The 72,089-nt window shown below is 41.7% G+C and overlaps 1 protein-coding gene across 1 annotated transcript; it reads right to left on the bottom strand.

Moving 5' to 3' along the window:
• Positions 1-12,408: 12,408 nt before the first annotated feature.
• TMEM47 (transmembrane protein 47) lies at positions 12,409-58,854 on the bottom strand. The gene is made up of 3 exons (XM_074994659.1): positions 58,468-58,854; positions 33,826-33,966; positions 12,409-16,472 (listed from the first exon to the last, which is right to left on the bottom strand). The coding sequence occupies exons 1-3, from the start codon at positions 58,691-58,693 to the stop codon at positions 16,294-16,296; spliced, it is 546 nt and encodes a 181-aa protein (XP_074850760.1). The 5' UTR covers positions 58,694-58,854; the 3' UTR covers positions 12,409-16,293.
• Positions 58,855-72,089: the final 13,235 nt, after the last annotated feature.

The raw sequence follows: 72,089 nt of genomic DNA on the forward strand, positions 1-72,089 counted from the left end.
ATACCTCATTAATAACTCTGAAAACTGCTTTAGCAGTTACTAGCAGTACTCATCTGAAGGAACCTCAACAATATAAAACAAGGGGAAAAAAGGGGGAGTTCATGAGACAATTGGGGAATAAAAAAAAGCCCACTACACTTGTGGGGGGAAAGTGCCACAGAATCTTATACCTGTACAGAAGGCCTCAGAATTTAATCGACCATCCAACAGACCACAGAAAGTAAACTGCATGGAACTCAATTTTCCTTGCAATTATGAAGGAATTAATTGACTGTGTTGAGATTTGGCACATACTATAAAAAGCCATATAAACCTGTGGTTTTAGAGAGCATAGGGTAGTAAAAAATGTGAGGCTTAAATCATGATGCTGTCCCCTTTTTCTTGCTTTAAAAATGTCCAGACCGCTACAGCTACAAAGGTGTAAGTGTACCTAGCCTTGTTAAGAGATTAAAAAAGTAATCACAATTAAGTGCATGATTAATCATGCTGTTAAAGAAAAATAGAATATCATTTATTTAAATATTTTTAGATTTTTCTACATTTTCAAATACACTAATTTCAATTACAACAAAGAATACAAGGTGTACAGTCATCACCTTATATTTATTTTGATTAAATACTTGCACTGTAAAAAATAAAATAAATAGTATTTTTCAATTCTCCCAACACTGGTACTTGAATGAAATCTCTTTACTGTGAAATTTCAACTTACAAATGTAGAACTACGTACTAACAATAACTGCATTCCAAAATAAAACAATGTAAAACTTTAGAGACTAAAGTCCACTCAATCCTACTTTTTGTTAAACCAATTGGTCAGACAAACAAGTTTGGCTATAATTTGTGAGAGATACTACTGTCCACTTCTTGTTGACAATGTTACCTGACAAAGAGAACAGGCATATGCATGACACTGCTGAGTTGGTATTGCAAGATAGTTATGTGCCAGACACTCTGAAGATTCTTATGTTTCTTCATGTTTCAACCACCATCCCAGAGGACATATGTCCATGCTGATGATGGGTTCTGCTCAATAACAATCCAAAGCAAAATGGACTGCTGGGGGGCGGGGGGAAGGGGGTGTGTGGGTATTATGGTGTCTGCATTGAAATGTTGTGCTTTTAAAACTTCCTACAGCATGTGCAACACCTCAGATTTTGGATGGCACTTTCAGATACTTAAATCTTGGGTTGAGTGTTGCAGCTATTTTTAGAAATCCTCACATTGGTCACTTCTTTGCACTTCTCAAATCTTCAGTGAAACTGTTCTTAAAACAAAGGAGCTGAATTATCATCTGAGATTGACATCACATAAAATTTAGGGCAGAATGTGAGTATAGCAGAATAGGAAACAAAATTCTTCTTCAAGCAGTTCAAGTCACAAATTTTAGTTAATATATTATTTTTAACAAGCATTTTCCGATGACATTGTGAACAAGAAACATTACCTGCTTACAATGGTAACCAGACATGTTTGTCTTAGTGACTGGTTAAACAAGAAGTAGGATGGAGAGAAATTGTGAGCTCTGATTTACATTGCAGTTACGTAGCAAAGAAAAATCTACATTTCTAAATTATGTTTTCATGATAAAACAATTGAACAATAGTACTTGTATGAGCTGAACTGAAAAATACTCTGTGTTTTGCTTATGTTTACAGAGAACTATTTGTAATAAGACATAATATCAAGGGAGCACTGAACGCTTGTATTCTGTGCTGTAATAGATATCAATAAATTTGAAAATACAGAAAAAGCATCCAAAATATTGGGTAAACAGCTACAGGTTAGACCACTCTCATCTGGCACCCTCAGGACTTGACTGGTGCCAAACAAGAGAATTTGCTGGATCACAGAAGGTCAATATTGTCTATCACGTTACCAACACTTCCACTGCTTGGGCTCTTAGAAGACATTTAGGGTAAATTACTGCTAAATAACAGCACAAAAACTGAGAGCCAGGACTGGTGGCTGTAAACAAACTTTATGGGACCATGAAAAATTTGGCAACGCCCATGATAAGTGGTCATGCAGCTAACTAAAATTATGCCAATTACAGATGTTGCCAGAGTAGAGAGGTCTGGATTAGAGAGGTTCAACCACTACTGGTATTCTGTTGTTCACCAATGTAATTAATCGACAGCCCTAATTAGAATTATACGACATTTGATGAAGATTATATTTCAATGGCACTAAATTAGGTAAAAGGCTGTCTGTGAGCAAATGGAATGCAAGCTGTTCACACATAGTCATCAATGATCTAGAAAATGAGGTAAGCAGCGAGGTGGCAAAGTTTGCAGATGACACCAAGTTGTTCAGGACAGTCAAAACCAAAACAGATTGTGAAGAACTACAAAAAGATCTCAGCAAACTGAGTGATTGGGCAGCAAAATGGCAAATGAAATTTAATGTGGGTAAGTGTAAGGTAATGCATGTTGGAAAAAATAACCCAAATTACACGTACTACATGATGGGGTCAAATTTAGCTACGACAGATCAGGAAAGGGATCTTGGAGTTATAGTGGATAGTTCTCTGAAGACATCCACGCAGTGTGCAGCGGCAGTTAGTAAAGCAAATAGGATGTTAGGAATTATTAAAAAAGGGATCTATAATAAGACAAAAGATATCATACCTCCCCTATATAAAACTATGATACGCCCACATCTTGAGTACTGCGTGCAGATGTGGTCTCCTCACCTCAAAAAAGATATATTGGCATTAGAAAAGGTTCAGAAAAGGGCAACTAAGATGATTAGGGGCTTGGAACGGGTCCCATATGGGGAGAGGCTAGAGAGACTGGGACTTTTCAGTTTGGAAAAGAGGCGATTGAGGGGAGATATGATAGAGGTATATAAAATCATGAATGGTGTGGAGAAAGTGAATATAGAAAAATTATTTACCTTTTCCCATAATACAAGAACTAGGGGACACCAGATGAAATTGATGGGTAGTAGGTTCAAAACTAATAAAAGGAAATTTTTCTTCACACAGCGCACAGTCAACCTGTGGAACTCCTCGCCCAAGGAGGCTGTGAAGGCCAGGACTCTATTAGGGTTTAAAAAAGAGCTCGATGAATTTTTGCAGGTTAGGTCCATAAATGGCTGTTAGCCAGGGGTAAAGTATGGTGCCCTAGCCTTCAGTAAAAGGGCAGGAGATGGATGGCAGGAGATAAATCACTTGATCATTGTCTTCTGTTCTCCTTCTCTGGGGCACCTGGCATTGGCCACCGTTGGCAGATGGGATGCTGGGCTGGATGGACCTTTGGTCTGACCCAGTATGGCCATTCTCATGTTCTTATGTTCATATACATATTGAAAGGTCTTTCCCATTGTCTTGCAAGTTGTTTTAATCCACTGTGCATGAGCCACTTGTCAGAAAACACTTTATGCTCCTACTTTAAACATTAAAATGGTTATTCAACATGGGGTTTTTTTAAGAAAAAGAAAATGTACTGAATTCAACAGCCCCAAAGTTATTCACATATTTCACACTTGAAACAAATTTCTCTGTGCAGGACTTCTCGTTCTGCTACATATAGCTAGATTTAAGGCCTTTGGGAAGCCCTGCTGGCTTTTCCTCAAGCAATCTTTATTGAAACAATAATTTAAGCTGCTTCCAAGTAGGTTTCAGAAATTACATATGACAAAGGTTTCTTTTAGAAATTCTTCAGCTTAGTTTAACATGTGCTTTGTTATACCTTTTTATAGGCCCATGCTTATACTTTTTTTTAAATAGAAATCCCATTAGAAGCATGACTTGTCTAATAACTAGCGGCATACAAATAGAAAAAAATGTGAGGGGTACGTGTGTGTGATGGGTACACATTTCTTTGCTGCTAATCTTTTCTCTTATTATCAGACATTTTTGTAATTATGTAAAACCCCAGCTATATACTGGACCAGGGACTGGCAACCAAAGTAGCAAATTTGGTAAAAACTCAATAATTCAAGAGCTGCAATGCATGTGAATATGAGATAGTCCTTAATAAATAACCTCAAACCATACTTTTCATAACCCCTATTTTAAGAACAGCACACACACAATGACTTGTAATGTGATACATGTTCACAGAGGATGTTCACATATTTTTTACATATTCCGTTTCCTCACACTTTACATGTGTGTATTTGTACTTCTGTCTTCCTGACTTTCACCCCTGAACCCACTTTAAGTATTCCAGTTTTATGTCATTTTTCATATCAATTTTCTTTCTTAAAATGTGTGTTGCCCTTCACAGCAGGAATGCCTCAAGCTTAATTTTCCTTTTCAAAATCAAAACTTTATTAGCAACGTGATGAAAACACAAATACAGTATCATATCCCACAATGCACTGCACATATTAAAGGGGGCGTTATCCAATATTTCAAGATCACACATCGTTTCCTATTTAGATATGAGTTGTCCCTTGTTGGGCTTTTAGACCTTCACCAGTTATCAAAAATAATCAGGAGGATTTAAAAAAAAAACAACTTTGCAATTATAGCAGCAGGAGCCACAAAGAAGTCCTGAAAGAGCCGCATGTGGCTCCAAAGCCAGAGGTTACAGACCCCTGCACTGAATGGAGCTGAAATTTCTCACCATACCCTAATGTGTGAGCATTCCCTTTTCCCTTTCCAGCCTTCTCTTTCTTTTGGTTCCCAAGCAGCTCACACTGCTTTTCCCCCTTTTCTGTTGCTGTTGCTGAGGCAAATAAGAACCTCACAAAAAAACCAACCAACCAAAAAAAAAAAACCCAACCCATGCAGCAGCATTAATTTTGATATGATGATGTAAAGGAGAAAACATGAAAAAAATTATTTTAAATAAGTGTTCATTCACTCTAATAGAATCATAGAAAGGTAGGGCTGGAAAGGGGTCTTGAAGGGTCATCAAGTTCAGCCCCTGTGCTGAGACAGGACCACATAAACCCAGAGCATCCCTGTCTGGTGTTTGTCCAACCTTACAAATCTGCAGTGAGAGGGATTCCACAGCCTCACCCTGAAAGCCTAATCCAATACTTAACCAGGGTGCACAGCTCAGTGATCCTGTTGCATTATGTCAGTACCTGACCCAGGATACAAAAGCTAATGATCCAACCAGCAGAATAATTTGGTGATGAACCTTGGTTGTGTGCCACCTGAGGCACTTTGCACATACACTAAGTACTTAGCTAAATTAGAGTTTTCCTAACACCTAACCTAAATTTCCTTTGCTGAAGATTAACTCCATTTCCACTTGTTGTACCTTCAGTGATGAGGAGAACAATTGACCACCATCCTCTTTATAACAGTCTCAGCTGTATTTGAAGACAATTACCAAGGCCACCATCAGTCATCTCAAGATAACACATGCCCAGTTTTTTTTAAAATCTTTCCTCCCCAGTCAGGTCTTCTACAGCTTTTTTTTTCAGGTTTGTGCTCTCCTCTGTATTCTCTCCCATTTGTCCATATCTTTGCTGAAGTGTGGAGCTCAGAGCAGGATGCAGTTCTCCAGCTTTGCCAAGTAGAATCATAGAATTCAGGAATAGAGCAGGACCATTACCTCCTGTGTCTTTCCTACAGCACACCTATTAACTCACCCCAGAACGCTAGCTGTTTTATCAATTGCATCACACTGTTAACCCATGCTCAATTTGTGAGCCATTATCATCTCACGTTCTCTTTAGCAGCACCATGACCCAGCTGGCTATTCCCCATTTTGTAGTTGTGCGCTTGTTTTTTTGGTTTTTTTTCATTCTAAGGAAGTACTTTGCACTCGTCTTTATTGAATTTCATCATCTTGAATTCAGACCAATTCTCCACTTTGTCAAGGTCATTTTGGGTCTTAATCCTGTCCTCCAAAATAATTTCATTACCTCCCATTTTAGTAACATTCACAAATTATAAAAGCACACTTTTCACACCATTAGCCAAGTAATTGACCAAAATACATACTAGTATCAGAACCAGCACTGACCTCTGCAGGACCTCACTTGATAGGTTCCCTCAGTTTGACAGTGAACCATTGATAACCACCATTTGAGTATTATCTTTTATCCAATTGTAACTTCAAGTAATTTTATCTAGAGAGCATTTCCCTTATTTGCTTATGAAAATGTCACGTGGGAAATTGGAGACAAGCCTTACTAAAATCAAAATCTATCACATCCAGAGCTTCCCCTTGTCATCCAGTACATCAGTACCTCTTTCAAAGAAGGCAACATGTTTGTTTTGGTGTGATTTGTTCTTAACAAATTCATGTTGGTTGTTATTGCTAGGTATTTACAAATTGATTGATTAATAATTTGCTCCAATACATTTCCAGGAATTAAAAGAGGCTGACTGGTCTATAATTCCCTAAATCCCCTTTATTCTCTCTTTTCAAAGATCTGAACTACATTTGTCCTGCCCCAGTCATTTGGGACTTTACCCATCCTTCCCAAGTTCTCAACTAATAATAACTAATGTTGTGAGATTGCTTCAGGTCATTCCTTAGCTATCTTAAAGTGCAGTGCATCAGGCTGCAGACTTAAACACATTCAACTTATTTAATATTCTTTAACCTGGTATGTCTCTATTTAACAAAATACTATGAGATAAAGCCAAAATTGGCCTCAGATTTCAGAAATGGGGGTGACTGCTCTGATTTTCCCTCTTGCCATAGCTGTACTCAGCACAGGCACAGAGTGTGTTGGGGGCAGGTGGCTATCTCAGGGCTACTCTAATTTTCTTTACTGCTATTTATATAGTTACACAGAACATACACTGTGACCGTGACAGATTGCCCCCCTTTGGGTAACCCATAACAACTTAACAAAAGACACTGAAATGTAATCAAGACCATCATTTTAGATTTATCCTGGAATTCTCATGGAAGAATTTGAAGGAGTTTTATACCTGGGCCACCTATTGTACTAGAACCTTTTATATTGATTCCAGAAAAACTTTTGCAAGTCAGCAGCCTTACCCTCTCAACTGCGAAACTGACTGGGGACTTTTCATACAGTTGGTATGTTAACCTTTGCAACTCTCTTCCTCTGTTTTCCTTTTCTTATTAAAACCTTCACTGTTAGTTACTAAAGGGTTGGCACCTGAGTAATTACTGGGTAAGATATAAGAATCTTACTGACCTGGGATCAGTGTCCAGTCCTTTGGGACACCTGGACCTAACCATATGGTTATTGTCAATATAGGGGGTGGAGGGCAAAAGCTGGAATACTTAAAGGGAACTGGTGGTTATTATACAAGCTGTCTTCGTGAAACTAATTATTGAATCAACCACCAGCTTTAGGGTTGTCTGTCATCCCTGTTCTGTGCAGTCTGCCTAGAGTAGCATCATGCGTGGCCCATCCATCACCCGATGTGACACACATCACTGTAATATCTGAGACTTTAATCATTGCATGGATTTGTGGAGCCAATGTAACTACATCCATAAAAACCCAAGTCTAGAGGCTCTGCACTGATATAAAATTAATTTTCACTGTTATGACTTATCCCAGTTTGAACACTATGGTTACACTACAGCAATGTGTTGGCAGAAAAACCTCTGTCAACAGAGCACGGGCACACACAAAAGCCAATTGGGAAAGCTTTCCACTTTGTTGACAGAACCACCGGATAGCCCGGCTGCTCTCCTGACAAAAAAGACAGCCGGAAGCACAGCACACAGTGCTGCTCATTGTTCTGGGTGCCCTGTCTCTCGACAGAAGGCCCTTCCAGAGCAGTCACACAGCTTGCTTGTTGACAGAATCTGTTGACAGCAGCATTATGCCTCATGGCTGAGAGGCAGAACTCTGCCAGCAAAAGTGCTGAGTTTTGTTGAAAAATGTTTGATAAAACATATTTTGTGTGTGGACATTCCACCAGTTTTGTTGGCAAAACCAGGGTTTTGTTGCAAAACTCACTAGTGTAACTGGAGTTTAACATTCGTCATGCAGACACAGAAATTTTTCAAGAGTCAGCCTGTAATTGTAACATGCATGCCAACAGAAACAAAAATACATCAAAAACTTCACCGCTTTCTGTTCTGAGTGCAAGGTGCATTTCTTTGACTTTATTTTCCCTACCCTAAATATATGGCAACATGAGATTAAAAATCCTATAATAAGACACTCCGCTGCACACACTCCTATCTCTGGTGAGTGGCTGCAATCAAACATGTAACAGACATTAGTCTCATAGTTTGTTGCACTATTGAAAGATACTCAGCTAATAGAGTGATAAGCATAGCATAAGAACCAAAAGAGAATAGAATGGACTCTACGCTGGTGGGTTGTACTGGTGCAAATGTACCTAATCTAGACAAGTCTTAAATGCCTCAAAGAGAATAACGTATGCGTCCTACAACACGCTTTGGATGTCGGAAAATGCTATTACCCTCCCACTTGGCAGACGGGGTAACTCAGGAGCCGATTAAGTGACTTGTTCAAGATCAGCACAGCAGTCTGCAGCAGAGCCAAAGGATGAACCCAGGCCTCCTCAGTTCCAGTCCTGGTCCACTTCCTTTAACATGCCATCTCTCCACCTGCCTTGGAATATATTACAGCAGCCAAGAGCAGGAGCATTCTAGCCCCCTCCTCCTGAGTGCACATACTTTCTGCTAGGACTGGAAGGATGGGTGGTGTTATGCTACCTCTCTGCCTTTGAGGGATGGCTCTATGCTGGGGCTTTTCCCGGAAGATAACATTGTGGCATCTCTCATTACCAAAGCAGCATAAATTCCACATTTGCCCCAAAGGGGAGAGAGAAAAATTGGTAAAAAGGAAGGACAACATACATAGGAGATGGGCTGAAGGCATAATTAGAAGATTTTGTTGGCAGGGAAGGTTTTTATTTGTATGCTTATATTGACATTTGAGAACTCACTCACTATTATAGGAGATTTAGTTCAATAAAGCTTCGATGGTTTCTCTGAACAAATCCCTTACACTTCCCTCGTGCCCCCCCGCCCAAGGAATGATATTGCTGCTTCATCCTCTGAACATTATGAAATTTGTCAAAAATACTGGCACATGAATGTCCCCTTAGCAGCTGCAAATATTTGACACAGCTACTAGATGAATATGCAGCACTCCTGTGGGAGATACCACAGGATCCTGTCAAACCTCAGTCCCCACTTCAATTTCTAGTGGTCACTTTGAAGTTTGTTTGTGTTTGAAAAAAGGCTTTGACTAGTGTATTTCAGCATATGTGGAGGAAAATAGAAGAAATGAAAAAAGAGACACAGAACAACACTCTCCTATACACAGAATTTAGTCATTTCCATCTCAGGAAACACATGGTGGGGATGTACGCCCAAAACATACAGAAGTTAAGTTTCTTGAAGTGGCAAATACTTTTATTTAAAATAATTCTGAAGGGCATTTTCCATCTACCTTTTGGGGTTGGAAGGGCACACTATGGCCAGTGTTTCTCACCCTATAGGATGGAACCTTTTTTCCAAGGTGTTATTTAGCACTCTAGTAGCACAAGTTCTTGTTTCTAGTGTGCTACTAATACCACCACCACCACCACCGCTTTCCTGCTACCCCTCAAGTTCAAGGTCTCTCAGAAATTCCAGTTCTCCTTTATTGACTATTTTCTCTTGTGAATTTTTTTCCCAACACTTCATTTCCACATGCTTCCATGTGCTCAGGTGCTAGTGTTTATCCATCCAACCATACTCCATAAAAGTAAAACAGGTCTGCCGCCTTTCAAATTCTTAAAGGCCAGATTCCCGCCCCCATTCTTGCTCTGGAGAGCAGTTGCTCAGGATGGCCATGTCTACACTAGCCCAAAACTTCAAAATGGCCATACAAATGGCCATTTCGAAGTTTACTAATGAAGCGCTGAAATATATATTCAGCGCCTCATTAGCATGCTTGCAACCGCGGCACTTTGAAACTGATGCGGCTTGCTGCTGCGCAGCTCGCCCAGATGGGGCTCCTTTTCAAAAGGATTCTGGCAACTTCAAAATTCCCTTATTCCTAACAGCAGATAGGAATAAGGGGATTTCAAAGCTGCCAGGGTCCTTTCAAAAAGGAGCCCCATCTGGATGAGCCGCGCGGCAGTGAGCCACGTCAATTTCGAAGTGCCGCGGCTGCTGGCATTCTAATGAGGCGCTGAATATGTATTTCAGTGCTTCATTAGTAAACTTCGAAATGGCCATTTGCATGGCCATTTCGAAGTTTTGGGCTAAGTGTAGACAGAGCCAATATGTCTGTACTGTATAGTGCACCCAGCTCCAGACATCCAGGCCTGTGAACCCTCGTTTGCAAGGCTCGCAGCAGCAGTATGAATGCCTTATACCTGTAATATCACATCCTTGATGGGATTGTGTTAACACATCTAATGCTGGGACTTCTAAGATTCTAAGCCTAACTGCTAACTGGAGTTGCTACAGGATTTGGTTCAAAGTGTTTTGTGGGAGGATTTGTCAGTTTGCCCTTGGAGCCTGTGCAGAAGTGTTCTTACCCCACAAACACATCCAGTTGAAGTTGAGGCATTTCCAGCTCTGTCTCTGCTTTGATTGTTCCTAACAGAGGACAGCTATTGATCCAGCAAAGGTACAATAGATTTTGCTGCTTACAGTACCATTATTATGGTAGGGCAGACAGAGCATCACAGACACATCTGTCAATATTTCAGCAGCTGTTGCTGTTCTTTTGAAACAGTGGGTCTCGGTGTCTGGTACACTCAGTAGTGGGTCTCGGTGTCTGGAACAGTTGATGCACCTGATATGTGCTGCCATACCTGTGGATTCTCCATGCAAACTGTAGTTTCTGGAGCAGGAACGCAAGCCCAGATTAGTGGGATCTGTTTGTCACAAGGACGTGAAATGATCAGCAGTGGACCCAGAACGTTTTCATTAGGAAACACACCTTTGTATAGCTGTATGAGAAGCTAGCAGCAAATCCCCTCCTTTCCCCCACCCCCATGCCAGGACACATACCTGAGGGAGGCCACACCACTCCAGAGGTAGGCTGCTATGGATATGTGAAAGCTGGCCACCCCAGATTTCTACAGACCTCAAGTCAACTCTTGGTGCAGTGGAGCCTTGTGATGCAATTAGGACTGTTCTTTACACAGAACATAACCAATGTGTCCCATGACTGGCTTTATGAGAACAGGCTTCCCAAAATGCACCATGGCTACAATTGTTACCCATGTACCCACAGTTTGTCCTCCAGGGGGAGCAAGCAGCTATGGCAACTCTTTGGTCGGAGAAGGCTTGTGTAGCAATGCAGTAATATCCTACAAAGGTTACTGTTCTATTGATATGCAGACCTTCACCTCCCAACGAGGCAGGTTTATGGATACCAGTGCAAAGTATAGTGGCCATTGTGCTAATATCTGGTGTTTTCCTATTTGGACAAGCAAGGACCCTATTTCCTCCAAATAACATGGTTATCAATGGGGTCCTGTGCCCACTTAAGATTGTGGACCCTGCTTACACTGTCCTATCACGGCTCATGAAATCATACCCCGAGCTCAAAGAACCTTGCTAAAAAAATCCTCAATAAAATCCTTAGCAGTTGCAGGCTGGTCACTGGATGCACATTTGGGAGATTCAAAGCAGTCTTCAAAACTGTTTAGAAGCATGGCCAGCGCTGTCCATCTTATTGTGGCAACCTGCGTACTACACTATGTTTGCAAAATGAAATGAGCATTTTCACATAGGCCACATCTACACTACAAAAGTAACTTCAAAGTTGCTTACTTTGGAATACAATTTCCAAGTGACATACTTCCAAGCTGAGCATCTGCACACACCCTACTTTGAAGTTAAACTTGGAAGTAGGGCACTACTCCATTCTCAGTAATGGAGTAAGATCTTTGAAGTTGGGCTCCCTATTTCGAAGTTAACTTTGAAGTAAAGGAAAATGTGCGTAGACTCTCTGCAGGCTACTTCAAAGTAGCTCCTAGCTTCGAAGTTAACTTCAAAGTTAGTTCCTAATGTAGATGCACCCATGGAGTAGATTCAAGTAGATCTCAGCTCGTCAGCATGAGGGCTTGATAAGCCATAACCTAAATGCTGTGGAGATCATAATAAAATTGTTCTATAATACAAAGTTCAATACACCCTACAAAATCAGAAGTGAAAAGTAATGTAAAAATTATTCTTGAAGTGAAAAAGTAAACCATACTTCAAGTTCAAACAGAAAATAGCACTGTATAATCAGAAATATGTGTAAAGAAAAAAAAAAGAACATATCAGATTAAATTACCACTGAAGTAGTTGTAGTGGTACCTTCTAAATGCCAAAACACTGTCTCATTAATTAACAAGTTAAAGATCTCTCATTCAAATTTTATATTATGTGAAGGTACTATTCACTGAATAGTGCTAAGGGATATACCACACTCAGTTCCTCAGGATTTGGAACTAGGGCAGGACTTGCTTGTCTTTTTATAACATGTTCTTATTGTGGTACCTAAGTGCCAGATAAAGTCATTGAAGCAAACACAGAGTTAGGTGGTTTTGTTTGTTTATTTAAGGGAGAGTAGGAAATAGCAAAATTTTAAATTTTCATATATTCCACACAGGGCAAAACAAAAGCATTTTGTTAGTGTAACTTTTTTATTTTTTGTTATTTTTTCACATATAACTTCATGTAAGCTACAAAAGATGTGAAATGCAGAAATAGTAATAAAACTGCAAACTTAAAACAGTTTAGATTTTTAAAAAAGTGTATTCTTCCCTTAACAATAACCTTTTAAAATGAACCACATTTTGATGGATTCATTCAATAAACATACCATACACTTTTCAAAAATAAATAGAGAAAAACATTAGAGAAACTATACTGTCAACAGCATGAAGTGTTTAGTTAACTGAGTTTTAAGGACAAATGAAATCTCTAGGCACAGTTTTAGGCATTATAGAGGACACAGAGGCAATAGGTTAGTGTGCACTGTTCTGTACAAAAATACAGTCTGAATAAATTACACGGCTAGCCATAAGATTAGACTTCACTTACCAGTTAGTTCATTGTGTATTTAATATACAATTACATGCTAATCCATATATCATTTATATTTCAAACACATAGGTCTCTATATTTATGTCTTTAAAATTTACATGTTGAACTTACAAAAGCTAATGCTGTTGTGCAAGAAATTCAAAAGAGTGGATTGGTATTGGTCACACTAGATACTATACTTTAAGCTTGAAAAATAAAAATAACCAGCCCTGCTTGCAAGTTCACTATATATATTTGGAAGAGAAACAATGGGTTTGAGGTGTGAAAAATTTTCTTGCTATTGAGATAAAACCAAATACAACTGAAATTATGAAGGCATGATACAAGAATAATATATAAAAATGATAAGTCTGTTGCATATACACTCCAACACAAGAGTGTTTTATTTTATGGATAGAAAAAATATTTCAGCTTTACATTGCATTTAGTTTTAAGTTTGGTGCCAAACCATACCATATTTGGCAATCTTGGCCATGTTCAAAAAAACAAAAAACAGCAGCATATGTTAAAATTAGGTGCCTAATTCCATACTTAGATGCTTAAATAAAAAAGGACCTGATTCTGACATGCTTCCCACATACAAATCCCACTAGCTTTATAGAGTTTAAGGTCAGAAGAGACCAGTAGATTATGTACACTGACGAATCTACCAGAGGCCATTAAATTTGACTTAGATGCCCTGACTTAGACCAAATCATTTCAGTCACCAGGAAACTAAATTTTGTGTCACACACAGACAGCAGGAGAGGCCAAGGTGCTACCAATGCCCATATCCCCTGCAACAGCAGTGAACCAGTTAGGTGATTATGTGGTGATCACCTATAGATCCCACTGTCTTCAATTAAAGTCACAATTAATCAGAATCTCTGAAAATCAGGCCATGATTTTGATGCCTTAAATATGGATATAGGATCCTAACTTTAGATAATCAAGTTTGAAAAATTTTGCCTAAAGGCCTTTTATGTTATGATTTGTGTGTTTTCCAGTAATGTGCAACTGATGTGTATATGCTGTAGCTCACTGAATATGCTCTCTCTAGTAAAAGAAAAAAAAATGGGAATTTATTAAGATTAGTAGATATGACACAGGTCTAGCATTGTACAGGTTCTTCTATTTGTACTAATCAAAGTGTTGTGTAATTGTCAGCAACAAAGCACTGTTTCCTCTAGAAAGGAAAAGAGATCCATTAACAATAGACTTCTTAAAAGTGAGCCTAATTCCCCTTCTATCACACAATGTTCCTCAATCTGCTCAATAAGAGCAGACTTATGCTCCAGTCCAGAAAGATTTGCAGATAATCACATTCCAGGCCTCAGCCTTAAGTCACTCTGAGGAAATAATGCAGAGTTCCAAATATCCTCACATGCCTGTGAGATAAAGTGAGAGACGCTTTCTTCCTTTCACTTATGCCCTTTTACTCTGGACCTTCACCAGGCTGCACAAAAATACTTAAGTGAAGCTATCATTTTTGCTTGGTCATCCTAGGCTACCTAATCATCACTGATCCACGCAAGAGTGCTGGTGCTACTATTCTCCTGTGATATTATACACTCTATCCCAGAAATGTCTATGTTTGTTAAGAACTGGGTCTTTTTTTTCTTTTCTCACAGAAAAACCTTAAAAAAGAATTGGCTACAGGCAGGTTTATACTTCTTTTATACTTCTCTCTGTAAACTGTGTTGAGTACATATAATACTATTGGAATGAGGTCCTAATGTTAAATAAATCTGCAATCCTTTTGTAGAACCAGAAATATATCAACATTATGAAAGCATTTTTACAGCTTCAAAGTCCCTGTTCTTACAGAGGCCCAACTAGGATATATTTTAAATTTCTTCATTAACAAAAATAATTATTTCTAAAGTTGTGTATTAGAACTGTATAAAAATATGTTCACAATTAATTCAAAGTACCCAAATAAGCAAACGTTGAACAAAAATAAAGGTTATGCTGTGTAAGTCAATTTAAAAATACCAAATTTGGGTCTCATTTCATTTGTACAGCCTCTGGAAGTTTTAAGTAGGAAACGCTAGGCAAGTAGTAATTAGATGCAGGTCAATCAACCCTTTACGCCCAGAGACTAACAAATATTTCAGCTTACATACTATACTGATAAATTTTTACACTGCTCATAACTAGATCTCAGCTACATTCTTTCAATTAGAGACAAAAAGTTAACTGGATTTTTATAAAGTGGCAGTCTCTTGCATTAAACAGGTTTTTTTAATAAATATTTTTACAAGTACCAAGCAGCTAGTTATTTACGATTTAATCAAATTCCACCTCAACTTCATATGAACTTTCAGATATTTTTCATTAAAACAGAGCATGTATAAGTATGTATAGAGAAAGTAACCAATTTTAAGATGTTTATTTTGCATTACTGACCCAAAATGAAGATAGCAGTCCAAGACTCTTAAGAAGGCATACATAGTGCTTTAACCACTACACCACAGCAAATATTACTATTCTGAGATGTAATAATGTTTCTTCCTCTTTATATTCATTTATACTAACAAATGCCTTCTATAAACATAGTTGGACTAGTTATTTATGCACTTTTACCGCAGAGTTTGGAAATTAAAAGGGCATGATGACAAATGCAGCTCGTGCATGGATTTTATTTGCCTGCAGACAATTGGAGGCCTGTGCTATTCCTTGTTCACACCACGATACTCAGAGCTGAGGAAACTTCCAGCTATGTAATTAGAACTTTGTCTCTCCAGATATTGACTTCCCTTCCAGTATCTGCCACAGCTGGCAGGCAGGATGTGGACTGCCACTGCATATACTCCCTTTCTTTTTCCTTTTTCCCTTTTTTTTTTTTCTCTCCTGTGCAGACATTAGGGAAGTCATTGATCATTTACATTCACTGCTCCCAACACATAGTCGTTTGCTACTAATTCCTCAAGAGCTTTTTCTAGAAAGTGACCAGGACCCAATGTAACCACCAGCATTTACTGACAAAAGATGGAGCCGTCGGTTTTCATGGCATAGGTATCCTTGAAGATATAAGGAAAGCTGTAAATGGAGCTTATGCCAGCTGCTCCCCTGCTGGCAATGGAAGAAGCAAGCATTGTGTTTTAATTCCAACTACTTTCCTGACAATGATCGCTGTCATGTAGATCCTTTGCTTGTTGTCAAGAAAAAATGACGTTATATATCAGCCGCTTGCAACCTTTGCCTGTGTAAGATCAGCTATTTTAATTTTTGCAGTTCTCTTAAACAGATGTAAAAGCTAGTTATAGTGTTTGCAGCCAAAAGGCAAAGGCTATTAAATGGTGGTGCTCCACAATAATTCTAAAAAACAGTGAGTTAGAAAAGATGGAGTAATCATATTATTTTTTTTTCTTTTTCTCAAACTAAAGTAGTTCTAGTAGTAGTCTTCATAGTTCTTAGGGTTCAGGCAATAAAGGAGGGCACCCCCAAATGAAAATATAGTTGCTCCCCAAGCCAGGCCATAGCCCCAGTTGAACTCATGGTATATTTTCAAGCTGACTGTCTCGATGAACTTGATTGGATAAAGGACTAGGCTGCACACCTGAAGAACAACTGAAAGAGAAATTAGCCAAAGGTCAGAAGAGGGCTTTTACTCATTTACATAAAATGCAACGAACATTACATTACCAACAATCATATTAAAAATGCCTTTGGTTACATGAAACTGTCAAAGTTAGCAGCTAAAGAAATAGCAGCTTTTAGATGTAGAGAGCAGTTACCTGAATTGCAAGAAATTTGGATCCCATTTCTTGATACATTTGGGTAAAGAATATTGAGATAGCTTAAGTAATGCTGGACTTCCATTCCAGCTGACCTATCCACTTTTCCTCCCTCTCTTTCCAGCTGGCCTATCTGCTTTTCCCCTCCCACTTTCCATTCCACTTGACCTATCTGTTTTTCCACCCATCTCTCTTTCTGTCCCCCAATCTCTTCTTTCTAAATAATGTCTAGCTCCCCCCTCAACACACACACATATACACACAGGCCAATACATTATTTCCATGTAATATGGCCTGATTTTGTATCGTTTGGTCCTGCAGCTTTAACAAGGTATGAAGTTCATAACTTCACATTTTAATTAGCTGTCCTCTGAAATGTGAGGTTTCACCTCCTACAACTGGCCTGACAAAATCCCTGATCCAGCAGGAGGGCAAGCCAGAGGCGTCGCAGCAGCCCTGAGGGAAGCTGGAGTGCCAGCCTTCCCCAGCAGTGGTATGTGGGGGTGGAGCCAGAACACCAGCATCCCCCTGCAGCCACATGGCAGGCCAGGGCTGGGGCACCAGCATCCCCCAGCAGCTGTGTGGGGTTGGGGCCGGAACACTGGGGAGCAGGTAGAGTGGTGAGCTGTGGCTGGGGGGCCAGCAAGTCAGAGGCGGGAGCCAGTGTCTGGAGAACAAGTGGCAGCAGCCAGGAACTGGGGGCCAGAGGGTATTAACCTCCCCTGGTCTGCCAAAATCCCTTATTTGGCATTCAGGTCCCAAGGGTACCAGACCAGAGAGGTGCAACTTGTGTATACTATACAAGTAGTAAATTGTTTATCTTTTTATATTTAAAAAAAAATATAAAATGCCTTTGCTCCAATTTTTATTTGTATGTATTGCTCTTCTGGTGTATAAAAATAAGATAATACAAACTTTATGTAATCCACAGAGAGTATAGCAATTCCAGTATATTCCCCAGGAGGTGAACACATGCTACTGCTGTCATATAATGATATGATACTATCTGCTCCTTGGAGATTTGATGTAACAGCAATTTCTTCACAATTTTCTTTTCTCTACTTGTTTTCAGTCAGTGTTTGGATTCTTTCTGCAATAACACTAAAATCACTAATCTAATGGATACAAAAAATAGAATTCATGAAGATGAGGAGGAATGAAGGAAACCTGAGAAATACAGTCTACTTTCAACTGATTTAGTCGAACCAAGGAGTAATGTATATTAATTAATATGCCCAATCATAACATAATTCTTATGGAATTACATAGTATGTAGATATTAGCTACTGTAATCAGGATTAATATTATATGGATTAGTAAAGGAATTCATAAATCTCTGTCACCTACTGCAAAGTCACAAAACTGGAATATATGGGAAAATATTTCCAGCATACTGTATATTCAGAGAAGAAAAGTGAGTCTGGGTTCTGACTGAACAATGAGAAACAGAGCAAATTCAAGGCAGCAAAATATTTAAAAATCAGTACTTTCCACCCTAACGTCCCTAAGGAAGTCAGAAGATTTCATACAAGTAGAGGTATACACCCCAAGCACATTTGTGAAGTAATTCCATAAACCTGTATTGTAACTTGACCAGTTGTAAATGCTTACAGGGAGAGTGCACTGTGTGTGCATGCAGGAATAGAGAACCTAATTTTCTATTTGGAGAGCTTAGTTTTATAAGGTCACTTTCTTCCCCTAATACAGGGATCTAGCTACCATTAGTTTAACTGGGATAAATGGTTATTGGGTTTAGTACAAGGAGAAATGGATACTGCCCTGGGTAGATACAAAATTTGTATCCACATCCACATCTGTAGCTGCAAAAATAAGCTGGGGATATCTTCATGCACAACCACAGATGCAGATACCTGCAAATATAAAATAGATAATTGCAAATTTGAAGGATTCTAGATACAAAATTTTGTATCCATATTCATATCTGCAAAAAATGAGCATGGATAAACATAGCCATGTGGATACTTGTGGATATAAACTGGATATCCATGGATATGCAGGGATCTATAAATGGGAGAAATTTTATGGCTTGTATTAGCAGGAGATGAGACCAAATGATTCAATGGTCTCTTCTGGCCTAAATCTCAATAAACTGCATGTGTGCAAGAGGAAAGACAACACCACAATACGATTTTCAGCCTCTTCTCATCTCAAACACACAGTGTGCCCCAATCTTGTGAACACTTAAGTAGATCATTAACTTTGCACACAGGAGCAACCCCAGGATTTCATTGGCACTATTCACATCTACAGCAACAAGAACATGCTTAAGTAATGGCAAAATTGGGACACATACTATTGAAAGCACAGTGCTACCTGGTATGGTATTTGTTATCAAACAAATAATGGGTCACTACTCTAAAAACTGTATTAAATGTAATAAAAACAAGCAGAGAGGTATCTGTGTTAGCTGTTTCAACACAAGCAATGAAGAGTCCTCTGGCACCTTTCAGACTAACATATTTATTTGGGTGTAAGCTTTCTGAGAAAGTTAGTTCCAGTCCACACAAGCTTACGCCCAAATAAATTTGTTAGCCTGTTAAATTGCCACAGGACTCCTCTTTTATTTTTTTTTAAGAAAAAACAATAAGAAAGCTATTTGGTGATAATTCTCTATGAGCCCAGTGCCAAATTAGGATTATTCTACAATATTACTATTCTGAATTACAAAATTCTCTCTGAAATTACAAAAAAATGAAATCAATCTTATTTGCATTAACCTGATGTTTAAACATGTACAGCACAAAAATCATTTTCAGTTTGCTTTTCATATCCTTCCCATTAGACTGCACTAGAGACTAAAGCTCTTCCGTTATGAAACTGCAAAAATAGTGCAAAATTGTCTTGCCAATGCATCTCAACCCAACACAATCTCATAGACTTTAAGACCAGAAGGGACCATCACAATCATCTGGTCTGACCTCCTGCACACTGCAGACCACAGAGTATTACCCACCTGTTCTCCTGTAATAAGCCTATAACCTCTGGCTGAGTTACTTGTCTTTAAGCCATGATTTTAAGTCTTCAAGCCCCAAAGAATTCTTTCACTCTATTTCAAACTATACAATGAGCCATACTCCATGCTGATGAGGAAGCTTAAAAAGTGTTTAGGATCCTTGCCAATCTGATCTGGGGAAAAAATCCTTCCTAACCCCAAATACACTGAATAGATAGACCCTGCAAATATCAGCAAGAGCCACCTGCCAGACACCTAGGAAAGAATTTCCTGGATTAAATCAGAGCTCTCTCCACTTAATGTCACATTTCTGGCCACTGGGGTTATTTGCCAGTAGCAGTCTTACTGCAGCCACATGCTATGGTAGGCATTTTCACGAGATCATGACCTCCATAAACTTAGCAAACTCATGCTTAAAGCCAGTTAGGTATTTCTCCCCTCTGATCCCTTGTATAATTCTTCCAAGAACTTCACTCCACTGATGGTTAGAAACCCACATCTAATTTCAAGCCAAAACTTGCTAATGTCCATTTTATAGTCATTTGCTCTTGTGGCACCATTGGTGCTTAACTTAAATAACTCCTCTTCCTCTACAGTATTTATAGAGTCATCCTATCTCACCATAGCATTTTTTTGGTTAAGCTAAACAAGCCAAGTTCCTCAAGCCTTCTCTCATAAGGTATGTTTTCCATTCCTCTCATCCTCTTGGTAACCCATCTCTGTGCCCATTCAGTTTGAATTCATCTTGCTTAAACATGGAAGATCAGAATTGTACCCAGTATTCTGGATGAGTTCTCACTAGTGCCTCGTACAACGGTACTAACACTTTCCTGTCTCCACTGGATATACATCTTGCCCTGATGCATCCTAGGACCGCAGTAGCTTTTTTTCACAGCTACATCAGATTGGTAGTGCAAAGTCATTCTGTGATGAACCAGTGCACCAAGGTCTTTCTCCTCCTCTGTCCCATCCAACTATAAATCCCCAGATGATAGCAGGAATTCTTTTATTAGTCCCTACATATATGACCTTGCAATTTACACTGTTAAATGTCATCCCATTTCTGTTATTACAGTTTACAATGTCATAAGAACATAAGAACATAAGAATGGCCATACTGGGTCAGACCAAAGGTCCATCCAGCCCAGCATCCCATCTGCCGACGGTGGCCAATGCCAGGTGCCCCAGAGAAGGAGAACAGAAGACAATGATCAAGTGATTTATCTCCTGCCATCCATCTCCTGCCCTTGTTCTGAAGGCTAGGGGCACCATACTTTATCCCTGGCTAACAGCCATTTATGGACCTAACCTGCAAAAATTTATCAAGCTCTTTTTTAAACCCTAATAGAGTCCTGGCCTTCACAGCCTCCTCGGGCAAGGAGTTCCACAGGTTGACTGTGCGCTGTGTGAAGAAAAATTTCCTTTTATTAGTTTTGAACCTACTACCCATCAATTTCATTTGGTGTCCCCTAGTTCTTGTATTATGGGAAAAGGTAAATAATTTTTCTATATTCACTTTCTCCACACCATTCATGATTTTATATACCTCTATCATATCGCCCCTCAATCGCCTTTTTTCCAAACTGAAAAGTCCCAGTCTCTCTAGCCTCTTCCCATATGGGACCCTTTCCAAGCCCCTAATCATCTTAGTCGCCCTTTTCTGAACCTTTTCTAATGCCAATATATATTTTTTGAGGTGAGGAGACCACATCTGCACGCAGTACTCGAGATGTGGGCATACCATAGTTTTATATAGGGGAAGTATGATATCTTTTGTCTTATTATCGATCCCTTTTTTAATAATTCCTAACATCCTATTTGCCTTACTAACTGCCGCTGCACACTGCGTGGATGTCTTCAGAGAACTATCCACTATAACTCCAAGATCCAAGATGTCATCCAAGTTACTATCCCACTGGAACCACTGTTACCTTTCTTCCCGAAAATGATTTTGATTAATATATATTTTATCCATTCTAGCACTTTTAATTTCTTAAGTCTACCCTGTCATTAATATCCAATGCCATGTCACCTTTCACCATTTTTTCCATCTTTTCTGAACAGCACATATTCTTTGATATTTGTATGCCAGTCATGACTAGTTTTCAGCCATGTTTCTGTTATCCATGTAATATGTGGTTTCTCTTCTGCATCCGTAGTTCTGCCTCCTCAGTTTTGTTACAGAGGCTCCTTGCATTGGCCTACAGATACCTTAGTCCAGGGTTTCCCATACTAATTTGGTCATACAACACTTTTGGGCTTGGAATATATTGATAGAACACATACATGCTGGAGAAGGGGGTTCATATTGAAAAACTGCTGCATATAATGCTCAAAAGTTGATTTAAAAGAGGTTTTTTAGATGTCTTTTATTTTACAAAGAACAAAAAACAGCAAGAGAAAATCATCTGAATGAACAACCAATGTCCTTCTGATTGGAGGATGGTTAACAACTCTATAATTAAGTTTAAAAATTAAGTACAAACCCAAAACAAATCATTGGTATAACAGCGGGGGAAAAAAAAGGATGGTTAGTGTCATTTTTTGTTACAAATATAGAAAGGATAATATTGTTCCAAAAAGAACCGTCCTTCCTTAAAGCTTAAAAAAATCATTTGTATGAAAAATAAACACACACAAAAAATTAGTTGGAAGATATTTTTAAATTTTGTATTTTTATAAATTTGTTATTTTTACAGAAAACTACTGGAAAATACAAGTAAGTAACAATTGACAATATTTTTTACTAGGAAGAGTGGTTTTGCATGTCTGTTTTGGCACACGTCACATAACAACATACACTATTATGAATGTGTTATAAATATTAATATACCTACATACATAATTTCTTATTTAATATTTTAGAAGGAAAAGTATCGCTAGCACCATAATTTTTTCACAGAACACTTACTCATATTGCACAGTACACCGGTGTTCCGTGGTACACAGTTTGGGAAACACTACATTAGTCATTTCTGCTTGGCTTCACACAGATTCCTCACCGATTAGGTAGAGTCAATCTATTATCAGTTGCCTGTTAGTACCATTGGTACTGGCATTTTCTTTTTCTCTTTACATACAGTCTCCTACCCTCTACTGTTCTTTTTTCTACTATATCCTCTTACTTATTTTCTTTCTACTCAAAATTAGAACAGGCATGGAGATTGCATGAACATCTCCCAGTCACCTCCTCTGAACTCTTAGCTTAAAGTTCTTTTAATCATTTGTATCAGCTGCCACCCCAGAAATCTATTTTCTTCCTAATCAGGTGGTGTCCATCTCACAAGACCTGTCCTTTGTCCATGAATGTCTCCCAGTGGTCAAACATACCCAAGTCCACCTTATAGAATCACTACATGAGCAATATCTTGATCATTATGATCTTTCTTGCCTTTGTTTTTATCCTCTAGGAATCCCACTATCACAGTCTCCATTTTCGTAAGCATGTTCCCCAGCTTGGCATAAATTCCCTTGACATGTTCCAGTGAGCATCCAGTTGTGTCATGTGGTCTCACAAAGGACAATCAGTGGATTCTTTCCTGCTCCTATATCTTAGAGCCCATCAGACAGTGCACCTTTCTTTACTCCTAATCAGTTCTGGTGGCAGGTCTCTCTGGCCTTCTTAGTAAGATGTCCCCAGATGCATAAGCCTGCCTTTTCCTGATGGTGCAATTCTTAGTCACTCCTGCTTATGTTCTTTCTGGTTGCAAAGCTTTGTATCTTTGGTTCTCTCTTGCAATCTTCTACAAGTCATCCTCTATCCTCCTGCTGCTCTGAACTTTGGAGAGCCCCACTGACTTTCGCCTTTCTTGTAGAACTTAAATCCTCTTCTCTTCTTCTTTGCCCTCCTGCCATCTGTTATTCTCTGCTGCGCCAGTTCACTTTCCAACTCATCAACCTATTCCAGAGCTCTATTTGTCTTTCTGTAACTTGCCTTTTCCTCAGCTGGTTCTCATAGTTATATGCTTCCACTGGCCACTTTCCTCATCCATCATTCTAGTCTCACAGTTCTCTAATCCACCTTGTACCTGACAGTCCTGAGTTCTCACTTCTTCTCACCTTCAGCAAGCATTGGCGTAAATCCCCTTCAAAAGTCAACTATCTGCAAATCCAAACCTCAGCCCTTTGTTATTCTCAGTCCTTTCAGACATATGGTGACCATATTTCCCTATGATGAATACGGGGCATATAGCCAATTGGGGCGGGGGGCAGCAAAGCGCCGTTGGACCTTGACCTCATGCTCAAAGGGGGCCTCACATTTAGACACTTGTTACTGTTTTGGCATTTGATAGACTAGAAAAGCATTTGTTAAATAAAAAGAAGAAAGTATTCCAATTCTGCCTCAGTCTTTTTTGGTAACTTAGTTTGTTTTCAAGTATCATCTCTTCTTTTATTTGTATTATGATGAGGGCCCTCAAAAGCTGGGAGTGGCCCAGGCTTCTCTGGACCTGTGAGAGGCCCTGCTCCCAACATGCTTTAAAAGCTCTAGGGCCCAGCAGGGGAGGCAGGGACCTGAGGGTCTGGGCTGAGGGGAGTCTCAGGTATAGGTGTAGTGTGAATTCTGTTTTGGAGCCCAGCAGGCTCAAGACAGCTCCATATGGCAGGACCAGGGAGGGACTGCCACCTCCACCCAACAGCCACCCAGCCTGGCTTGGTTGTGGTGGGGAAGGCTCAGCCCATAAAGTCTGAAAACAGCTCACGTTGCAGAGAGGGGTAGCTCAACGTGTGGAAAGAAGAGTGGCCAGGGGTTGTGTGTGAGCAGAAACTAGCTAGGGGCTGTGTGTGTGCGGTCAGGAGCTACCTAAGGAATGTGTGCAGGCAGCTCAGGGTTCAGGGAGGGCTAGCTAGGGGCTGTGTGTGTACAGGCAAGTAGCTCAGGGTGCAGGCAGGGGTAGCTAAGGATTCTGGCAGAAAATGGCTCAGGGGACAGGCAGAGGGTAGCTTGGGGCTATGTGTGTCCAGGGGGTAGGGAGGGGAAAACTAGGGGCTGTGTATGGCCAGAGGGTAGTCCACAATGCAAGGAAGGGATAACTAGGGGCTGTGGGCAAGCAGGGGGGTAGCTCAGGGTGCAGGCAGGAAGTAGCTAGGGCCTGTGGGCAGACAGGCATAGCTAGAGATTGTGTGTGGGCAGGGGATAGCTTGGGGTCAGGCATGGGGTAACTAGAGTCTGTGTGCTAGGAGGGCTCCCCTGCAGCCCCCTGCTCTGAGGGCTTTGCTAGCTATTGAGCTGGGTCCCCCATCCCTGCAGCTCTTACTGGCTAAGAGAAAAGGGGCCTGGGGGCTGGCCAGAAGCAGGGAGAGAGGAGTGTCTGGGACTGTCCTGCACTTTTACTTAAGTTTTTTTGGGGTGCACACAGGGGTTGCCAGAGCTTGGGCATTCAGTCCTGCAACTCCCGGCTTCATTGGTAGGAGAGAGGGGAACAGCAGCGACCAGGGCTTCAGCCTACGAGAAGAAGAATGCTGGGGATTGTGGGTCCAGCCTGGGGGTGGGGAAGAACGGTGCATTAGGGAGCAGGTCTTTAGCCTGTTGGGACAGGCACACCTGGAATTGGGGCTTCAGCCTTAAGTTCCTGTCCTTAGCCCTGTGGCATCAACAACTTGGGCATTCAGCTCTGCAGCTCTCAGTTTCAAAGGGGGCAGAGGAATGCCAGGGATTGGGGCTTCAACCCCACAGCCTAAAAGGGCTGGCAGACTCCACCCCCATTGAGAAATGCTGCTTTAGGGTGCACACAGGGAGGGGTGACCCCTACCCTAACCCTCCGTCACGCACAGATTGCCTCTCATCTGACTGGCTTCGTGTGTGTGTCTGTCTGCCTCCTCCCTCTGCCTGACATCACCACCTGCTGGCCACAGCCTGCCCGGTGTTCTTCTGCCAACTGTAACAGGAGACTGCTGTGGCTGCACTGACCTCAGCTGCCCAGCAGGGAGAGGGCTGGAGCTGAAAGTACAGGAAAACTGGCTTTTTTTCAAGAACACCCTCCTGAGGATTGCCTTAAATACAAGACTGTCCTGGACAAAACGGGACAGATGGTCACCCTAGTCAAACAGCAGTCATCTCAATAAAGCATTTTTCAGGTACCACTGCAGGATAACATATATGCCTCAGCTTCTACATCCAGTCACCTTCACTGTGTCTTCCATTTCTTGTGTCACTACCAGTGCTGCTTCTCTAGCTATCATAAGCCTTCCTTCTCAAGCAAACACCCTTCCCCTCATCCCATCACAACCACACAGTCCTCCTCTGAATGCCCCTTGCAAACTCACACTCAAATGCCCTTGTTCTCAGCTCTGTTTGCTGGCTCCTGTGCTGCTCCTGTCTTGCCAGTGCTTCTCAGATCTGAAGGAGACCACCCGTAAGAGGGGTTTTCTTCACTAATCAGTCTTTGGCCTCTCTCTCCTCTTTTGCCAATGTGTATACAGGTTTCTGTGACATGGATGCCGATCCCTTATGCATTGTTCTGAGGCCACCAGATATCAGCAGTAAAGATCTTCTGCTTACGGTGAGCACCTTTTCAAAAGGCAAAAGCAGAACATAGGGAGGATTCCTACCCCCCAGCTCCACTGCTCTTCCTCTCTTGCCCCTGAGGCCCAACCATGTGGCAAGGCCAAAGGAAGAGCAGAGGAAGGCTGACAGTAACCAACAGCTCAGGTCCCCATCTCCATGTGGTGGATCTTTCCAGGTGGATAGAGAGTCCAGGGCTCCCCACAGTGGCATTGGTTCCTGGGCAGATCTTACTACTGCCTGGTTCCAGCTTTTTCCTGGAGAAGAAAAGCTAAGGCTCTCACCTGCCCTCAAAAGAGGCCAGCACTGCCTCTGATCATGGAGAAGCACCAAAAGGAACCTGGGACAAATGCTGTTGTAGAGTCATTCAGCCTGGGGCTGGGACTTGAACTCTGCATTACAGGACAATCCCACCCAATTCAGAACAGGTTGCTCCCAAACCACTGTAATACTGTATAGACAGAACAGCTTAGACATGTAGATCCAGTTGCTGAGTCCAGTCCTTCACTGGAAGAGCTACACTATTGCTCTCAACATTTAGGACTTCATTGTGATACTGCTACTCACACTACTACTGCGTTATTACTACCTAGTCTACACTAAAGTCAATGAGAGTATGAGCAATTTGTGGTACTCTACAGCATGTGTAGATTATCAAAATCATGCCCGTAACTTTCAAAGAAAACTATTTCTCTCTATTCTCTGGTTTTCTATCCTTGGGCCTAATTCTAATCTCTCACTTGTTTGAAACCAGTATAACTTCATCAACTCATTAAGTTGCCTTGGTTAGTTCTTCTGGGAGTTAAAACTTGAGGCCCCCAGCTACAACTGCAAAAACAGAAACTTATAAATCCACATGGAGACCATGAAACAAGTGGCCTAATTCGGAAAAGTGCTCAGCATCCACCAGCTCCCTCAGAATATGGCTGTCACTACCCATGTTTCGCAGTGATTATTGCTGCTTTCTTGGTGTATGAGTTTGGGCTGTTTCCTTAAACTTACTACCAGTAAAATTAGGGAAGTTTCTGTCATGACTCAGAGTCTCAAGTGGATGGGGATTTCAAGAACAGACACATTTTTGCCCTTCACCTGGCAGCCTTTGGACAACTTCAGACTCAGGACCCACAAAACACAGCCCAAATTTGAGGCATGAATCCTATTATCAGATTCCCAGAAGCAGATTGGCTCCCAGACCTTACATAAGCCAGGAACAGCCAGCTGTCCAAACCACTGAAATCTATCCTGGTCTTGCACTTGTTCCCTTTGTCCTGATTTCCTGACATCCTGACCTGGCCTGGCTCCAGCCCTCTGTTCTGCTCTCTGGTTTCTTCCTTATTCTGAGCTCCTGGTATCATGTCCTAACCTGACTGTGGTTAGCGATTTGCATCATTGATTCCCAGTTTGTCCCCTACTTCTGACCTTCTGATCAATTTATTCCCAATTGTAGACTTCAACCTCTGACCACTAGGTCCAGCTGCCCACAAGCAGGCCCTATCAAATAAATGATTTTACCCCATGAAAGAGTTTCTGTACAGAGAATGGGAATTACTGCTGAAGTTAGTAAAAAACATTCAACTGGCACAACACAAGGTCTGCGAATATGCTCTTTAACATAACTTTGGCATATACCAGCTATACGCACCAGTTCTTACTAAAAGAATAGCAACACAACTTTTAATACTATGGCTACCCACTGTTAAATCTTAACTTTCCACACAGTCGAAATAATTGTATCAGTTAAGAACTGAAATAACATTTGAATGGAATTAATTTCAGAAATTCACAACCAGCATGCAGTTACATGAAGTCATCAAACTGTCTACTATATATTAGGGTGTGTGTGTGTGTTGGTGAGTATGTCTGTTTGCTTGTTCAAGAACTCCTCCTAAACGGTAAGAGCTAGGATACGGTTCTGCAACCGAAATAGCGAGAAGAGACAGTTTTTCAAATTCAGTTACAAAATTAATCCTTCCAGAGCTGCAATGCATGTGAATAGGAGACAGTCCTTAATAAATCATGTCAAACCATGGTTTTCATCACCCCCATTTTAAGAAAGGCACACACACCATGATTTGTGCCAGTTAGAAAGTTAAGTTACCCCCATCTCCAGGCTCTACCCACTTCAGCAGCCAAACCTGACCCTCTATCCCCTGATTTTACCCTCCCATCCCACAGACCCACCCCCGCATCCCCAGGCATAACCCCCCAAACCTCAATCTCACTCCCCTGCCCTCAAGCCTAGCCCTTTTGAGCCCCAGCTTCCCCACCCCACACCTGCAGCCTTAACCCCACTGAGTCCCAAGCTCCCCCTCCAACCCCCAGGCTTAAGCCCTCTGAACCCCAACCTCCCCCAGGCTGAACTCGCCTCAGCGTGCACAGTTCTGCAGTGGCCACCACCTCCCGCAACTGCTGTCTGCAATCTCCGTCTGTATGTGGTTGCGTGGCTCCAGCAGGGACAGGCTCAACTTCAACCTCTCCTGCCCGCTTAGACTTCTGCCCACATGGGGTGGCTCCCTGCTCAGCTGGCTTTCTCTGCTGGGTTCCCTGACACAGCTGATAGCTGAGTGGCTCTGGTGGCTGACGCTTAAACAAATTAAAATCAGTTGGTTTAATGGTAAGCAAACTAATTTAGCTTTTTGTTTAAGCGGCGGCAGCCTCCAGAGCTGCAAAAGAAGTCAGCAGTGGCAGCACTCGAAGCCACAACTGAGCCGCAGTTAAAGAGCAGCAGGTTGCTGACCCCAAGCTAGGACCACTGAATTCGGTATGCAGCTTTCTCTTACAATTTAAAGCCAAGTTAAGAGTTTGGTTGTGCCAGGATAATGGGATGTGCATGAAATGTGATAACTTCAAATACAACAGAAAGGGAGGCCTCTGCTATATAATGACCACATAGGGGCAGCAGGGGATATGGGATGGAAAGCAGGGACAGTTATACTGTATAATGACCAGAAGGGAGCAGCAAAGAGACAGATATGAGGACCAGGGAAGCTATAACCCCATTGGAGCAAAACAGGGTGTGGGTAGAGAAAGGGACAGCTATCTACTATATATTTTGCACCCTTCTCCCAGCGGTGCCCACTGGAGCTGCAGCAGACATGGACATGTATTTTTCACCTGACCTCAAGCTGCCGTGGTAAAAGAGCTGGGGTAGTCCTCTCTTCCTGGTGGAGCCTGCATACTGAACCCTTCCACCCCAGCCCCAGCTCAGAGCACTGATTTAAAAGAAGAAAAACAAATCTTAACTGATTTAAGATCCCAAGCAATGTCAGATAAACTGTCTAGTGGCTGACTAAAAAAGGAAACCCTGAAGCCCACATTCAGACATGTTTCAGAGAGGAAGCCATGCTAGTCTGTTTCTGCGAAAATAACAAGGAGTCCTGTGTCTACTTAAAGACTAACACATTTATCTGGGCAGAAGTTTTCATGGGCTAGAATACACTGTGTCAGATGCATGTTACATTACTATGTGGAGGACCAATGCTAATGAGGTCAATTCAATCAGGATGGATGTGGCCCTTTCCCAGCAACTGATGAGAAGGTGTGAGTAACAAGAGGGAAAGTATTTTGTAGTGAGCTAGCCACTCCCAGTGTCTATTCAGACCCAGACGGAAAGTAATTGAATTGTCCTTGTTAGCATTGGTTCTCTGAATAGTGATGTAACACATGCTTTGCATCTCCATCCTCTTGAGAGCCCCATAACTGCAGAAGCAATGTCAGAAGGGCACTTTTACCTTATATTTACTGATAAAGATGTTATAGTGATTTCAAGGTGAACTCCTGTCTTTCTGATGTGTAAGGCAGGTTTCTGCAACAAGGCAAGAGGTAAGCATTTGGACAAGTAGCTATCTGAGAGGGGAGCCTCTACCAGACAGTGTAACTCAAAATACAAATAAAATATAGGTGATTCTAAAACTATGCTTATCTATTCAAATCATGCTTGAATACCCACAGCTAATTCATGTCCTACTGTGGGAAATCTCTTTGGAGCTACTCTAAGTTTCAGTTTGTACAGGTTCTGACACACCATGCAAACAGGTGGCAGCATCTGCCTGCTCCAATTATTAGTAGTTTCTTATATTGCCAAATGCTCAAGAGCCACTGCTTGGATAAGAGCTCTGTTATTATGGGTGCTGCATTCAGGAAGAGACAGCCTCTGCCCTCAAAAGGTATAAGCTAAAGGGCCAAGACATACTAAGGGAAATGGAATATATAAACAAGCAAAATGATTAGGTGGTGAGTGACTAGCATCTTGTCTGCCTGAGTGTTTTTTGGGGGGGCCGGGGCTTGTTTCTGTTAAATGTATCCTGTCATCAATTGCTCCTCTACTTACCCACTGTTAATTTCAAATATGTATTTTAAACTATTCAGATCTGCTGTTCAAGCTAACCTTCTGCCCGATGAGCCCCACTTGCAATAATTAGCCAGGGTTGTGCCTCTGTCTTGCTACTCGCCAAGTATCCGACTCCACAAACACATACTTACTAGCTAAGGCCATTTGCTGGCAGAAAAAAGATAAAAGTGGTAGCCAGTCACGAAAGCTCTCAACAACTGTCCAGAATCTAAGCCTTGAGATGGGGCGGGCTGGTTCCTGTCCTTACACATTTTCATATAGCCCCAACACTAGGGCCAGATTAACCACTAGGCTGATAAAGGCTATAGCCTTAGGCTATAGAGGGGAAAGCTGGGGTTAACTGTTTATTGCTACTCCTATGTCACAGGCCCCCTACTCCACCTACCCTTGCTGCAACTTCAGGGCCCCTGTTGCATCCAGGAGTACTTGTGCCAGCAGAAAGGCAAGGCAAAGCCAGCCCCTGCAGATTACAAGGTGCTCAGCTGGAATCCTGCTGTTTCTGCTTCTTTGGGTCTGTGTCTCCCCAGCCATGTTGCAGAACAGTCTATCGGTGTCAGTATTCTTTAGTTAACAGCAGTGGGGTGACCAGAGAGACACTAAAAATCTAATTACTATGACCTGTGCCAGCTACTTTGTCACCCCCCAACACCTAGCGTCTCCCTCCCCCTCTGATTTCTCCAGAACTCCACTACTGAACTGTACTAAAAATCAAAGAATTCTTTGATGTATTTTTCTGCATTGGATGCAACCCAGTTCTTTCCTTATGTTCGGCCTAGCTCCACAGGCCAACCCGTCTTTGTTTTGTGGGGTTGCAAAAGCACTGGAGGGGGGTCAAGCTCAACACATAATCTTGTAGGTTTCTCCCTCCCCAGGCTCTCCCCAGGATTTTAAAGTCACTGCTTCACAAGCAATGATAGAAAAGAGGCTCAGACAGGCTTCTTCCATTTGCTTTGTCTCTAGCAGTTCAATCCATCCTAAAAGGAGACAGGTGCAGAAGGTTCACTTGGACTAGTATTTTGCCTGGACTTCCTCACCACCAGACTTAGGTTCTGTCTACACTAGACTAAAAAGGTCGACTGCAGATTCACAATTCTAGCTACGCCTATTTGCATAGTTAAAAACGACATAATCTGCACTTGGGTAATTTGGCTGTCTATACGGGTCAGAGAGTCGCCCAGCATTTTTGTATTATGTTAACACTTCAAAAACAGTGTACAAACATTAAACAAACTTAATCTAAAGCCCTTCAGCTTTTGAATGATTGGGACTAAACAGGGCTATTCCCTCCCTGTTTGGTTCTCTGACCCCCCTACCCCAACCTTGGGGGACCAGGGGTTGGGGGAGACTTCATGGAAAATCAACATCTCAAAAGAACCATCAAGTCTGTCTGGTGCTTGTTTAGTAGGCTGGTGTAGAGATTGAAGGATCAGGCGAACACTTTTTCCTTAAATTTCAGAGAGTGGTAAGGAAAGTGTAAAGGGTGTGTAAAAAGCAGAAGGGACCAAAATCTATTCTTGTGCAAAAAATCTGTTCTCACGGACTCTGGCCTGAAGGCAATAAGTTAACTTTCAACAGGTACCATATCTTGTTCTCATTCCCTTCTCCACTACACTCATTCCATGCTCACCCAACATTGTCACTTTGAAAAGAAGTCAGGGCAGAAAAATAAAGACTAACTTCAGGTTTATTTGACTTCAAGCCTTTGGAATGAAACTCAAAAGAAATCCCAAAGCCCTTCCCCACAGATTTTCCATGCAACCTTGCTGTACTGGGTAATTATTTTCAGCCTCACCATTTTCCTCCCTCCAGCACATTTTGCACCAGAACCCTTAAATACAAGCAACCAAGGTTAAAGGAAATAGGTAAATTATCTTCCAAATGGCACACCATTAACAGAGTTATACTGATGCAGATAAGTGTGAAGAGCAAAATTGTTATAACAAACAAGCAATTTTGTTCTAATCCCAGTGGAACACATTGGGATGCTTTTTCCTCTCTCTCTCTTTCTGAAAAGAGAAAGCAGAGCTTTTTAAAAAAGAAGAAGCTACCAATTTAATATATTAATTTAGCAAAATGTCATGATAGGCAGTATATTTCTGGGCAATTACCACACAGTGTTATGAGATAGAGTCAAAGGCCAAATGAGAAAGCACCAGAGAAGTACAATAATCCCATTTCCCTAGAAATTAACTGCCTGGAGTGTTTTATTATGTTATGGTTGAAGGTGAGTTTAAAAAAAAAAACATAAGAGACAAGTGCATTCGTTTAGCGGGCATACGTCAATTAATTTACACACAGATCAAAAAGATCCATTTCTGCACAAGAATTCTGAACCGATTTTGCATTTTCTTAGTAAAAGCAAATGAGACAGAAAACACTAATATTACATGCCTTCATAAAAGCAAGTCACTATCCCTGCTAAATTGAAGTGGACAGTTGTATTAAGACTTACAGCAGGGGGCAGCAGGATCCTTCCCCAGAGCTTTGTTTCAGCTCTAAATACCCTCTAAATTCTGAAGGTCTATTCTTTTCATATGGCTTTTTAAAACATCATCTAGCAAACTAAATGTTTTTGTCAGTCTTTTATAATGGACTATCAGAAAAGCTTAATCTGTTGGCTCCAGCTCAGGTATGATTGACAGGATGACGGGAAGCCATGCTTGGTGGATCTCTGCAGGGGTGAGGGGAGGAGAATTCATTGTTTACCGACAAAGCTGAAAAATACCAGAATGCGTAACAGGACAGGATTTGGTAGGGCAATTATATACCGTATTACAGAATTCCTTGGGCCTGTTTGTTTCCAAGGTCTTACAGTCTTCCTGTATCTCTGCATAAACTATTCCACGTTGTGCTTTGAAAATCAAAAAAGAGCTTTACAGTATATGACAAATGTTAAAATGAGCAGAAATAAAATATCTTTTAATTTTGATCCTATTTATTTTCATACTTATGACTTCACAGGTTTACCCTTGTGAATTAACTTTTTAGTCCCAAATTTTAAAAGAAGAACATTAAAACTTATCAGAAATGTTTTCGAGAATAAAGGGGAACACAAAGCAACACAAAATAACCCACTGAAAAAGATGGTTCTTGGAGAATTATCCCCTGCAGTCCCTCATGCAGCTCGCACTTCAAACAATAATTAGTTCTTTGCCTTGGATTTAGAACCTACAACAGTGCAAATGTAAAAATGATTAACATACTGAAAAATTGATATCCCAACAATGCTTACTACTACTTAGCATGAGACAAGCCAAATGTCCCTGAACTATTATGATTACAATGGATATCTTCTGAATGAAAGTGAAGCTGTACTCACAATATTTTAAAGAGTTCTGGAAGTGACTGAATTTATTTACCTGCTGCAAAGAGCATGACTGCAACTGGTCTGTAGAATCGTCTCCGAGACCCCACACAGATAGAGATCAAACCAACCAGGAAAGCTATGAGAATGATGGCAGCACCGCCCAAAAGCAAAGCAAGCGTTGCTATTTGCCAGTCTAGAATGAAAAAAGAAATAAAAACAATTGCAGCAAAACAACAACCACTTTCCCTACAGAGAAAAAGAAGAATTATGAAGACAATCACAACTGACGAAACAATCTTTTTTTTTTCATGAATGCAAATCCTTCAGAAATTTTTAAATACTTTATATGGCACATGCAAGTTAAAAGCCAAAACATGCAATCATTCTTCAAGGTTCAGTTGGCCTCTTTGGGATTTTTGCCTGAGTAACACCAGTAGGAGTTGAGTCATGGCTTTACCCAGTTTTGGAGGAGAGGACAAGCTTATGAAAGTACTAACTAACATGTGACAGCTCAACCCAATCTAAAGCAAAGCTTTCCCCCACCATGGAATAAAGATTAACCCCTGGACTATTTGAGAGGGGAAAGACTGACCCTCATGAGGATCCTCTTGGGTCTGATCACTCATTTTAAGAGTATGAATAGAGAATTGCCATAGCCACAATATTTTTTCTTGGAGAAATATATATTCAGCAACCTGAATCAGAATAGTCAGAGGAACAAGGAAGTTATTAAAGCAAGAATTCATTGTGAACTAAAAAAAGATAAATCCAGAAACTTCCAAGTGCCAGAGTAATTACCATAATGAACTGTATAGGCAAAATCCTTACTCTAGACTCAAGTCCTTATTTTGGCAAGACTTCAAGCAAAGTCAATGAGAGTTCTGCATAGGTAAAACATCAGTACTTGGCCCAGCAATAAGTCACAAACATCTTGGCAGTCTAGAATCAAACATTTCTGTTCACTGTAAAACCAACCCCTATTCAGAGAGATGGCCAAACCTTATCTGAGGGTTTAATCTGGAGCTGAGGGACCGTTGGGCTGACCATCTGCAAAGAAGCAGATTTCAACCTTCATCCCTTTTTAACAACATGGATCAAGAACGAGGATTGTAGAAAAAAATCCACTAATTCAGAACTAAGAGAGAGAAAATCACTAACAGAAACCCCCTCCATGGGGTGAGAAAGAGCTATGAATTCTTTGGATCTCTCACTGCTTGACATGTCTAGAGCTGATTTTTCTGTTGGAATGGAATAGCAAAGTGTACGATGCATGTAAAATTAATAAAGAGATTATTTAGGATCTCATTCTCAATATGGATTTAGAGATCAAACTTTACCAAAATATGAGCCAGTCAATAGGAATAAATTGCCCAGAACCCTTAATTTTTTTTAAAGGCAAGCAAAGAATATTAGAAATTAAGCACATATGGGTTCCCACATACCTGCAGTATGGGTGTGATGGATGAAAGAAATAAAGAAGCTGATGTGGGGATAGATGTTTTTGGATGAATTTCTAAAGGAAAACAGCATATATTGTTTTCAGAAAAAGCCTATTTGTGCATGTGTTTTATTCTCATGCTACTTAATTTTTTATGCATATACTCTGCCATTTTAATTACTGAAAAATCCTATGACCATGAAATTGATCAAAACAGACCATGAATTTGGTAGAACCCTCATACAGATACAGTTCATTAGAGAATTTTGACACTATGAACACAGGGCCTCAGCGACTGAGGTTCAGATACAGTACTGGACTGTCTACGAGGCTGGGAATCAGGAACTCTTCAAGTCTCCTACTCTGACTCAGTATGGAATTAAAGAAGTTACTTTCTCTGTGTGTTTTACTATTATTGAAAAAGAAATACGGCCTTAGCTACCTACAGGAGTGCTACAAGGACTGATTGGTTAATGATGATATATATGACAATGAAAATTGTGAATGAATAAAATTTTGGTTAAATGATTATGTTACAGATTGATAAGACACCCTCCCAGCAATGGAGTGCGGTGCAAAATGAATGTATAAACGTAGCAACACTCACCGACATCAAATGCAGAAGCATCCCACCAGCATGGAACCATATAAAGAGAAAACACTACACCTAGAAAAACCGCATAATCCACCTCACCTCACAGCTAAAGCACTAGGAGTGTTGGTATAAATCGAGTTGCACATGTATGGAGAAGCCAAAGAATGAAAAAAAAAATGCTTACAAATCAGAGATTACATGTTATCATCAAGCTGATCAGAAGCCACTATGTCTCCTTAAATAAAGGTGTGTGACACCAGAACTACAAGGTGATCAGAAAGTCAAGAATGCTACTGCTTTCCAAAGGACTGCAAATAGGTAATAGATGAGGCAGAAAGAGCAATCAAGTGGTAATCATAGTCCAAGCCCATGATGCAAGTTTGGGCTAACATCTGAGCTACCAGCTCAGATACATTATGATTTTGGAATAGTTAAAAACAGCCATACCACCATGTTTCATAACTAATGGAAGCAGACAAATCAACACTCATTTTGCTATATAAAAGATCTGGATTACTAAAGGAATTAACTTCTAGAACACACAGTTCCAAACACCAAAAGTTGAGTTCTCTCTATTCATCCCCAAATATTAGTTGAGGCACAGTTATTTTATCTACAGGCAGTATTCCAAGCTGAAATTTATTGGGCTGAAGTTCGGATTTCCAACAGGGACTGCCCCTTTTGTATCTTGGTTCACAGAGTCTCCACTCACAGGGCCATATAGAAGCATCAGCTTTTATGCAGAACTCCCCACTGAACTTGAGTGAGCTCAGGCCTTCAAAGTTCTCAGTACAGAGAGAAATTTCAGCCTACATTCAAAATAATATTTTTTTAAATAATATGAAGACTGTTAAACCTCTTTCATAGAGAAAAAAACAAAAATGCAAAAGATGCCTTTTAAAAGGAGAATTTATTAAATAAATATGTTTCTTTTTATAATGAATGCTTTTATAGTACATATAGCTATGACATTGCAGTGAAATGATTTATAATAAATAGCAGTAAAGCAAGATTTCTTCTATCTATATCACTGGTAAATAAAAAGTTGATGTCACATGAATGCATTAACTTTACAAAGTAAAATAGAATAAAATGGCTTCTTTTTCAACTTCATTTAAATATATATTTGAAATGATTAGGAGTAGTGACTCCCTATATAAGCTTACTAAATCTATTCTAGAGACGTGCAAAATATGCTTCCTCGAAAAGTTAAGATCCAAACTTGAAACCATGTACAAGGTACTCTATATATGTGGGTAGTTCCCAAAATTCTGTGTGATTACTTACAAGTGTAAAGGGAAGAATGTGACTGAAATTTTGAAAATTGAGGTCTGATTGATCAGTATTAGTTTTATTGGTTCTGAAACATGATCCACTTATATTGTAATAGTACAGCACATCATAGAAAGATATACAACACTATGAATCAATATATCAAGACTTCAGTGACCACAACAAAGTTATCAGAAACTGTGCTAATCTTTTCAATATGACTAAATGACAGGCAATGTTGTATAATTTGGAATTTAAAAGCATGGTAACTTCAAATCTGAACCCAAATTTTGATACTTAGTTTCTTGGAAAAAAAAAAAAAAACAGCCGTTTTAAAAATCTAACCTCAGTTGAAATATTTCCATTGTATTTTTAAAGCTTCAAAGAAAACAGCTATTTTCACTCAAAGTATTTGCAGTCCAAACACTGCAACAGTGGGAACCTGAAATTGGCCATGAATAGGGCCTTACCAAATTCACAGGCCATTTTGGCCAATTTCAAGGCTCTAAGGTTTTAAAAAAATGTAAATTTCATCTTTTCAGTTATTTAAATCTGAAATTTCAAAGTGCTATAATTGAAGGGGTCCTGATTCCTTAAGGAGCTGTGCAGGGTGATCGGGGTGGGGTCACAAAGTACCATGGGACTTGCAATACTGCTCCCCTTCCTTCTGCACTGCTTCTGGCAATGGTGCTGCCCTCAGAGCTGGGCAGCTAAGAGAGCTGCCCTACTGGCCAGGAGCCCAGGTCTGATGGCAGAGCCACTGTTTGCAGCAGCGCAGGAATGAGGATGGTATGGAATGGTACTGCCACCCTTATTTCTGCACTACTACATGCAGAGCCAGGCCCATCACTCAGTAGCTGCCACACTTCAGCTGCCCAGCTCTGGAGGCACCAGTGCTGAAGCAACTGTGGTGTGACATTTGATACTGGCACCCTTACTTCTATGCTGCAGCTGGTGGGGCACTGCCTTCAGGCCTAGCTAACAGCTGCTGCTTTCCAACTGCCCGGCTTTAAAGGCAGTGCAGAAGTAAGCGTGGCAATACTGCAGCCCTCACTAAAATAACCATGTAACCCAATACAACTCCTTTTTAAGTCAGGGCCCTCAACTTGCGAAACACTGCCTCCTGGGTGGAACTGTAGAGTAGAGGGCAAAAGCAACCAAAAGACCAAATTTCATGTGGGGCAACCAAGTTTCACAATCCATGACACATCTTTCATGACCGTGAATTTGGCAATCATGAACAAAAGTGAAACTGACTTTCATTGCATAAGCTGAGAGAAATGCAGAAGCATTACATAAATTAGCTTTTAAAATTCTTTTAGCTTTTGTTGTTGGTAACATGTAAAGAATGATTAGCTCAATTGTGTCCTTTAATTTCCACCTGCCTGATCAAGAGTAACATACCTTGTATGTAACTGTACATTCCTCGGGAAAGGTTTCTGGGACAGATATGCTCAGCAAGGGGACTACAATTCCCATCAGACCTCTTCCTCCCAACCCCATACATGTCTTTTCCCCTGACCAGGAAAGGGAAATGGCTCTGAACCAGGAAAAGGACGGGCTCTGTTTGGAAGTGACAACTATATATGGCCAGTGAGGAGGTAAGGGAAGTGGACGCAGATGTTGCATGGCTAGCCAGGAGCAGCAGAGAAGCTGGATACAGAGATGGACTATACCCACAGCCACCTGTGGAACAGGCTGGGATGCGGGACAATAAAGCCAGACACAGATGCACCTGGTACTTACGGAAAAGAAGTGGCAGCTGGGCAGAGAACCAGTGTAGAGGGTCCTCCATGAAAGACTGTAACTGAGCCTGGCCTAGAATTCTGCAAATTGCTATGTACTTGAACGGACACTGGACTGGAGAGGGCACTCCAGTCAGAAGGTTTGAGTTAGACTGAGCCAGAAGCTCAAACAAGAGCTGCTACTCCTGACTTGAGTGGTAACTTTAAGGACTTGTCTACACCACTGCTTCTGTTAACATGCGTTATACTGACCTAAATGCTGTCCACAGCTTTGCTAAGTCGGCAGAAGATGCTCTCCTACTGACATAGTGTCTGCTTTTAGTTGAGGTGGAGTAATTATACTGATTAGAGTGTGTTTTTTCATCAGCGTAGCACATCTGCATCTTAAGGTGCTGTGCCAATGTTGCACAATAGTGTAGACTAGCCCCCATGTTGAGTGCCTCAGATATGTGCAAGCTTTCTGTTTCATGCTAGTACCAGTACTTATTGGAACACACAAAGGCTGGCACCTATGGGCTACATCTACACTAGCCAAAAACTTTGAAATTGCCATGCAAATGGTTATTTTGAAGTTTACTAATGAAGCTCTGAAATACATATTCAGCACCTCATTAGCATGCGGGTGGCCGCAGCACTTCAAAATTGACGTGGCTCATCCAGACGGGGCTCCTTTTTGAAAGGACGCCGGCTACTTCAAAGTCCCCTTATTCCCATCTGCTCATAGGAATAAGGAGACTTCGAAATAGCTGGGGTCCTTTCGAAAAGGAGCCCCATCTGGACGAGCCGTGCAGCAGCAAGCCGCGTCAATTTCGAAGTGCTGCGGCTGCCCGCATGTTAATGAGGCGCTGAATATGTATTTCAGTGCTTCATTAGTAAACCTCGAAATGGCCATTTGTATGGCCATTTTGAAGTTTTTGGCTAGTGTAGACTTGGCCATAAGGTTTACCTACTGAAGCACCACCAGCACTTGCCCCCAAACTGTGGTGCACCTGTACACTGCATTTGGTGTACTGATCAGCGCTAATAACTACACTTCTTTCAATGCATAGCTACTAATATATTTGAAAATCTAGTTGTTGACTTATGCCCTTGAGGGGCATACTGTAAATGCCATAGAAAATAATCAGCCCTGTGCCGATCCTGGTGTTTTTATAACAAAGAGATTTTACTAATAATTTTATTATTTTGGGGTATCATAAAATTTGCAAAGTTCATGTGATTTTTAATCAGAAGAATTTCATACTTATTTTCGTCATCCAGAATGTGCCATATAAAACACAAAATGAGCCTTTAAAATACAAAAGTTCTTCTCATTTACATAAAGAGTTCTGGTCCTTTTTAAGTTCGTCACTTACTTGCAAGTCATATTTAAGTCTTTGCCTTTTCCTTTGTGAGGACAGCTTCAGTTTCATATCTATTTAGAAATTCTGCCAGTTTTTTAGCTATTTATAAGCACAGTGTTAACTCGACCTTGAAAAGTATCACTCTCCTCCTTCCTATCCCATAAAATGAAACAAAGCTAAGCATTCAGCTGTATCTTCATTCTTTTTAAAGATGCTTTATCTGCAGTATTTCTTTGCCAAAATGATACTTCAGTATCAGAGTAACATCAGCTCAAGTCAAAAAAAGAATAAAAGTCTCAAAGTTATGAGAATTATAATAATATAATTCCTTTTAATAAATAGGTCATTCATTGTACATATGTGAAAAAGCCATACAAAAACTGGTGGAACCTCTTTAATCCAGCACCCTCAGGAGCTGACTGGTGCAGGACGACAGAATTTGCTGGACCATTGGAGGTCAATATTGTCTAGCAGTATAACCAACACTTCCACTGCTCTTAAAGGCATTTAGAGGTAAATTACAGCTTAATAACAGCAAAGAACACAGAGACCGAGGATTGGTGGCTGGAAATAAACATTACGGGACCACAGGAAAATTGGCCACACCCATGATAAATGGTCAACTAGCTAACTAAAATCATGACAGATTACAAATATTGCTGGACTAGAGAGTTTTGGATTAAAGGGTCAATCTGTACTGTGTGTTGTCAGTGCTTTAATGTTTTGGTGCATTCCTGAAAAAGAAAATACTTTTCTCTCTTCATAGAATTCTGAACTAAAAGCAACGGTGCAAATACATAATATACTGAATAAAATATGATAGCTTTTTCACATACTATAAGTAAACTTAGTTAATTCTTTCAAAAAACAAGATAAAGTCAAGTATGGTTCCTTTGATTTGTACCAAAGTTCTTCACTGAGCCTTTTGCTTTTAAGGAATAAAATAAGATAATTTGTGTAACAGTGGTAATGAAACATAGAAAGAATTCCTTTTTTTCCAGTGCCAAAAAAGAAGAAACTTTATTATAATATGGAAAATAACATTTTCCATAACATTATTCTCTCAACTACCCAGTAGAGCTCCTACCTAGGACCTATCCCAGCCTCCTCCTGTTTAGCACTGGTGTATCATGCAAGCAAGGTACCAACAAACTTCAACAGGATTTTATTTATAAACATGAAATGATAGCCTTCCTAAGCCCCTGTCTAATCTCCTCCCTTCTTCTTCCTGTTTCCTGTGCTTCCAGACTCCCAGCAGCCAGTGCTCTCAGTTCCAGCATTTACAAACAGTTTTACATCTAAACACCACATTCCCTCCTCTCTTAAGATGCGTTCTTAAGTATAAAATAAACATTGTTGTTCTAATGACAGCAACAAATATGGAACAAGTCACTATACTGTTAGCAGAAATATTACACTGAAAAGACTGTAAATGCTACATAACATTCTCTAGTCCGGACAGGTGGTCATTTGGGTCAGGCAGACCATCTTTCAAACCCAGTTTCTAGTGCAATGTCTTGTTGTGTTGGTACTATGGTGAAGTCATTCAACATGGGTTGGGTCTGTTAGCCGATGGTCAGGTGAGATGCCACTTATGCCCTTGTATTAATATGAGATTTCAACTGCCAGGGCAGAGCTCACTAGTGACCAGGCTGAGAGCCGCTGAAAAGCAGCTAGGTTCTTTGTTTCATGATTGGCTTTGCACAGTAACAGGAGGAGTCAGGTTACCACTTAATCAATTACTTTGTTTATTTACTATACCTAATAAACTATTTTGCTAGTCTTTAAAGTGCTACTTGACTGCTTTTTGTTTTGATAGTGTATAGACTAGCACGGCTTCCTCTCTTTTACTTTTGTTTATTTATCTAACAAGTTAATCTCTTACTGTTACAATGTTGCTTTATTTGTTACCTAATGAGTTAAGCTCTTGTGGTTACAATTGTTACAAGGTTTATACTTTGATTACAAATAGCTAGCATGCACTCTAGTTCATAGATCTATACTTGTTAAATGTGCGCAAAAGAAATAAAAAGTAAAATACCTAGCAGGTCTTATCCTCTCCCCTGCATTACCAACGTGGCTTGGCCAGTTTCCCTCAATCCCTTGGGAAGAAGTCCCTTTGTCCTTTTTTTCCAGGAGTCGAGCGTCCTTGGGGACCTGGGGAGACCCCCACCCTCCTGTCCAGCAGGAAAGATGATTGGAGCTCAAATAGGGGGTCTGCCGGACCCCTCTTTATACCCATTGGGTCACGTAGGCTTCTTCCTTGGTTTAACTGAATTAAACCATCTGATACTGGTTCTCACAGGGAGTTCAAGGGTGTAGTTCACACCTGTGAGGTAGAGAAAATTGAGGGCATTTGTGTCCTCATGGGCGGGAGATTTTTCCTCATGTCTGGGACAAGTGTCCTGGCGAATCAACTGATGGTAATTAGCCAAGGGCAGTCTGAGGCCCAGCTGTTAATTAGCCCATTGTTCTTAGCTTTGCTCCTGAGCTTCAAAGGCCCTGGCTAAGATAAGCCCATCTGTGCTCTTGGGCATTCCAGGGCTGGGCTATTCCTTTTAACCCTTTCGTGCTCTGAAGCACCTAGGGAAGGCAAGATGGAGTAGAGCAAAAGGGGGGGTGGGTTCTGTCTGGCTACAGGGTGTTTGCATCATCTTCTCTTGGTGCACAGGCAGAAGCAAGATAAGAAGCATTCCATAGACACCCATCAGAAATTTGATACGTACAAGCCCCTTTTGTCAATGATTCTAAGAGGTGCAAATTTATGGTCCCTTTTGAATAGAATTCCAGGTTTTCTTAATTTAACAAAGGAAGCACACTCAAACTTCAGTTCCTTAGCACCCTGCCATTTGTCTGTGTAAGCCTTATACTTTTCTTGTTTCTGTTCAACTCTTTTTCTCGCATCATCCTCTTTTGGTGCATCGTCTTGACTTTAACAATCCAGCAATGTTCAGTAGTAACAGAGAGAAAGCTGTGCTAGTCTATATACTATCAAAACAAAAAAGCAGTCCAGTAGCACTTTAAAGACTAACAGAATAATTTATTAGGTAATGAGCTTTCGTGGAACAGGCCCACTTCTTCAGATCTGAAGAAGTGGGTCTGTCCCAAGAAAGCTCATCACCTAATAAATTATTCTGTTAGTCTTTAAAGTGCTACTGCACTGCTTTTTTGTTTTCAGCAACGTTCAGTTTAGTATTCATCTGTTTCCCATGGAGTAACTCTCCAAGGCCATGTCTACACTAGCCCCAAACTTCGAAATGGCCACGCAAATGGGCATTTCGAAGTTTACTAATGAAGCGCTGAAATGCATATTCAGCACTTCATTAGCATGCGGGAGGCTGCAGCACTTCGAAGTTGACATGCCTCGCCGCTGCCGCGCGTCTCATCCCGAGGGGCTCCTTTTCGAAAGGACCCTGCCTACTTCGAAGTCCCCTTATACCCATGAGCTGATGGGAATAAGGGGACTTCGAAGTAGGCGGGGTCCTTTTGAAAAGGAGCCCCATCGGGACGAGCCGCGCGGCGGCAAGGCACATCAATTTCGAAGTGCCGTGGCAGCCCGCATGCTAATGAAGCGCTGAATATGCATTTCAGCGCTTCATTAGTAAACTTCGAAATGGCCATTTGCATGGCCATTTCGAAGTTTGGGTCTAGTATCGATGTAGCCCAAGTGATCTTTGTGTTGTGTCATGTCGTGTAGCCCTATATGCTTGCAAGAAATCAGTAGTGAAGGTTATCCACGATCACCCTCCCAGTGTAGCTGTTTGAAAACTCTCTTTCAGACTTCTGTCAAATCTTTCAATTTCCCCATTGGTTTGAGGGTAATACACGGATGATCTTCTATGCAAAATGTTCCCCTCTGCTAGAAGAGTTTCAAAGTCCAGGGACGTAAACTCACTACCATTATCCAAAACCAGTTATCTGGGATTACTTCCCCTGCTAAAACCTGTAGAGATGAAGTTAATCACTGTAGCAGAAAAGGTTTGTGATGTAAATGCTACTTCATGCCATTGACTACAATAATCGATTAAAGTGATGGCATAATGACACTCAATTGGAGGAGTATCAAAGGGTCCTATGATGTCAATCACCACCTTTTTCCATGCAGAATCTGGAAGAGGAACAGGCTGTAGTGGTGGAGTACATGCCACTGCTGTCTTATCAAGCATTTGGCAAGTGATACAGGATTTTATGATTGCTTCAGTTTCAGCTTGGAAGTCCATTCCTGGCCACCAATACAGATCCTGTGTTACTGTTTGGTTCTGACAATTCCTTGAGAAGCATCGTGTGCCAGGTGGTTGAGTTTTGACTGTAGTTCTTCTAGCACAAGTAGTCAGCGTGTACCTCATAGTTCACATATATCAAGCAAAGGAACTTTCCCATGGCCTCTAAAATAAGGCAGCAAAATTGGATCAAGCTTTTTAGGATTGCTGGGCCATCTCTGTCAGAAATTCCCATAGCTTTTGTTGAACTGGACATGCTAAACAAGGCAGCTTGGAATTACTCTCTGATAACTGCAGTAAGAGTGCAACTGCTTATAATAAGTGCAACTGCTTCATCCTCATCCTCCAGTGAACCATCTGGTGAAGGTAAAGGAGGCATGGCCTGGACTGAGTCTCCTGTATCCATGCTCATTATATTGGCTTCTGCTATAGCTGACAATCTGGATAGCAATGGATATTTGTTTTTCCAGTGTAAGTTGTGGTTCTAGAAGCAAGCATCTTCTTACACGAAACATGGTTGTTGGTTTTTTTTCTCAATGAGCTGGTCTCTAATCCCCTCATCTGCCATATTCCCAAAGTCACAAGTTACAATCAGACTCCTCTGAGAAGCAATATACTGCATTATAGTTTCCCCTGGTTTCTGCTCCCACTAGTGAAATCTGTAGTGATTAGCTACTACGTTCACTTTGGGCACAAAAAAGTTCTTTAATGCAGTGAGTGCTTTCTCATATTTATCATCTGCAAGGGGGGAAGTGTAAAATATACGCTGCCCTTCTGCTCCAAGGCAGTGGATTACCAGAGCATTTTTTCTCACTTCAGAAATCTCTGTAGCACTGATTGCTACCAGATAAGTCTCAAACATCTGACTCCAGACAGTAAAAGCAACTGGAGGCTCACCTAGACTTTGAAGAAAGCGGGCAGGTGGGTTCGAAGGCAGAAGAGCCATCCTCGTCACCAAAATGTTGTATCGTGCAAGCAAGGTACTAACAAACTTCAACAGGATTTTATTTACAAACATGAAACTATTTACAAAGCTGCTGCATCATTCTGTAGCTCTCCTAAACCTCCAGCTCATCTCCTCCCTTCTTCCTATTTCCTGTGTTTCCAGACTCCCAGAAGAGAGTGCTCTCAGTTCCAGCAATTACAAACAGCATTACATCTAATGACCACAAGCACCTTCCCACAGATTTAAAGCAACAGAATACCTCCTCAGAGTTTTGAATTTAGATCAAAGAATGATGAACCTGAAACGATGTGCCACATGAAACGTAGAAAAATTGACAAACCTATAGAAGATGCAAAAGAATTTAAGTACAGCCCACTTAGTATCATAGCAATTAACTAATGAAGGAAATAAGAAAATGAGACATTTCTAACGACTTTACATTTTCAAAATGTGATTTGTGCAGTTATAAATAGTTGTACACCTTTCCTTATGCTATATTTATGAATCTCCAAAAACAGGGTGGAGTGTATTTCCTTATCCTGAATACTGGAGAGCTTGTAAATTACTTGCATTCAAGCGAGTTCAATGATATTTGAGACTATGCAGTTTGGGGTTCACACATGGGGTGAGGGGGTGACAAACACACCCTTATACCCACACACACATACACACATGGAGTGAACACACACACACACTCCCATACACGAATCTCATTTGGGGGTGACCAACCCGGCCCTCCCTGCCTAGCTCTCTCTGCCCTCCAAGCCTGGCAGAGCTCCTTAGATTGGCCTGCCTCTCTGGGTACCTGGTGCCAGGTCGTCCAAAAGCAACACATGGGGGAAGACATTCAGGTCACATCCCACCCCCCCACCCCATTTTCTGCCAGGATTCATACCAGAATGCAGCCACCAGCAGCCTTTTGGCAGTACGTGGGAGGGAAGGGATGGGAGCTGCTTTCAGTTACAGGGGATGAAGGTGGGGCTAGGCATGATCTGGCCCTTGCCTTTGACAAGGTCATCACTTTCTCCATCTTCCTCCCCCTCTCCCTTTCTCACTCCCCTGTGACTAGAAGCAGCTTGTCCCTTCCCACCCACAGAAAGGCAGCTAACACCTCCAAGCTGCCGCTGGCCACTGACATGATCCTGCCACCTTCTGTGCTGTGGCTACAGCGCGGGCAAGAAGGGGCAAGCCCTAAGGCTGCATTGTGCTCCAGAGCCCAAGGAACCTGACTACAGGAGCTTCAGTAAACCTAGCCAGAAAAGTGGCTCAGTAACAGAGTGTGGGTGCTTAGAGCACAGGAAGCCCCATGATGGGCAGAACCCAGGGTGGGAGCCAAGACGTGCGAAGAAGGTGCATGTTTGGGTCATGAATAGGCTGGAAATCACTTCCTTACCACAATCCTTCACTCCAGGGCTTAGCTGAGGGGGGCAAAGAGGCTTCCCCATGCCAGAGCTGCCTGGGGCTTTTTCACCAAATGTCTCCTACTGAACAGTGCCTTGGGCCAGAGGGTCTTGAGCTTTCCTAGGTTTCTGGCCCAGCCAGAGGAAGTGAACGGAGGAAGGAACCTGCCAGCTGGGCTGTTGGTGAGCTGAACACTTCAGCCGGGGCTGGATCTCCATACAGCACCGAGAAAGGGTCACGTCCATTGCGGTGGGGGTTGGGGGCATATGGAGAAGCACAAGGATTGCTGAGGGGCAAAGTGGCAAAGCAGAGAGAGGTCAGCAAGACAGAAATGTAAAGGGCCAATAAATGGGCTTCAGACGTGACATGTGACTGGCCACCACTGTGCGTCTCCTCACATTCACCAGCTACTGCAACTCATAGTGAGTGTCACTGAGAAATGGTAGAAGAGATGGAGACTTGCTGGCCGACAGCCTTGCAGTGGGGGCTGTGCTGATGGACAAGCAGGGGGAGTGGCTGACCCAGCCCACTGCATCACTATCCCACCAACCTTGCTCACACACCCCTATAGTCAGCCAGTGGACCCCTCCCCACCCCCTGACTCATCACTGGTGGATGAACAGCTGGTAAGCAGGGATTCGACCAGCCGCAGGACCCACCAGTGTAGTGCGTAAGACAGAAAATAGGGGACAATAAAAAGTCAGGACACGTGCAGGAGGGTTTAAATATGGGACTGCTGTAAAAACAGGACATCTAGTCACCCTATCCAAAAAAAAAATCAACAATAGAGAAAAATAAATCACCATTAAAGCACAACACAAGGTAGATCAGTACCTGATCAGCAAACACCTGTTTTCTTAGAATTATCCATATGAAAAGATTAGGAGACTAGGCCTGATTTTCTTCTCATTGCCATGTAAATTAGGAGTAACTCTGCTGAAGTCAGTGAAGTTAGTAGCATAAAAGGAATACAGTGACCAACACAAAGCTCTTGTGAAATTACTCCATCCATATGCAGACCAAGTACTGGGACAAATAACTTTGGAAAGGTAATTTGGACTCCATGCATGCAGAGTGCAGAGGTGTTGGGGATATGAAATTCTCTCACCATCTTTCCATTCCCACCAACCCAGAGCCAGGCCATTGTCTTCTATGCAGTCACTATCCCCAGACATGAGTGCAGAGTACTGGGGCCACCAAGATCAGACTAAAGATGGTTCTGCGTACTCACTCCTTATGGCTGACTTCACAGAGATACTTGGCACATATTAGCTATGTCTACACTGCCCCTCCCTTTCAGAGCATGCAAAAGAGGTTGTTTGAAAATGCAAATGAGGCACAGATTTAAATGTCTCACACCTAATTTGCATACTCCCACAGGATCTAACTTTTGAAAGAGCTGTTTTCGAAAGCCAAAACACCCATGTAGATGGGGTTTATTCGAAAGGAAACCCTTCTTTCAAAAACACCCTTCTAATTTTTTTCAGGAGGAAGGGTGCTTTTGAAAGCGGGGTTTCCTTCCGAATGAACCCTGTCTACACAGCTGTTTTGGCTTTCGAAAACAGCTCTTTCGGAAGTGAGATCCTGTGGGAGTATGCAAATGAGGCATGAGCTATTTAAATATGTGCCTCATTTCATTTTCAATCAGCCTCATTTGCATGCTACTTGCAGGGATGAAAAGCGGGGCCTGACATAAAAAGTTTGCTCACCCCTGCTATAAGTGACAGTTCTGAGCTATTTAGGTGCTCATGCTGTTCCCATCATCATGCATCACTGGGACTGCCCCTTTTATCTTTGTAAATTATAGCAAATTCTTAGGCACTTGCTACTATTTACTTAAAGCCAACCCTGCCCACATGAAGCCACAGTGTGTGAATCAGAACTATTGTGGCTGTAAAAACCGTGTTCTTAGACTTGAGTGCAAATACTTGGTTAAGTCATTGCTCTGTTTGTGACATAAAACTCAATTTTGGTCCTCAGCACACCTATCTAAGTTTACAAATGCACTGAAAGCAACCAATCATGGGAACAGACAAAAGTATTTTTATAAACTAAATATCTAATACCACCAAGTTCCACTTCTGTTTTAGGACAAGGCATTTTGGAGGCAATAACTATTTTATCAAATATCGAAGTCCGAATAAAGCATATTAAAATAAAAAATATTATTATTAGTTGAACAATGTGTCCCAGCATATATTTTTATACTTAGGAGTCACACCTAAGGGGTGGAGAGTTGCCATTTTTACAAAAAGACCTAAATAATAGTTTTTACTCACATAAAATACCAGCTGAGGCTCTCATTCTAATCTGCTGCTGTTGTGATAGTTGGGCCCATAAATTTATGCTAATTGTGATCTTACCTGTAAAAGTTCATAAAATGTCAACGTTAACCTATAAAATATTTTGATGGGAATAGTTGTGGCAGGGAGGCAAAAATAAATTATTCCTAACAAAAAGATCTACGGTTATAATTTAAGATTCTATTAAAATCTTGGTAAGTGAGAAAGCAAGAACTAAAATCTCAGTAAACAAGACAATTGTAACCCCAGAAATCAATCAATCAAAATTGTTATGTCAGAGACTAGGCTTAATTGGACCATAGCCATACCAGAACAGACTCAATATTTGAGGCACAGAGAACCAAAAACAGTAATCAAGGTTGACAAATCAGAAAAAAATTATCAAGGTGAGCAAATCAGAGAATAGAGGGGTAGAAGGTGGGGGTCACTATAGGGGCTCGTTTGCATACTTGGGTTAATCTAATTCTTGACCTTCCCTCACCCACCGCCCTTCTACCCCTCTCCTCTCTGATTTGCTCACCTTGATAATTTTTTTCTGATTTGTCCACCTTGCTTACTGTTTTTGGTTCTCTGTGCCTTACATATTGAGTCTGTTCTGGTACGGCTATGGTCTGAAGAAGTGGGTCTGTCCCACGAAAGCTCACCTAATAAATTATTTTGGTAGTCTTTCAAGGGCTACTTGACTGCTTTTCTGTTTTGATAGCACATAGAATAGCACGGCTCCCTCTTTGTTACAGAGCTTAATTGGTGGACAAAATCCTGAGGAGATAGGCTGTTCTCTCCATCACTCCTTTTGTGGATTCTTTAACAAACTTTGGGGAAAAATACAGAGAGAGGCTCCTAGAGTGATCTCACTGTCTTGCCATCAACTTTCCCTCTACATTTTTCTAATCCTGTACAGAATAAATTTTGTTATGTTCAGTGAGGCAGTTGGAGCTGTGTACCCTCAGTAGAAACATGTGCTGCCAGCTGTCGGCACTCTTCTAATCAGCTGGGAGGCACCTAAATCTCTCCTGGGTGACAACCCAAGCACTCTGCTTACAAGGAACACTGCTTGTCATCCCCACAATCTCCTGTGATTCCTGATCTTCTTCATCCTAATCAGGCTGGGCCAAAAAATGGAACCTAGATGACAATGCCCCCTCCACGGGGTCCAGTTTAATTCTAAAAAGCACTTATGCCAAGTCTACACTAGGAGATAAAATGAGTTTAGATAAGTAAATCCAGCTCTGAGAATTGCTTAGCGAGAGTCAATTTATCTAAAATGGATTTTCCCCCCCGTCCACACACCGGAAGGTCAAAAGGAGAAACTTTCCCATTGACTCCTCTTGCTCCTTACAAATGCCAGAAGTACTGGGGTCGATGGCTGCACCACGACAGTTCGAATTAGTGCATCCCCACTCGGCGTGCTAAATCGAACTCCAGAAGACTGGCCACTAGTTCATCAATCTTCCTATAAGAGCACACATACAGTTACAATGACATAGGACTGGACTGTAACAATACAGTATTTGAAAAATAGGCATGTCAATAGAAGTGCTGAAACCTCCCCTACACTTGCCTCTCCCCGCAAGTACCCAATATTGACCAGCCGCTTCCCCCTGAGCAGCTGCCCACATTCATTCCTTCCCTCTCCACCCCTTGCCTCTCACTGCTCTGTCTCTCTGTCGCCCATCTCTTCTCAGGTTGGGAGGGACTTGTTCCCCCCCTCCCCACTGACCACAGGAAGCCAACTTTGGGTATCCCATCAGTAAGTCTGACCAGACACTGGCAAGTTCACTTTACAACCTGACTGTCCAGTAGGAAACTGGGTTATCCAGCCACTCTATCTTTAACACCATTACAGAGACTGCCACATGAAGACGGATTATAAGCAATCAGGAATATCTTCCCTGACGTCACCACAGCCAGTCTGGTGTCTGACCTCTGTAACTTTGTTTTCACCCACAATTATTTCTGATTTTGGGACAATTTATACCTCCAGATTAGTGGAACTGCTATGAGCATCCGCATGACCCCACAATATGCTAATATATTTATGGCTGACCTGCAACAATGATTCCTCAGCTCTCGTCCCCTATTACCCCTCCTTTACTTACGATACATCGATGACATCGTTATGATTTGGACCCATCGTATAGAGACTCTAGAAGAATTCCACAGAGACTTCAACAATCTGCACCTCACCATCAACTCACGCCTCAACCACTCCACATGAGAGATACATTTCCTGGACATTACAGTACAAATCAATAATCGCCTGATCAGTACCACACTCTACCAGAAACCCACTGACCTCTATACTTACCTACATGCTTCTATCCATCCTGTACACACAAGATCCATTGTTTACAGTCAAGTCCTTAGGTACAATCACATTTGCTCTGATCCCACTGACAGAGACCAAAAACTATAAGATCTCTACTAAATATTCATAAATCTGAATCACCCACCAGGAGATATAAAAAAACAAATCGACAAGGCCAGACAAATACCCAGAAATCAGCTGCTTCAAGATAGGCCCAAAAAAACAAAAACAAAACACCCCTGGTCATTACCTACAGCCCTCAATTCAAGCCACTGCAACGCACCATTAAAGACCTACAACGAATCCTTAATCAGGATGCCACACTCCACGAGGCACTAGGTGACAGGCCTGTTCTCTCTTACAGACAACCTCCCAACCTTATGAGGCTTCTCATCAGCAACCACAGGCTATATCACCATTATACCAATCCTGGAACTTTTCCTTGCAACAAGCCCTGTTGCCAGCTTTGTCCACATAGCTATTCTGGAGATACCATCACTGGACCTAACCAGGTTATTCACAGAATCACAGGCACATTCTCATGTTCCTCAGCTCACATCATATGTGCCATCATGTGCCAACAATGCCCACATACTATGTATATAGGGCAACAGTAAACACTCTTCGACAAAGAATCAATGGACACAAAACAGACACCAAAAAACTCCTAACTCACAAACCTGTCAGCCAGCACTTTAATGGCATGGGCCATTCTGTTTATGACCTGAAAGTCTGTGTTTTACTGAAAAGGAACTTTAGGGATTGCCTACAGAGAGTGTGCAGAACTCTCTTTTATATTCAAATTCGACACATTAACACGTGGTTTGAACCAGGACGGCAAGCACCTGGCCCATTATAAGGACTCTTTTACATACTTTGTTTTATCTGAATCTTAAGAGCTACCATGAACTTGATCATTTGGCCATTTACATTTTGCTCCCAAGCAAAGGAAAAATTATTTTTTATTTAACAAAAAACTCCCCATAAGCACCTGGATACAACTTTTCCTTTTTAGGCCAGCTGCTCTCGCTTGTCCAACCTCACTTTGCACAAGCTTATAAGATCTCATGGGACCATTCTTTAGGTGATTACTAAGGAAGTGTTTTCATCGGATGAAAGATACACCTGATGTGAAATGCTTAACACTTTTTTAAAAGCAGCTATACATCAGACATCACTTTAGCCAATCAATTTACTACCACAAGGCAAGCACAGTATTACGGGAAATCAGGTAATCTATAATTTATTTGCCATGTAATATATGCCTAGGAATTTTCTGCACTGCACATGTGACCTTGCTCTGATGTTCATACAGAATGTTTACTGTGTTAAAACTAATTGCTGGGAAACTTAGAAACCTTAGAAAGTTAGAATTATAGGTAAGCTAGTGAAGAGAAAGGGAAGGAGAAAATGATACCAGGCAAACTTTTCAAGGTAAAAAGAATCTAATCTACCATTTTTTGAGCTCCTACATATACAGCACAGCACTTGGCTTGTAATATTTCAACAACTGGAAATGGTGCAGGGGAAAGAGAATATACTGTATTTCACACTGCAAAGATGTTATTTGCCAGAATTGTCATTATTTACCAGAACTACCAGAGTGCTTAAAGCTAATGGGCAATTTTTCCCTAACACTTGCAAAACTCATTCCTTGTGAAAAACTATTAGCGCTTGAATATTGCTCAAAGAGCATTTTCTGTCAAAATGATGGCCTTTATATTACCAGTCTGAAGCAAGTAAAAAAAAATATATGAAGCAATACAACTTACCACTTCCTGTTTATTTGATTGGATCCTATATCATCATCTTTGGCCAAGGTTACAGCCCACTTGGTTCTAAATATAATTCTCATCAAATATTTAACCCTTCTATTATAAGAAGCACTAAACGTCTCTTCAGTTTTAAAAGTAAGAGGCATAACCGTGTTAGTCTGTATTCTAACCAAACAAAACAGCAGTCATGTAGTACTTTAAAGACTAACACAATGATTTACTAGGTGATGAGCTTAGATTTGAAGAAGCGGGTCTGTCCCAGGAAAGCTCATCACCAAATAAATCATTGTGTTAGTCTTTAAAGTGCCACACGACTGCGGTTTTGTTTAGTTAAATTTTAAAAGTTATAAGGCACAAAAGCAGTTACAGTAATTTGAATAGGAAACATGTTATTGAAAGTATCTTTATAGCTTTAAAAACTGCTGAGTATCATTATCTGAATGCATACACTCACAAACTTTGCATTTGCTATAGCAGGTGTAATGATGGGTTCCATGTATAAGCTTCCTAGATGGTCGACTGGAGAACTTGTTTAGCTTAGTCACTCTGCAAAGGTTGAAGCAGTGTGCTTCATGGTATGCTGTACAGGGACTATGCATGGCAGAACGAGCATAGGATTTGGCATGAAAAGGTCCTGGATCTGACCTCTAATTCTGTTTCTGTTAGCCAGAGTATAATTTTGGACAGTCATTTTGTCTCAGATTTCTTACCAATATAACGAGGAAGGTAGTTACACCATGGGGCCATTAGCATGATTAATTAATTAGTGATTCTAAGGCACTTTGAATGTGTTTCAAGTGTTGTATAAATGCTAATTATTATTAATAGAAATTTGCTGGATGGCACATTTGAAGTAAGCTTTTTACTTTTGTACTGAGTTCACACAAACTGACAATTTAAAAGAGGGGAGCTTCTTCAAACAACACAACAAGCCTTTAGCTCCAGTCTGTTATCTTGAATTACTATACAATGATTAATGGTTTCCCTACTACTGACAGAAACGAATGCTGCAAACTTATGGAAATCTGCAAAGAAAAATAACTAAAATTCCATTTTCTGTCATGGCAGAAGAGAGAAATAAGCTGCACTTGCATTTTATTTAGTTTGACATACAATTTTTTGGGATACATCATTAAATATAAGAATTTTCACATTAGCTGTGGAACTGAATATTAATTTTCTACTCCTGTTTAACTTCCTTTTTTAGATGTCATAAAATTATATATTTGTTCTGTTTATAGTAAGTCAGAAGATGGTACTGTAGTGCCTACCTATTTTACTGAGCTTTTTATAAATATGCATCAATATCTACCTATTTAGACCAAAGGTCCTGCTCTTCCCTGGACAATGTCACTTTTGAGCTAGCAACTCTGCTTTGGAACAAGTGCCCAGATTCAAAATAAGCACGTGTATCACCCAAGGCTATTGACCATGTTAATTTAGAAATTTTTATCTAGTGTATAATTTAGGTTAAACATGTGCAAGTTACCTGACACCAAACAGGGACAGTCAGAGTTACTTTATTATTTAAGAACAGTTTATTATACTCAGGATTTGAAGCATAAACTACAGTTATTCCTCTTAATATGCACTGTGTTCCAATTTAAGGAGGGATTATCAGATTACCTTCAATGTCTTCCGATGACTAAACTTAAATATGTATAAAGACCCTCCTTGTATTTACTCCCTTGGATTGTTTTGTCTACTAAACCTTCATGGAAGTTTGTAAAGGGTATACTCTTCTTAAAGGGAATTAAACATGGTAAATACATGTATTTAAGTAATTTACTAAAATAAATATATATATGCACCTTATAAGGCTTTATACCTGTTAGCTGTATTCATTCATATTCATAAATATTTTTATGTGCATTATTGATGCAATAAGCCATCGTGCTCTGCAAGGAGTCATTTTGGTCTATGAAGCACATAGTATATATTGTATTTAAATCAATATACATTTGTGTGCCTGATACAAATGCTTCCTTCAGAACTGATCTGTTTGCCAGTTTATATTGGAGTATTTGTGATATGGTAGACTATACTGGCTACGGTCTATTGTCAAAAAGAAAAAAAAACAAGCACCATATGGTTCTGGAGTTCGGGCCTTCAGAATAACCTATTACGGACATGTTATACCCTTGTATATAAGGAACATTTAATTACATAGAAATGTCATGAGAAATTAAGTGTTCCCGCCCAGTAATCCCTACTTAAACATTAACTTCTTTTGCCTTAAATATATTAAAATTTCAGAAGGGCCTAGTCCACTTCAGAATAACAACCTGAAAGATTTTGTTTAAAAACAAATGTAAAGAAAGCACCTATATCCTGTACATCCTTGACTTTAGTCCCACATATTTAAAAAACAACAGCCCAACTTCTATTTACATTTGACAGATTTTCACATAGGCATGTTAAGTTTTTGCTCCAGACAAAATTTATATTACAGTACAACTCCTAAAACTCTCAATTGGCATAACCAACTCTTGCAAGTTGCATGATTCTTTTTTAACTTTTCTTTAAAGCCCAAGCTTTGTACATGTGATTAAGTAAAAATCTCAGTTTACAATTGAAAACTAAATTCAGGCTCTAGCCTTGAGGCTTGCAGAGAAAAGTTTGAAAACATGACCCACGTGAACCATAAAGACTCAAAAGCCAGGAGGCAATTAACACAAAGAACCCCAAAACGTAAAAAACAGTCCTGTAGCACTTTAAAGACTAACAAAATAATTTATTAGGTGATGAGCTTTCATGGGATAGACCCACTTTTTTCAGCTCTAGAAACGTATTTACATTTAGAAAATCCCATTAGTTGTATGCTAAGATCATGATTTTGTTGACCTGACCATGATTTTTGAACACACAGAGCTGGGAATACTGGGAAGTGCTCACACAGTTGTAAATATAATACACCTAAGAAAGCCATGTGGCAGTTGGTTAAAATTTCAAAAATACCCCTCAAAAATGGATGTATACTAAGCAGCGGAAGTATTGTCATGGACAAAAATAGGAAAAAAGGATTATTTTCAGCTACAGTCGCTCTCAGTAAGAGCAAACACAACAAAGTTGCTCTTTTGATAGCACTTGAGAACCCTAAGCCTAGTGACAAAGGTTTCCAATATATACTGCTTATTATATTTTTCATGAAGTGAGAAATTGTACTTAAAATATTAAGCAAAAACACATGATGTTATGGAATATGGGTCTGATTCAACTCTCACTGAATGCAGAGGGGCCTTTGCATCGACTTTAATGAGTTGTTTCTGGCTCCAAAGAGAAGAGGGTGCAGAAAGAACAGCACAGTTTCTCATATTTCAGGTTCCCTTTGAGAGTAAGATCATGTGCCAAACACGAAGAAAATAAAGGGCTTGTTCTGGTCACCTGAAGCACAACAATCATGTACTTCTTCCCCAGTAGCTTGTGAAACCTGGCTCTCCTTACAAGAAACCGAGCAGAGCTGTTTTAAAGAACTGGAACAGAATCAAACAGTCAAGAATGTCTGCGAGGGCTAGAGAAAGGGTCCGGTGAGGGCAGCAGATTTGCTTTAATTTTTAACATGCGCTTTCCAGGAAGACTGGACATTCTAGTCCATTCCCCGTTCTCCACCCACCTGCCCGCTCGCCGGGTCTTCCATGAAAATAGAAGAAAAGCATAGATGATTGACAAAACTGTTAGGGACAGATTAACAACCGTCAAATGCTGCTCTGCACTGTCCAGCTTCTTTTAATTCTCCACATTCTTTTGCGGGGGAAGGGGCGAACACAGTGAAAGAAGCGGAGGGTGTGAAGCCATCTGAAAAGTCTTTATGCAATCAAGGGGATATTATTTCAGGAGACAGAAAAGGGGCAAAGGATTCAGGTTGCTAAGGAGACACTTTGAAGCTGACATTCCTACATAAATTTACATTTATACTGAAGGAAAAAAAAGCTGTCTTCCAAAGTTTGTTTAAATTCTGAACCAGGATGACATTTTTAAGAGTAATTTGTGCACTACAAAGTCTAAAACACATCACACTAAACCCCCTCAAATATCACCCCACACGATGACAACCAAATAATGCTTTAGGACAATCAATTTGGAGAATTCTGTATTGTTTTCAAGTAGAACTTAGGTTCTGAGACATACAAAAGGATTTCAGAGAAGTCAGGAAAAGAAGAAATCAATGATAAATATAAAACCAGGCAAACAGCTCCCTGCATGGTTACTAAAATTCTGAGACAACATCTGACCCAAATAGATACATCAACAATTTATTTTCAGTGTGGGGTTTGATTTAACTTGTACATGTTTCCACTGAGACACCACAAGGTTTTGCAATGAAGCCTTACCAGAAAAAAAGGAAAGAAAAAAAAGGTTTTTTAAAATGAGTGAAATCCAGCACCAGCAGTTTGTTTCATTTACAGACACTTGCTGAGTACCCCAAGCCCTATCTGAATAGGCAAGGTGTCCCACTCTCAAAAAGGTGAAGAACCACCAATACACCGAAAGGAACAAAGTGGCAATAGGGCAAAAGGAGCATGAAAGGAGAAGAAAGGACATGGCTTGAAAGAAGGCAATGCATAAGCAGGGGGCAGAGAGGAGCGAAAAAAAAGTGACAGAATCCAGAGGATGTCATTTCAGGCCAAAGTATAAAATAGCATTTTATTTTTTGTCTAGGCTGACCCGCTGTGTCAGGAAGGCACAACTTTACAGGCAGATCCTGCGTGCGGGTCACTTTGGAGGGGAGATGTGATATAAGTCTTATTCTCCAACACTGGTTCTGTCTTTGTTGAGCCACCAGGGCTCCAAAACAAGACCAATGCAACCACCTAGCTGACTTTCCAAAACTAACAAACAGGCTTCACCCTCTCCGGCCCCAAACCGGGAAAGCACCTTTCCCAGCGCTCTCCGCACTTGTGCCTCCCTCACCCCTACGGCGGATCCGTCCGTTTGGAATCAGCCGGCTGGAGGGACGGCAGCAGAAGTGGAGGACTGGGGTGCGGAAGGGCAGAGCGGAGCCCAGGGAGAGGAAGGGGACTGAGAGGCGGCAGACAGGGATACCTGGGGCGGGGGACGGAGGGAGGGAGCTGGAGACAATGCTGGTAGATCAGGGTGGGAGGTGGGGCCAGGGCTCGGTGGATGGTGGAACGAGTGGCGGAGCGGACTGGCTAGGGCGGTACTAGGGCCGGCGGGAGGCTGGGGTGCTCCCCAGGGGAGGATGCGAGGGCCGGAGACGGGGGGGTCGGTGGGAATGAATGACTCGAGGGCGAGCCGCTGGGCGAGGGCGGAGGCGGGCGGATTCGCAGCGGCCTGGCAGGGGGCGCCGCTGGCTAGGGGTGCCCGTGGGGGCGGGGGCGGGAACTCACCGCTGCGCAGGGTGGACTCGCAGAGCCAGCTGTCCAAGTTGCCGGGCTTGCGGCAGGACTCCCACAGGGACAGGTAGTACTGGTGGTCGGCCGTGACCCAGGCCGGGCTCAGCACGGCCCCCAGGTCCAGGCACAGCGCCAGGAAGATGCACACCAGCCCCACCAGCTTGAGCGGGGTCAGCACGGACACGCGCACCTCCTCCATGCCGCTGCCGGCCGAAGCCATGGGAGGCGCGGCAAGGGCGAGCGGGCAGCCGCGCTGGGGGGGACTGACTGCAGCCGCCCCGCGGCGGACAGCGGCGGCCCCGGCTCCGCAGCGCACCAGGTGCAGCCGCCGCCGCTCCCCGGGCTCTGAGGCAGCGCGCACGGCCCGCTCCGGCTCTGCCCAGCTCACTCCTCCCCTCTCCCCTCCCCCTGGCGGGGGAGCGCGCACCGGGGCCCCCCTCCGAGCCACGCACGTCACGCCCAGGGCTCCCTCCCGGGAGCTGGGGAGGGAGAGGCGCGGAGCCGCCGCCCGGCCCTCCCCGACAGCCGCCCCAGCCTGGTGCGCGAGCGCCGCGGGGAGCAGGGGGCGGCCGAGGGAGGCCGATGGGATCCCCCCGCCCCGCGCCTGCCCGCGCCGCGCTGCGCTGCGCTCTCCTCTCCCCGGGACAAAGTTCTAGGGAACTTTCGCTCTTCCCCAGCCGGGCCGCCGGCCTTCGCTCCCGCTCTGTCCCCTGCTCCCCCGCCCCCCAGTTCCTTCCCGCCCGCGCCGGGCGGCCCCCAGGGAGCGCTGCTCGGGCCCGGGGGGGACCTAGCAGTACGCGCAGTATCCAGTCAAGCCCGTTTGCCAATTGACGCCACCTAGGGGCTTTCCTCCTCCCGTTCCAGTGCGGCCGGGTTCCGTTCTCCCGCCAGCTGGGCAGCCCCAAGCCCAACCCCGTTAGGGACCGTTCGAGCCGCGGGCTCTCGGGGGGAAGGCTTGCAGCCCGGCACCCTGCAGGCCAGATCGGGCTTCGCAGCCCACCCAGCCGGCCTTTCCGTGGACCTCTGGGTTTCGAAGTCGGGTGGGACGTGGCCTCGATGGACACCTATGATTTCAAGCATCCGGGATGCCTGACTGTGGTTACGCAGTTGCTAATAGGGGAGAGATTGTTTTACCGGTGAATTTGTTACCGTGAGAACTAAGCCACCAAAGCCAGGCTTGGGGAAAATACGGTGTTCGGTGGGTTTTTAAAGAAACCGGGGTTTGTCACAGTCTGGTTCAGATTTACTAGACCGTCCTCCTCCCCTCTCCACCCCCCCACACCCCGCACATTAGTTTGAATCAGTTTGGGGAAGGGAGGAAAACCAAAATGCAGAGGGGAAATGCTTTTGAGTGCAAAGGGGGAGTGCTTTTGAGGCCGTGTTTGCAAGTAAGACTAACAATCCCCAACTGGTAGGCCTACTTCAAACACAATTATTTTGTGAAGTAAGTTAACAAAGAAAGGAAAGAACACTTCTGGTTGAGGATTGGCAAAGAAGTGTGTCAACTATAATTCATTCTTTTAAGGATGAAACCCTCTGCCACTTGTAAATCCCAAAGGATGAGTGTAGTGCATGTAGCTTTTAAAAACAGAAATTTTAAATCTTTCCTTGCAAATTTCGGTTTGGGTTTTCCATTTGCCTCTCCTTCACGGAATTTCTGCTTTAGTAGTTTTAAATAATTGGTGGTCTGCCAGGGATTTGTTTCCATATTGTTTGTTTTGTTTAATTAGCACTACCTTCCTCTGAATGGCAAAAACACATGGTTCTGGGTCATTACTATTCACAGGAGAAAGATGGAAACAGTCTGGGAAAATTTCTGATGTCAATAATGGCTTATTTGCTGATAAACTGATCAAAGTCCAAGATTTTTTAAATAATTCTATTGTGATTGTATATGAGTATGCTTATATGTGGGGTGGAACTATGAAAATATGTAGGTGGGAGAAAGCACATCAGGGAAGCAATAATCATGGTCTCTAAATGCAAGTAACTGTTCCCTAAGCCATCATAATTATTTTTCTGTGTATGGTATCCATCTTTCTTCAAGGTTCCTTTTTTTCTTCTAAAGACTCCTCCAGCTTGTTTTATACTCCACAGGAATTTTGCCATTGACTTAACAGGTAAGAGATCAGATCCTAAATGACAACCTAAAAAAAAAGTCCGGATCCTTACTTTTTTTTTCTCAATTTATAACCTCTTCAGATGTCTCAAAAGCAGATCAGCTCAAAGCCCACTACCAACATGTAGTGTGCACCTGCAGGGCCCACACAGTCATTTAGTGCATAATAGGCTATTGCAAGTAAAATTTACGCCCCAGTGTGCTGTGAATTAGATATTCCTGTAGACAAGGCAAGAGAGAGAGAAAGATTATATTACTTAGATTGTAAATTTAGGGGTGCAGAAATAGTCTTTCCATTATAGGTGTGTTTGTGTATAGTGCTTTGCACAATGGAATCTAGACCAATACATATAATTGTCACATTTTGCAACCACTTCTAATTTTCAAGGACATTAATGGATGGCTTCGCTAGAATTTTGTCTATGCATAATATTATCAATTTCAAAATGCTTACAGTGAAAGCCAAATAAAGATAGTAGAGTTAAATAGAGTTTTTAGCAGGTTGTGAAGATTTTTATTTCTAAGTGTTCCATGTCATAGAAATTTGTGCCCTTGTAAAGTACATCTGAAGCCCATTATTCTTAGGCAGTCATTAATCCCAAGGAAATACCCTGTTGTGAATCATTTTGCTATTTTAAGATGAAATGGAAGAGGAGTGTGAAATATGTGTATGGATTTATCTAATGACTGGGGCAGTTTCAATTAGTAGGTAAAAATCATTTATACATTAGCCAATCAGATTCCTTGAACCTCATCATTACGTTCATCATATAATAATTATTAATTAGAGGAATATGGGAAATATAATTAGAAAATGAGATCAAGATTAAAAATTGATGAAGAGTATACTTGGGCCAAGCTAGACAAACTGTTCCAAACCAGGATGACGTGAAGAATCACAGCTCAGTTTTCCCCCCATGATTTCATGTGAGTAGAGTAAATGTCAGCAGAATATTAGCATAGGGATATTGTGTGCATTAAGGGTAGAGATGTTAGTGCTTTCTTTAGCTAAGTTTGCCTTGTGTTTTCTATTGTAAGATTTTCTTTTGAGTTGCTTATAACTTTACCAAAATCTAACCATTTGAATTGAAATTTTCCATGTCAGGTAACTCTTTCAGGCTGATTTTTTTTAAAGAAAAAGCTTCAGTTTTAATGATTCAGCCATTTCAAATAATGGGATTGGGGGGAGGAAATTTGGTTTGCCTGTGTTAAAAAAAGTCAGATACCTGTTTCATTAATAAGTTCTAGCATCTCCATGTATTTGCAGGGACTTGAAATTTTGAAGATGGGGTTTCACAGGAATATACTTTTTTATCATCCCTCTTAAAATATAGTTAAACAGTAAGGTTTTGAAAAGTCATTTTGTACATGTTGCATAGAGATTTGATGGTTGCTAAATTCTCTGAAGGTTCCATATGCAGTGATTATGTTCCATTCTCTCACAACTTCTATCTGTAACTAGACTGTGTTGTTGTGCATGAACAACTGAACATGCTGTATCCCAGGGATGCAAGAGTTCTTTTCCTGCAGCTACCCTTCTTGGGCACTGACTTGAAGAGTAGGGGAACAGTCTTTCCTGTATTCCCAGAGGATGTACCTGAAGCGCCCAGGAGGAGATGAAGGAATGCAGAGGGGTGGGGAAAGAAGGACAGAACTGAAGCAGCTGGGTGGGAGGTGTGAAGGTGGAGGTGGGGGTGTCAAGAATAGATGAGGTGAGTATACTTGAGGAAGAGGGAGAAATGAAAAAGAGTCTAACCATATCACACTCCTGCCAGAACCAGAAACTGAGCCCAGGAATCCCAAGTCTATATGTCTCTGCTATCAGAAAAAGATGTTATTGACAGAAAGGCAGGGTAGATGCTCAAGGGGTGGGGGCTCTGTTGACAGACAGGGTTTCTGGGACACCGGGCAGCCCTGTCTGCTGTGTTTCTGGTTGGCCATTTTGTTGAGAGAGCAGCCAGGCAGTCCCGACACTCTACGTCGACAGAGCATATTGCTCTTGTGATCCGCTTGTCAGTTTGGTCATGATCTGTCAACAGAAGTTTTGTCAGAAGATATCCGCTACTGTAGCAAGGCATAATGAGACTCTAAAGGTTGCAGTGCAATACTTACCTAGCCTGTCATTGGGTTAGACTGAACCTCATAATGTCATAATGACACATACCACAAAGCAAATATCTGTCATTAGTTCCGTAGTGACGACGATTATCAGCTCTACTACAGGTTGAACATCTCTACTCTGTCACCCTCAGGATATAACTGGTGACGGACGAGACAGTTTGCTTGATAACAGGAGGTCAATATTGTCTAGAAGCATTACCAACACTTCTGCTGCCTAATGGAATCTTAGAAGATACTTAGGGCAAATAATAGCTAAATAATAGCACTGAACACTGGGAGCCAAGCCTGGTGGCTTTAAACAAACTTTATGGGACCATGAGAAACTTGGCCACACCCATGATAAATTGGTCATCCAGCAAACTAAAATCATGCTGGATTAAGGAATTTGCTAGATGAGATAAATCCAGATTAGAGAGGTTCATCCTGGATATATTTTGATATCTTTGTTCTGCAGAGGCTGTGATTATAAGGAGTTAGTTATCTCCTGACACATCATAACCCCTTATAATCAAGTGTGTTACCATGAATCCTCATAGTTAGCACATTTAAGAAAAAGCATTTGTTCTGCTATTTGATCCCTGTTGGAATTTCTTTCACAATGTTTTAAATCTTTCCCCTAAATTGTTTTCATTTGTATTTCTGACTGAGCACATTTCTTCAGTCATATATCAACACTTCTGATGTGCCCTTAAGCAGGAGCATTTTTTTTCCATTGGCTGAATTGACATTGCTCTGTTTCTGCCTGTAATTCATTTGTTTTTTTTGTTTTTTGTTTTTTGTATTCACTTACTATTAGAGATAGCACAGTAAGGCAAGCATAAACTGCATGTTTGTTTATGGTTTTCTTTTTATAAAAACAAGGCCTTCAAGTCTACAAGATTTGAGCAGGTCTAATAAAAGTCAATGAGAAAAATTAACAATTTGAATAAAATACTATGTGAAGGAGGATCACAAAGAGGGATTGTGGAGTCATTGTGGATAACAAACCAAAAATGTCAACTCTGTAACACTATTGCAAAAATGCAAACATCCTTCTGAGATGTGCTAGCTGGGAGTGTTGGAAGCAAGACTTGAGAAGTAATTGTTCTGCTCTATTCCACACTGAGTATACCTTAACTGGAGTACTGTGCCCAATTCTGGATGGCAAGTTTCAGGAAAGATGTTAAAACTGAAGAAGGTCCAGAAAAGAGCAACACAAATGATTAAGGTTCTAGTAAACATGACCTATGAGGGAAGATTGAAAAAAATTGGTTTGTTCAGTCTAGAGAAGAGAAGACTGAGGCGGGTTGGGGTGGGGGACATAATGGTTTTCAAATACATAGAGGATTGTTACAAGGGAAACGGAGAAAAAAATGTCTTTAACCTCTGAGGACAGGACAAGAAGTAATGAGTTTAAATTGCAGCAGGGCAGTTCAGATTGGACTTTAGGAAAAAAGTTCCTATCAAGATGTCATAAATTACGTAGGGACATTGGTGAATCTCTATCATAGAAGATTTTTAATAGCAAGTTATAGACAAATACCTGTCAGGAATGGTCTAGGTGATGCTTGGTCTTGACATGATTGCAAGAGACTGGGCTAGAAGACCTTTCAAGGTCCTTTCTAGTCCTACGAATCTATGATTCTATAATGTTTTACTGAATGGTTTAAATGGAAAGTAGCACTTAGGCTTCTTGTCAGGGTACTGTTCCTTTTGTCAATCTTCCTCTCAATGTAGGTCTGCATTCCACAATCAATCAAATTCACTCTGTGCACACATTGCCTATTCACAATAAGATAACCAAAGATTTACAACTCTACATTCCCATTCCTTCCTCCTCTACATGACAGTCTTCACCTGTTTTTTGACAGAATCTACAAACAGTACAAATTGCATCACTAGTTATTATCATATTCAAACTATGGCCACCAATAAACAAGATTCCACTGGCATCTCTCAGTCATATGACAAGTGGTAAAAATAAAAGTAAAGAGAAATTTGCAATCTTCGGGACAGAGCATAAAAATCAATGGTGAAAAATTGTAAGATCCTAGAATCAAGTACAAAGTTTCAGAAAGTATAGCCTTTAGGCAAATGAGAGCAGCACAGTTTTTTCCCCAGCTCTAATTTTTAACACCTTTATTAATCACCAGACTTCTACAAAGGAATCTATGTTCAGGGTGAAGCATTATGAAAAAAATTCAAATTTCAAAAGTGACTTTAAACCAGAAGTAAACTGAGTGTGAGAAATATTTCCATGAAGTTAGCTACTCAGCATTGTTCTGTTGTTCAGTGATAAAATTTTTCCACTGTCCTTTAAGGCATGTACCTCAAATCTCCAGCCAATTTATAAACGAAAGAACTTCATTCAGCATGTCATGCTGAAACTCCTAACCCTATCAATAAAGCAAAGACACATTTGATCTATAATGAGTGAGGCCTTCTTCTTGTACCTATCCCTGTGTTGTATTAATAGAAGCCATGTCAAAAATGCAAAGATCAGCAGGACAAATTCCTTAATCCTGTAATTATTATTTTAAAGTGGGATCAAACAGGGAAAGTAAGTTGTGTGGAACTTTTTTCCCAAAGTGGTTCCCCTCTAGGAGTGACATCCGTGTGTTATATGCAAATATTATTGCATAAAAATATGCATTGATTCCAAATGGAACAATATGAGAGAACATGCATGAAAGATAAAATTGATGACAGATGCAAACTTGTTCCATTTAGAAATTTATTTTAATCATTTTAGTTCCTTGAAGCAATCATCTTTCCAAACCCCATAAAATGCAAATGTAGTCAGACACCCCTTGGCAAAGGGTGCACTGCTCTTGTCAAACAACTCTCATCTGAGCCCTTGCAAAATCAGTATACCAAATATGTCTCACAAGAAATTCACCTATGAAAGATGACATGTAAAGGTATCCACAGAAAGCTTGTAACTGGTTAAAACAACTGCAAACAATAAAAAACACTTGGATGTAACACATCTCACGTTCTGAAATTACAAGATACAGGAGACTGGCCTGTATATGAATACAAACAAAAGACTATTTCAGTGTAACACAAAGTGGGGAGAGGCACTCTGTACCCACTCACTGAAGAAACATCTTCTAGAGTGTCTTTTTCATGAAAGGCTCTTCTTGGTTCCTGGAACGCTGGTTAGCTCTGAAAGAGACTGAACTTGGGGGTGAGAAATGGGCACATACTTTATTGGTTAGTAGAGGTAATTTAAAAGTATAGACTGTAGGTCATGTTTTGTATTGTCACCATTTTTCCCCAGCACATTCTCCTATTACACTGAATTTCTTTAAAAAAATAACTTGTTTTACTGCAAGTGCTTACACATGCTGTTTGTTATAAAGGAGCAATGAATTAACTTAAAACTGATAGGTGGGATACACTGCTCCTTTGAGTAGCCAGTGTAGGGGCTGGAGCTCAGAGGGAAATGATTCAAAGAGACTTGATTCAGGGGCTTGGGGTGCAAAGCAAAGAGAGGGCTTGCATAGCCATGGGGGGCATGTTTGAGTGGCTAGCTATCACAAGCAACAATTCCCCATGTTGGATCCAAGGGGTAACAAGTTGGCAGAGTACTGGATACCCAGAGAACTGTCAGAGTGCACCCAAGAATAAAAAGGACTAATTCACTGCTCCCATTGCACCATTCTTATGCAATTCCATTGAACGCAAAGTTGCACAAACAGAAAACTGGGTTAATGCAGCGCTCATTCCAGCCCAACATGCTTTCCCTCACCTCCCAACTCTAAAACTACCAGTGTTTTATCTCACCAGTTTTTAATTTGCCATCCAAACGAAAGAAAGAAAGATGAGAGAATTTGAGTAATTGCAAACTCTGTACTTCCACTTCAGGGAGAGGACAGGATCTATGTCTGGCTCCCCACTGGAAAGTGGGGAAGCAACAGGAACTTCACTCCTGTCCCATGCTCCTTGCACCACAGCTTGCCAAAAATCTTCAGCCAGAGTTCTGAAGAGTTCCGGCTCCAGCCTTGAAGACAGCAGAAGATGAGAGCCTGGTCTGGGGGCTGGTTAGTGCCATCCCAAATCTGCAAGGTGAAGTAGCCCATGTAATGGCAAACTGAATGTTTCTGAAAAGGAATAGTGTCTGCGAGAGCCCAGAACTCACAATACAGCTCTTCTGGGGACCTGCTGTCAGAGAGATGCTATGTGGAGCAAGAGCCCTGTCAGAAGTCCTTTCTCTCCCCTCTGACTGTTAGGGTCTCTCCAGTTTTGGAGGCTGAATTCCCCGTGACATTTGGATGTTCCAGCCACATGCTTCCCAATCTGGAAGTTAGGAGAAAAGCCTGAGTGAAATTTGGAGCATTTCCTCTTCCCTTCATGGGTTATTCCCAGATAGAGGAACAAAGAAAGCGGGCACAGTTCAGGTCTACTGAGAGAATTCAAAGCATGCTTGCATTATCTTCTACATCATTGTACATTTGTTGAAGTGAACAGTTAGCTCATTTTTACAGAGCCAGAACACAGAGTTTGCAAAGAATCTGAAATGAAATGACCAATTTTAGTTCAAACCAACTTTAAAAGGGGAAGTGCTATGCTCCAGTGGACACGTGTTGCAAGACAAAGGCAGTGTAACTAATCTGCTTTCAAAGGTGTCACTGGATATACTAAGTTTATGGCAGTCATTGGCTGAAAGAAAAGTCATGAGACACATAGACTATATGATGGAGTGAAGAAAAATCACCATGATTAGCATGGAAATGAAAGCACATAGTTAGTGTCCAATCCTACAGGCTTTTCACTTCATGAATTCTTAATTCATTTAAACAGCTCTGACTATGCAAAGAATACCGGATCAGGCTCATACCACAGAATGCAGAAACTCTGACAAGATTTATGCAGTTATCATTGCATTTTTGACTTCTGACTGCAAATGACTGGCATGTTTTTAATATAATCAAATATTCTCTTTAATTTCCAGTCTGTGGTGGAAGCATTGAGTTTGCTCCCCTTCCTTTGTCAATTACACAACCAACATATTTTTAATCCTTAAAACAGTATATTCTTATTGGATTGCACTGGGACCATGGCCAACCACTGGCATTAGCATTGCTGATTTTGCGCTACCTCTCAAATCTTGGCCAGCGGTAGTGTATGCAGAGGCATACTGAGAACAGATGCCTAAGGTAATCTCTTCATTTTGAAATTAACCCCGGTTATTGATATCTTGTTCTGTGCTTCAGTACAACCACACTACTTAGCTTAAAAGTTGTCTGCTCTACAACAGTGTGGTGGAGAAAAGAGAAGCTATTTTATATGGGGCCATTTAGTATTACAGCAAACGCTTTCATATCAAGCATTCTATCATCTGGATCTCTCAAAAAAACAACATTTTAACCATAATTAAATTTCAGTTACATGTTACATAAGTACCATATAGGGAAAGTAAATACAAATAAATACAGCAAATACTGTATGGCTGCATCTACACTACAGTGTACAAGCCCTGTACAGTGTACAAGCCGTGAGGTAAGTGGGGAAAGAGGAGGGAACAATCAAGTAGGTTTGCTGGGTGAAGAGGAGAAAGTGGGCCAATCAGCCACTTCTCTAGGGCTGGGTCTACACGTGCCCCTTCTTTTTGAAAGGGGCACATTAATGAGCAGGTTCAAAATATGCTAATGAGGCACTGAAATGAATATGCATCGCCTCATTAACACAATGGTGGCCACGGCGATTCGAAAGTGCGGCTTTTCTAATCGCGTGCTGCTCGTGGAGACGGGACATTCTGAAAGGTCCCCCCCCAGTTTTCGAAAGCCCTTTTTCCAATCACCAGATAGGAAGAAGGGCTTTTGAAAACTGGGGTGGGTCCTTTCGGAAGGTCCTGTCTCCACGGGAGGCGCGCGATTTAAAAAGCCGCACTTTCGAATCGCCGCGGCCACAATTATGCTAATGAGGCGCTGCATATTCATTGCAGCGCCTCATTAGCATATTTTGAACCTGCTTATTAACATGCCCCTTTCAAAAGGAAGGGGCACATGTAGACCCAGCCTAAGATGCTTGTACACAAATGCCAGAAACCTAGGGAACAAACAGGAAGAATTAGAGGCCCTGGCACAGTCAAAGAAGTATGAGGTGGTTGAAATAATGGAGACTTGGTGGGATGATTAGCATAACTGGAGCACGGTCATCAAAGGTTATAAACTGTTTAGGAAGGACAGATGGGAGAAAAGGAGGAGGAATTGCGCTCTGTGTGAGGGAGCAGTGTGATTGCTCAGAGCTCCAGTATAAGGAGGGAGAAAATCCAGTTGAGTGTCTTTGGGTTAAGCTTAGAAGCGGAAGTAACAGAGGTGATGTTGTAGCTGGTGTCTGCTGTGGACCGCCAGATGAGGGAGATGAGGTAGATGAGGATTTCTTCAGACAGCTCAGTGAAGCATGCAAATCACAGACCCTGGTTCTCATGGGATACTTTAATCATCTGGACATTTGTTGGGAGACCAATACAGCAGCACACAGACAATCCAGGAAGTTTTTAGAGAATGGGGATAATTTCTTGGTACAAGTGCTGCAGGAACCAACCAGGAGTCATGCTTAACTTGACCTGCTGCTCACAAACAGGGAAGAACTAGTAGGAGAAATAGAAGTGGGTGGCAACCTGGGCTGCAACAACCATGAGATAGTAGATTTCAGGATCCCAACAAAAGGAAGAAGGGTGAGCAGTAACATACAGACCCTTGATTTCAGAAGAGCAGACTTCGACTCCCTGAGAGAACTGATAAGCAGGATCCCTTGGGAAATGAAGATGAAGGGGAAAAGAGTTCAAGAGAACTGGCAGTATTTTAAAGAAGTCTTACCAATGGCACAGGAACAAACCATCCTGCTGCATAGTAAGAAATACAAATATTGCAGGCAACCAGCTTGGCTTAACAGGGAAATCCTTAGTTTAAACTCAAAAAGGATGCATACAAGAAATGGAAACGTGGACAGTTGACTAAGGAGGAATATAAACCTATGGCTGCAGAATTCTGGGGTGTAATCAGGAAAACGAAAGCACAATTGGAACTGCAGCTGGCAAGGGATGTGAAGGGTAACAAGAAGCGTTTCTACAGGCATGTTAACAAAAAGCGGGTTATCAGAGAAGGTATGGGGCCATTACTGGATGAGAGAGGTAACCAAGTGACAGATGATGTAAGAAAAGCTGAAGAACTCAATGCTTTTTTTGCCTCCATCTTTATGGACAAAGACAGCTCCCACACTACAGTGCTAGACAGTGCAGTATGTGAAGGTGGAGGGCATCCATCTGTGGGGAAGGAACAAGTTATGCGCTAACTAGAAAAACTGGAGGTACACAAATACATGTGTCTGAATTTAATGCACCCAAGGATACTGAGGGAATTGGCAGATGTCATTGCTGAGCCTTTGGCCATTATCTCTGAAGACTCTTGGAGATTGGGGGAGATCCCAGGTGACTAGAAAAAGGCAAATACAGTGCCCATCTTTAAAAAAGGAAAGAAGGACAATCCAGGGAACTATAGACCGGTTAGCCTTACTTCAATCCCTGGGAAAATAATGGAGTGGATCCTCAAGGAATCCATTTTGGAGCACTTGGAAGACAGGAAAGTGATCACAAGTAGCCAACATAGATTCACCAGGGGCACATCCTGCCTGACCAATCTGCTTAGCTTCTATGAAGAGGTAACGGGCTCTGTGGACATGGGGAAGTCAGTGGATGTGATATACCTTGACTTCAGCAAAGCTTTTGATATGGTCTCCCACAACATTCTTGCCCATAAGTTAAGGAAATATGGATTGGATCCATGGACTATAAGATGGATATAAAGCTGGCTTGATGGTCAGGCCCAGTGGGTAGTGGTTCAATATCTGGATGGTGGTCACTTTCAAGTGGAGCGCCACAAAGCTCGGTTCTGGGGCTGGTCTTGTTAAACATCTTTATTAAAAACCTGGATGAGGGACTGGATTTCACCCTCAGCAAGTATGCAGATGACACAAAGCTAGCGGGTAGAGGTAGATACGTTGGAGGGTTGAGCTAGGATCCAGAGTCACCTGGATAAATTGGAGGATTGAGCCAAAAGAAATCTGATGCGGTTCAACAAGGAGAAGTGTAGAGTCCTGCACTTGGGACGGAAGAATCCCCAGCATTGTTATAGGCTGGGTACTGACTGGCTAAGCAGCAGTACATTGGAAAGGGACTTAGGGGTTATGGTGGATGAAAGGATGGATATGAGTAAACAGTGTGCCCTTGTAGCCAAGAAGGATAAGGGCATAAATGGGTTCATTAGGAGGAGCATTTCAAGCAGATCAGGAGAAGTGGTTGTTCCCTCTCTTCAGCACTGGTGAGGCCACATATCAAATATTGTGTCCAGTTTTGCCCCCACCCCCAGTTTAAAAAGGATGTGGATGTGCTGGAGCAGGTTCAGCAAAGGGCAACAAAAATGATTAAGGGGCTGGAGCACATGACCTATGAGGAGAGGCTGAGGGATTTGTTCTTGTTTAGTTTACATAAGAGAAGACTGAGGGGTGATTTAATAGCAGCCCTCAACTTCCTGAAGTGAAGCTCTAAAGTGGATGGTGAGAAACTGTTCTCAGTGGTGTCAAATAGCAGAACAAGGAGCAATGGTCTGAAGTTAAAAAGGGAGAGGTGTAGGTTGGATATTAGCAAAAACTACTTCACCAGGAGGGTGGTGAAGCATTGGAATGTGTTGCCTAGAGAGGTGGTGGATTCTCCATCCCTCAAGGTTTTTAAGTCCCAGCTTGACAAGGTCCTGGCTGGGATGACTTAGTGGGGGTTCATCCTGCTTGAAGCAGGGGGCTGGACTAGATGACCTCCTGAGGTCCCTTCCAGCCCTATGATTCTATGGACAATATTGCAACAAAACTAGCTACAGCAGGTAGCAGGGGCAAACTGTGTACAATGGGGGAGCTGGGCAGGGGGAGGTGGCACAACCAGGGGAACCGGGGACCTCAACCTGGGGGGGGAAAGGAGGAGACCTCAACATGGAGAAGGGGGCACCACTTCTGAGCAGGGGTGGATGGCCACAAGCTCTGTTGGCCCTGGGATGCCCTCCCATCCTGGTCCAGGGTTCCTGGTGGGGTTGGAAAGGGGCAGGCAGCATGGGGAGATAGTGCCTTGGAGGGCCCAGTGTGGAAAGACTTGGTAGGGGTGGGGGCGGACCAGGAGCCCCAAATGCTCCCACAGGACCATGGTCATTTCTTGCAGGTTGCCCAGCAGGTCATCCCATGCAGTTCTCTGCCATGCATGGTGTGCCTCATCCATTCGGAGGCTCCCCTCTGCCAGCTCTGTCTGGTGATGAGTAGCATTGTCATTGCCACCCCACCACTGTGCCCTCCTGCTCTGGACCCCTCATGGTGAAGCTGGGGGTGGTGACCGGTCACCCTCCTCCGT

The sequence above is a fragment of the Carettochelys insculpta genome, chromosome 1 (assembly GCF_033958435.1).
Source record: "Carettochelys insculpta isolate YL-2023 chromosome 1, ASM3395843v1, whole genome shotgun sequence".
NCBI lineage: Eukaryota > Metazoa > Chordata > Testudines > Carettochelyidae > Carettochelys > Carettochelys insculpta.

What these genes read in the sequence shown, in the direction of transcription:
- TMEM47 (XM_074994659.1), bottom strand. Translation starts at nt 58,693, where the DNA reads ATGGCTTCGGCCGGCAGCGGCATGGAGGAGGTGCGCGTGTCCGTGCTG. An exon ending in CGAGTCCACCCTGCGCAGCG is followed by an intron (nt 33,967 to 58,467) that starts GTGAGTTCCCGC and finishes TTTTCATTCTAG; the next exon opens with ACTGGCAAATAGCAACGCTT. An exon ending in AGTCATGCTCTTTGCAGCAG is followed by an intron (nt 16,473 to 33,825) that starts GTAAATAAATTC and finishes TTTCTCTTTCAG; the next exon opens with TTGTTCTTCAGGTGTGCAGC.